Raw genomic sequence first — 72,089 nt, forward strand, 5'->3', positions numbered from 1 at the left:
TGCGAACTCCCCACTATTCAGGTCATTTTCAAAGACAGGTGTGCAAAAAGGACCTGAAGTATCATTGGAGACCTGAGTCACCCCAACCACAAATTGGTCCAGCTGCTATCATCTGGGAAATGTTACCACAGCATAAAAGCCAGGACCAACAGGCTCCGGGACAGCTTCTTCCACCAGGCCATCAGACTGATTAATTCATGCTGACACAATTGTATATTGACTGTCCTGATGTATATACGATTTATTACAAATTACCATACATTGCACATTTATATGGAGATGTAATGTAAAGTTTTTTTATGCCTCATGTATGTGAATGATGCAAGTAATAACGTCAATTCAATAACTCACATCATATCTCCACCCAAATTTTCAATGAAACTAACGTATAGCCTGCTGCATCAGTTGACAACCTTTCTCAATATCCACGATTTGAGCAACAGGCATGTAGATACAGACAACACACAGCATATACAGTAAATCACATAAAATATACAGGACCATGAAGAGAGGAAGGAAAAAAGACGGCAAACACAAGATCATGATGCAAGAGACAATCAGAGGCAAGTCCATGGTAGTGGTAGTGCAAAACGTGGTCCCTCGTGTTTATTGCTGAGGCAGGGTTGGGGTTGTGCAGGGCAATTCACGAACCTCACATTTGTCAGAAAGTAGGCTTCTGTACCTCTTGTTTACCGCAGCAGTGTTGTAAAGTGAACAACGTCACCAGAGAGACACTGAAGCTAGTGGATATAGAAGTGTTTTATTTAGCAATAAACAAGCAACAGGCATTATTCAGCATTAGGGGCACTCTTGGAAGGAGAGGCCTCCCAGACCCAATGGTATACTGTGTCCGGTGCTCCCGGTGTGGCCTTTTATATATTGGCAAGACCCGACACAGACTGGGAGACCGTTTCGTGAAACACCTACACTCGGTCCGCCAGAAAAAGCAGGATCTCCCAGTGGCCACACATTTTAATTCCACGTCCATTCCCATTCTGATATGTCTATCCATGGCCTCCCTGTTGTCAAAATGAATCTATACTCAGGTTGGAGGAACAACACCTTATATACCGGCTGGGTAGCCTCCAACCTGATGGCATAAGCATTGACTTCTCTAACTTCCGTTAATGCCCCTCCTCCCCTTCTTACCCCATCCCTGACTTATGTAGTTGTTTGCCTGTTCTCCATCTCCCTCTGGTGCTCCCCCCCTTTCTTTCTCCTGAGGCCTCCCGTCCCAAGATCCTTTCCCTTCTCCAGCTCTGTATCACTTTCGCCAATCACCATTCCAGCTCTTCGCTTCATCCCACCCCCTCCGGTTTACTCCTATCATTTCGCATTTCCCCCTCCCCACCTCTACTTTCAAATCTCTTACTATCTTTTCATTTGGTTAGTCCTGACGAAAGGTCTCAGCCCGAAACGTTGACAGTGCTTCTCCCAATAGATGCTGCCTAGCCTGCTGTGTTCCACCAGCATTTTGTCTGTGGTGTTGTTTGAATTTCCAGCATCTGCAGATTTCCTTGTGTGAGACCCAACGTTATATTGTATAACATTTTTCAAAGCTAAGATCAAATGTAACAGCAAGATAATTCTATAGACACAAGTTTTCTACATTCCTCCCTTTGAATTACATATAACTTTGAACCCCTTCCATCTAAACACCCACTCTCCAAGCACCCAAAATGAATGTTAATTCCTACCAACTCAGGACTGTATTCATGCACATGCAGCCTTCTACGACCAAACGGAGTGTTTCTTTGTCCACAACAAACACCCAAAAATGCAGCATTATTCAGAGCCGCAGTTTAAATTCAATCTATAACAGACATTGACGTCCGAAGACTGGCTGCTGTAAAAATTAGTATTTGCTTTATTCTATAAAGCAACAAGGCCCTTGGAAACCCATTGGCAGTCGTTGCTCAGTAACTGATCTATGCAGTTGGAGCACCAATATACATAACCAAGAAAGACACACACACACTCACTGAGAAACAGTAGTACAGCAGTCATTCTCAACAAATACTGCAGGGAAAAACGGATATACGATTTGCATAAAAACGATCGGAGAAAAGAACAATAACCTAATTAACATAATCAACATAATTAAAAAAGCATAAACTACCCCTCTGAACTGAATGCACTTTTGCATTGCCGTTTAACGAGTGTAATTTAATAACTTCGCTTCTGCTACCAGAAATAATATATTTTATCAAGAATATATTAAATATAAACCAGTTTACAATCAAATATTTAACTTTCGTAAGGCAGGCACTGCGGACCCCGATTTGCATACTTTATTTAATGTCGCCTGTGAGAATTACAGCCCCAAAACGGGTATCGACATGGGCGGGGGTGGGGTGTGGATTGGAAATAAAACATTGTACGAAGAAAACAAGAGACCATCAGAGGCAATAAATAAACTGACGCATATCCGGACTCCGAATCCCTCCCACTCTTACCCACCGTCCGCAGAGAAACGGTAAAGCTGATGCTGATCTCCATCTTTGGTAATTCGACATGTCGTTCTGCTCTCATTTCCTCTTGCTCTTTCTGTTGCCTTCACTGGGATCTTCAGGTAAGTTTCTAACTACCACAGGACAGTGGAAAACATATTCTCATCTCAGTACCTACTGATAAATTTGTCCAAATGATTCGTGGTGAGGGGGGCGTGATTGTGGTCGTCATCCCGGTCCAGAATGCTTACTGGCCAACGCTATTTATTGTTCTTGTTTTAAAATGAGTTCATGGGATTATGGTGGGACGTTTATTTATTGTTACATTTTAGCTTGGGTCAGGAGTCAGCGGGAGACGCTCATGGAGTGAGTACTGTTTTAGATTCGCTCCATTACCTTTACTTCTTTTAACCTTTGATCACCCTTATTCAACTTATTTTTACCTACACCAAAAGATTCTTGCTATTTTGTTTGGACTTATCGTTAAAAGTTTATTGTGAATTTTTGAAGATATGTACTCAGAAATGGCTCTTAGATCTAAAGCCCGAGATTTTGGACGGAACCCGAACGGCAATGGCAAGGAGCCAGCTCATCCGCAACGCACTGAATTAACTTATGAATTGTTACTGGAGGTTTTGGATAAAAAAAATTGATGAACATTTTAGCTTGGGTTATACAGTTAATTCGCTGTAGGTCACCCTGTTAGCGGGGTACGTATTAATCACCTACCCGTCTGTATGTGACTGACTGGGCTCTCTGCTCGGGTCACGGCGCCCGTTTTATTTTTTTGTGTTCGTCACAAGAGGGGTCCTCCCAGTCAGATCCCTCCGTACGCCCGGAACATCGTCTCCACACCCCGCTGCCCACGGGAGGACTGCAATGGGCGGAATCAGTAACCCGCCTCTGCGCACAGTGGGATCGCGAAGAAGGATGAAAGCTGGTTTCACGCTTCTTCCCCGGTAGCTGCGTAGCAAAGGACTCTCTGATCTATGGCTGTTCGCGGAGACAAACATCCGGTACTGCTGGCAGATCACCAACTCGGTGAAAGACTCTGTTTGTTCGGCCCAAAACTTGATGGACATCGAGGTGTCCGTGGCAGAATGCTGCCAACTGGCACATTCTCGGCTGCAGGGGTACGCGCTGAGGGACGCACTGAAACTTGGTGCAGCCACCGCAAGGACCCAGTGGGGAAGGACCACGGTTTAGGGCTCTTCTCCCGCGGGAGTGGGGGGGTGGGGGTTTGTATGGCGGGAAGCATACCCCTCAACAATGGTTATACAATATGAACTAGTTGAGTGCCACGTGAGTGGCTGAAATCGTGAAACTGTATAGAATATAATTGTACTATCTGTCTGTAAAGCATGCACAGTTATTGAATGGTTTATTGTTAATAATTTTATTGTGAATAAAGTATATTTTGGTAATAAAAAAGGGCTGTTGAGTTAAAGGAGCTCTTTTCGTCTGTCATCATGGGCTGAAAGCTCACCACAGGAGTCAGGAGTGGGATTAAAGTTGATGACGATATTGAAGAGCTATGACATCAGATGGAGCGCCTGAAAACTCAGGGAATAAGTCAAGGGAGCGAGCAGTATTTCTGCCCCTGCACTGGCCTCCTGAAGATGAGACCTGGAGGGAGGACCAGGAAACCAAGCATCCTAGACCGGTCTCCCTCGTGGCACACATCGGGGACCCAAAGATGCCATAAATGTGGGAGAATGTGCAACATGGTAGACACCACTGACACCGCCAGAACAGAAGGAAGACCAAAGGGCCTCAGGAATTAATGCCACAAGGTTGATCCTGAAGATCCCCAGGTACCGGAACCTTACCTGGTGCAAGTCAGTCTTGTGGCATGGCACAACAGGTGGAACCCCACCGAGACGGCGGTGCACCTCACCCTGCAGATGGATGCCCTCCCCGACCTAATACCAGCTGAGTAGTGTGACTACGGGGCTGTCGTTGCAGGACTGGAGCGGTGTTTCAGGCAGAGGCTATTAGAGGAAGCAATGAGTGAAGAACTGGGCAGTTCACAGCATCATGTGGAAGAATCCTTGGGGGCATTCACAGGAGATCTCCGCCACTGTGCTCAGTATGGCTACCCCTAGTTCGCTCCCGCGGTCCAGGAAGAGCTTCCCCTCCACGCTTCTGTAAAGGAGCTGACACTGGAGTGCCTTTGGCAGCATGTTCACCTGAAATCACCATAATTGCTGGTTGAGGCACTGGTAGAGGGGGAGAGGGCAGAAGCAATTTTAGCCTCCCAAGCTGTTCCAGCGTCGCCCTGCATGCCGCTTACCCGGGCTTGTATCACCAAGTTGGAGGAGGAAACTGACAAAGAGGATCCCATGAGACAGGTCCGACCTACTCCGTGCTCGCCCTGTCACATGCCAGGGAGTGATCTCCACTACCATTGTGGTGAGTTGGGTCATTTGGCCCGGGACTGCCTTACTGCACCACACCACAGACTAGTGCAGCCATGGGGAAATGCTGAGCACCGCCCAAGGCCTCCAGCAGAATCCTCTCTGTTATCACCTCTCCAGGTGGGCCATTTGGGTGAAGAGCAGGCTTATGGGAGGACTGCATGTTGGAGGGCATCAGATGCCTTGTGTTGGTGGATACGGGGTCAACCATCACCATCAAACATTTGAGTGGACCAGCCATTCCCATCCAGGTGGCAGTCCAGCTGGCTATGATCTCTAGTGACTATGTGGGAATGAGAGGGAAGAGTTCACTGGGCATCGCAGTGGTGGAAAGACAGTAGAGCACAAGGTGTGGCGAGCCGACTTCCGGAGTCCACCACATCCCAGGCAGCGGCGTCGTACTCCACCAGGACTTCTGGACTTTTTTGTGGAGTTTGGAGCTGCTGGGGATGGCTGACCCTTCACGTAGGGGCAGTGTGGCATTCTGGGGTTCATCAGACCGCTCCAGCGTTCCTAATGGCCAGTGGTATTTATTATTGTTGTTTTCAAATAGATTCATGTGATTATGGTGGGATGTTTGTTTATAGCTACAGTTAGCTTAGGTTATACAGTTATTTGCTTGTATGTTTGTGGGTCATTCTGACTGTAATTGGGGTCTGTAATAATCACTCCCTTCCTCATGTGACTGGGTGTGTTTTCTCCCTGGGTCATAGTTCCCTATCTGTTTTTTTAGTTGTTACAATAAAGTGGCTGTTGGGTTAAATGAGTTCTTCTCGTCTGTCATCATGGGCTGAATGCTCACCACAATATATTCCAATGCATGGCATCGGATCTGTTAGTATTTCATACTTTGAAGCCATATGATGCACATACCCTCTACAGTGATGGGTCTAGAGCTGTTTGATGCGGAGAGTGCCCTGGATGTTTAGATTGGGAATACAGAGTGAACTCCCAATGTGGATATAATGCTCTCAAAGCCATCTGAAATGCTCCCTATGTTAAATACCTCAGAATTCCCATTAGTTTAGCTGATCTTATACGTTTTCAATAAGGCTTTGAGAAATCCTCAGGTGCTATCCTCCGTATAGCTGGCAAACTCAAACCATGACAGACCTCTCTGTCATTACTTTTTGCCTACTTAACACTTTCCCTCCCCTGCTTATAATCTCCAGTATTTCCATTCCTGCAGTATGCACCATCTCCATGGTTCCTTTCAACATAACCCATCATCTATGCCAGCTCACAGAGGAATCCCATCCCTACCACATTTCCTATTGGCTGTTCTTCTGGCATTTCTGTCCACATTACTATCCAAACGGCACAGCAGACTACTTACCCTCTTCACTAACCTGCCAGGCTGGTGTTGTTGGGACATTGGAGGAAACCAGAGTACCCAGAGAAAATCCACATTGTCACAGGGCAAATGTGGAAACTTGAGATAAAGCCAGAGGTCAGGAATTAAACTAGAATACTTGAGCTGTGAGGTTGAGTGCCAATGTGCTGCATTCTGTGTATCCTATAGTAAATCCACCAACATTCTCCCACTTCCAGCACACCCCCACCCATTGTCAGAGAGTCGGCATAGAATTGTGTTGAATATGGACCTCAAGTACTCCAAATGTACTCTATTTATGAGGATCAGAAATTACCTGAACCTCACTAAAGGAGACGTATAAAGACACTGGTTCAGGAGTGTGATAAAACCCAGAGTCAAGGCAAATGAAGTTTATTGTGTTATGATACCAGCCCCCTCCTTTGTGAGAATCGCAAGAGCACCCATTGAGGGGGCGTCAGTAGACCCAGGAAGTGGGAGAGAGAGAAACGTGCCGAATAGCACGTTCCACTGGGATGCAAAATAAGGTGACAGTGACTATTGTCTCATGGAGACCATGTGTAAAGCCCTCGGGCAAAGTGGGCTGGTTGAGAGAGAGATTGTATCATCCCAACCTGATTGACACCTGCAACCCCGTGAGGAAGTATAAAGGAGGGTCTAAGGGGGACAGCTCCTTCAGACGCACCAAGAAGACACGAGAGTGATCCCGCCGTAGCGGGAAGCCATTTTGAAGGAAGCCACGTGCGTTAGATTCTGGGATTGGAATTTGTGGCTGGAATCACGGAAAACCACTTTTAACTAACATCGGGGAGGGGGAGCCCGCTCCCCTGATTCTACAGATGTTTCATAAGGACCCGGCAAGTCTTTCCTTTTTCTCACCAATCTCTCTCTCTCTGTCGCACCACATGAAACCCAGCGATTCCCAAAAGGCTGAAGCCTGCAGACTTCTGAGTGACTTTTATATTTCCAACGGACAATATATTATCCCCTAGACAACAGTAGAGCTTATTTCTTAATGATGATTATTACTATACCCACGCTTTAGATTGAGTATTGACGATGAGCATTATCTCAATGTTTGTATTAACCTTACTTTTGTGCCCCTTTATAAATAAAGATGTTTGAAAATAGTGCCATCAGACTTCAACGGACCTTTCTATCTTTGCTGGTAAGTTATCCAGTTATGGGATACGTAACAACTTGGGGGCTCGTCTGGGATTTGACACCAAATTGGGAGGCCAGTGAATCGGGCTTGTAAGTCCAAAACTTGAATCTGGTTACGTGGGTAGCCAGACGGGAAACCAGCAATGATGGATGTGGGTGAATTTATGAAAAACCCGACTGTGGGGGCGCTAGAGGCGGCCACCAAATCAGACATGTTAAATTTGGCAAAAGGGTTGAACCTCGCAGAAGTGAGGTCATCCATGAAAAAGCGGGAGGTGCGAAGGGCCATAACTCAGTATTACATTGGGAAGAATGTGTTTGAAGCTGAGGTATTGGAAGATATCCCTGAAAAGGTACCATCAAGTGGGACAGTTCAGTTAGAGGTGGAGAAATTAAGGTGGGAACATGAAATTAAGTTAAAAGAGCTGGAAGCTGCTGAGGGAGAGAGAGAAAGGGAGCAGGTGTTCCACCTAAAGGAGCTAGAGACGACACGGGACCATGAGCTCCAACTAAAGGGGTTAGAGGTGAAAAAGGAGCAGGACCCAGCTGAGACGCAAAGAAAGCATGAAATTCAGCTAAAGGAGCTAGAAGCAGTCAAGAAAGAGAAGGAACGGGCCGAGAAAGAGAAACAGAGGAAACATGACTGGGAGATGGAGCAGATGAGGAACGAGCGAAGAGATCAAGTGTTAGACCGAGCGGAGCGGTTTAATGTTAGTAGGGAGTTGAGATTGGTACCTCCGTTCGAGGAGACAGATGTTGATAGTTATTTCTTGCTTTTGAAAAGGTGGCAGTAAATCAGAAGTGGCCAAAAGAGCAGTGGGTGGCGTTGTTACAAAGTGTGTTAAAGGGGAAGGCCCAACGATCATATGCGTCGTTGTCCCTGGAGGAGGGAGAAGCAGAGAATTATGCTGAAGTAAAGGAGGCCATTCTCCGGACTTACGAATTGGTACCTGAGGCCTCCAGACACAAGTTTAGAAATTTAAGGAAAGGGTGGAATCAAATGTATACAGAGCTAGCCCATGAGAAGGGGGTGCTCTTGGACCGTTGGTGCACCGCAGAAAGGGTGGATGAGGATTATGGGCGTCTCAGGGAGTTACTTTTGATTGAGGAATTTAAAGGTTGTGTTCTGGAGGAGATCCGGATGTATTTGAATGAGAAGCCGGATAAGTCCATTTCAGAATTTGCCAGGTTGGCGGACGAATATGCCCTAACCCACAAGACAAAGACTCCCTCGAATAAAGGTCCCCAGAGAGACCGTGGGAACGATCGAGAAAGTCCGACGAGTGAGGCAGAGGTCCCACCGGGAGCTAGCGGTAAGGTTGAGGGGGAAAGGCAAGACGCCCAGAAGTTTCCGGGTTTGACCTGTTTTAATTGTGGAAAGGAGGGGCATATTGCATCTCGATGCTTTGCTCCGAGGAAAGAGATAGGAAGAGGGAAAGCCGCAGTCCCTATCGGGTGTGCCGTGGTAATCAGTAAATTGACCAGAGAGCCGAGGGTAGACAGAGTACGAGAAGGCTCTTGAGTTGTCTGTCACACGGAACCATGTCTGTGATGGAGGGAGACACACCAGTTCCCGTACGAATCTGGAGAGACACGGGGGCTGAGCTGTCGTTGATCAGCAGTAAGGAACTAGAATTTGGTCGGAAAACGGGCTTGGTAAAGGTAGAAGGAATAAATAAAAGGATAGAAATGGTGTCCTTACATAAGGTCATTCTGGATTGTGAGCTGGTGTATGGATCAGTTGAAATAGGGGTGCCGTCAGAATTCCCGAGAGCTGACGTGGACATCCTGCTTTGGAACGACTTAGCAGGGGGTAAGGTTTGGTCAGAAATCTGCCGACGTGCCGACCGGCGAGTGTGGTGGCCCCACCCCTAGCGTCCAAGGACTATCTCGCAGGCGCGGTCATTCGCAGCATGTCGAGAGAGGCAGCTGAGAATGAGAGCAGTTTAAATCTGGCCAGTTTTGATTTGGCTGACCCTGTGCCATGAGGGCTTAGAGGGTGGTAAGACGAAGAGTAGTAAAGTAAAAGGGGGTAAGGGAGACGAGATAGATCTGCCCTTAGTGAAGAGAAAGGTCCTAAAGGTAGGAAATAAAGATGAGAAACGGATAAAGCTGTTAAAAGGTCCAGAGTTGGACATGGATGATCTGTCTGGTTTGGCAGAATTGTTTGAAGAACTTGAGAGTTCTAAAGGTGTTCCCGATAATGAGAGGAGGGCAGTCCTAGATGGAAAGGATACCCTTGCCTCGAAGGAGTCTGCTGAAAAGGCCGAGGAGGTTGCTTCAGCTTGCAGGGTTGCGCCTTCCCTGGGTGGGAGCTGCCCAGAGAGTAACTGGGAGGATCGGGGGAAGTTAGAATTTGAAAAAGGTACGGGTGTTGAAAGCCTGGAAGAGGCTGATGTCCCATTTGAGTGTGTCCGAGATGGGGATGCATGTGGTGCTGAACCTGGTAATGGAGCTCAGAAGAAGTCTGAGGTATCTGATTCAGTGGAACGGGGCGGCTGTCCTTGTGGGTCAGATAGACTTGGTTCAGTGGGAAAAGGGTTAACCTTGGTAACCGGGGGAAGTGTGAGTTCCGCGGTGTTTGTACTCGAAGGTGGGTTCAAAGTTAACGCAGAATTTAAGAATGGAGGGATGAGGATTATTATTGAAGGAAACGGAAAGGATGTAGTTTCCAAATCGAAGGAAGAAATCTTAAACCTGGCAGATTGCTCACAGAGTGAGCTGGGAGATAGCGGGGCCCCCCCCCTCTATTGTTATGCCAGGATGGGGTGTGAAGAGGCCGCCTTCGAAATGCTACTTTAAAAGAGTTCAAATTAAACACCAATAGCCTGAAGGGTACTGACAAAAGGGCTAGCCACCTGGGTAAAATCAAAGAATTGGGTGCAAATGGTCTAAGTTTGGGGCATGTTGTTGCTAAAATAACCCCGATGAATGAGGCGGGTGGGAGTTCACCACAAAAAATTACTCAAGTTCCCCACGGGGGGGGGGGGGGGGGCTCACCGAAAAAGAGGCGATGGTTAATGGGGATGCCATTGTTAACCAGCAAAGCAGGTTGAACGGGGTTGCACCAAAGCCTGTGAATAACAAAGACAGCCTCTTTGGAGACCTGCCAGTTAAGTAAAATGACTGAAATGACTAAAATGACTGTATTCGCATAAACTTTTGTAAATGCACCTAAGCTAAGGTCACACCACCTTAGTTTTGTTGCGAGGGAAAAAAATAAATGTGTGGTTATTGAATTGAAGTCTGATGCTACAAGACTTTAGTACGGTATGTGATGTTAAGATATTAAAGAAAGGGACACTGTAATCGTTAACTATTTAGATACTGACTTGAATGTATAACGGTAGTACTCTGAAAAGAAAAACTTGTGTATTGAGTTAGATTCAAAAATCCTGTAGGACTGTGTACCACTCCGTTTTAACTGCTGGTAAAAACGTTTTTAAGAGGGGAGGTGATCCCAGCCCCCTCCTTTGTGAGAATCACAAGAGCACCCATTGAGGGGGGGGGGGGGTCAGTACCCAGGAAGTGGGAGAGAGAGAGAGACGTGCTGAATAGACCCAGGAAGTGGGAGAGAGAGAAACGTGCCGAATAGCACGTTCCACCGGGATGCAAAATAAGGCGACAGTGACTATTATCTCATGGAGACCATGTGTAAAGCCCTCGGGCAAAGTGGGCTGGTTGAGAGAGAGATTGCATCATCCCAACCTGATTGACACCTGCGACCCCGTGAGGAAGTATAAAGGAGGGTCTCAGGGGGACAGCCCCTCAGACGCACCAAGAAGACACGAGAGTGATCCCGCTGTAGCGGGAAGCCATTTTGAAGGAAGCCACGTGCGTTAGATTCCGGGATTGGAATTTGTGGCTGGAATCACGGAAAACAGCTTTTAACTAACATCGGGGAGGGGGAGCCCGCTCCCCTGATTCTACGGATGCTTCATAAGGACCCGGCAAGTCTTTCCTTTTTCTCACCAATCTCTCTCTCCCTCTCTGTCGCACCACGTGAAACCCAGCGATTCCCAAAAGGCTGAAGCCTGCAGACTTCCGAGTGACTTTTATATTTCCAAACAGACAATATATTATTTCCTAGACAACAGTAGAGCTTATTTCTTAATGATGATTATTACTATACCCGCACTTTAGATTGAGTATTGATGACGTGCATTATCTGAATGTTTGTATTAACCTTCCTTTTGTGCCCCTTTATAAATAAAAACGTTTGAAAATAGTGCCATCAGACTTCAACTGACCTCTCTATCTTTGCTGGTAAGTTATCCAGTTATGGGATACGTAACAATTGTCATTTCCACAAGTGTGGTGAGGTATGAGGTGCTTGCATCAACATTAGGGACATGTAGGTTCAGAGATCACACCGTTTAAAGTACACTAGACAGTGAAGAAATAAAGATGTTGGTGGAAAACAAAACTACAAATCCATGGTTGTGCAAAATATTCCTTTGCTGAGGTTGTGCAGATCGGTGCAAGAACCTGATGGACGTAGTAAAGTAGCTGCTCCTGTGGAGCTGCAGACTTCTGAACCTCTCGTCTGACGATAGGAATGGGACCCTTGTGGTGGGATGCTTGATGGTAGCCTTGAATTACCCAATTACACAATTAATTTCCATTTTGAGATCCATGAACTCCCACCACAGCCTAGAACATAGAACATTATTAAAAAAAGGACACTGACTGCAGATAAAAGGCAGTTTTTTTCCCAACAGCTCTCATGTTGGACCAGCTAGCTGTCTTATTAAATTGAGAAGGAACTCTACCATAATATTTTACTACTCAATTTGCAGATGTAAGCTTGACTTAATTGGGTGTGCACATACTGAGCACCTGATGCCAGTCACACACCTGGATCACATTCCTGATAACACTTACTCACATTCCCATAGCACTCCTAATAACTGGTTCTGGATAAACATATACCCACATTCCCGGCACAATCTTACAAACACATCCTTCCTGTGCTCTGGATTGTAGCTCCAATTTCGTACTTGATCTCAGCTCCATCTTCCCATCCTTGTATATTAAGGCTCCTCCACTATTGGAAATATCTTCACCACATCTATTCTGTCTAGACTTTTCAATATTCAATAAATTTCATTTCACCTTTTGTCCACACCCCCCCCCCCATTCTTCAAAACACCATAAACCCAGAGCTGTCAAACACTCCTCAAACGCTAACTCTTTTCATTGCAGAGATCATTCTTGTCTACCTTCTTCAGTGCCTATCCTTTCTTGGATAAGGGGCCCAAAATTGTTCACTATATTCCAAGTGTTGTCTAACCAGTCTGTTATTAGTTCTCAGAATGATTTCCTTGTGTTTATATTCTAGTCCTCTCAATATGTACGCTAATGTTTCATTTACGTTGCTCACTATGACTGAACCTGCAAGTTAATTTTGAGGGTATCCTCCACTAGGACTCCTGAGTCCCTTTGCAGCTTTGATTTCTGAATTTGATCCCTGTTTAGAAAATCTTCTACATCCTTTTTCTTTCTACCCAAGTGTGAAACTATGCACTTCCCTACTCTGTATCCCACCTGCCACTTCTTTGTTCAGAGCCCTAATCTGTCAGTACTTTTGCAGAGTCCCTACTTACTCAGCTGCAGTTTTGTCCACGTGTGAATGTTTTTACATATTTAGTTGCTGGCCCATGTTTGGCTGATTCGATATTTGCATTACCAAGCATCACCTTATACCTGATAAGGTGGCTAAGTCAGAGGTATAGAGTTCCAAAAAGGGAAAGAATGAACCTTGTGAAGATAGGATCCAGGTGGAAAAAGGTAGCACAAGTAATGAAATACTGAATTCTATTTTGATTCTAGGACACAGAATCAGTACAATAATTTGTCAGAGTCAAGTTTATTAAAACATAAAATTTGTTGTTTCACAACAAAGACGTTACGAAATGCAACATTTTAGAAATGAACCAGCAACAATAGGTTACACATGGAGTCCGGTTCTGATGTTAAAACCACTATCTTTATTAGTAACTATTTATGGTATAGTAACTTAAAGAAAATAAATAGAAGTTAACAGTATTGTGTGTAAGTATAACTCACAAACTATTGAGCCTGGGGGAATAAGACTTAGAGTCTTGAGATGGAAAGTTCAGTCCTCCATGGAATAAATGATAGGAAAGAGATATTTGTAATCCACTTTGTACTGGAGAGAGAAGGCAAGTACAAAGTATCCACAGGTTCCACGCTGGTAAATCAAGATAACAGTCGCCGTAAATTTTGTCCGTCGTGACATTCTAAATCCACATACAAATTATTACTGAAAGTGACCTGTCATAGGAATATCGTCTTCCAGTGGTTACCACACAACATACCCAGGCAAGGGCTACACAAGTGGTTCCACAAGATATCCCAAAATCCACTCCTATGGGCTATACAAAGTGACAATCCTACATTTGTTGTGCACCGTGTGCCAATGTTTAACCCAATCTTTTGGGCTTAAAAGAGTTCCAAACCATAGCAGTAACAAGCTGAAGTTTCAGCTTGCCTGTCCATTCTTTTTTTCTTTTTCTTTCTCTCCCTCTCTCCCTCCCTGAAGGTCATTCTCTCTGTGTAAAAACCTGAAGCAAACCCCTTCAGCCTCTGACTGATGTCATAGTCCTGCCTCACTCAGGCGCTTAAAGTGACAGTCCACAGTAAACAAAACCTGTGGGTTCATAACAGACAACACATTTCTATAAATTGCAGTATAAATAAAAAGAGCAAAAATAAGGCAGTGTTCATGAACTGTTTCTAAGTATGTTGGTGGAGGGGAGAAGGTATAACTAAATCACTGAGTGTGGCTTTTTAGCATGAAGAGGGCATGCCCTGAATGTCGTGCGTGTTTGGTGATCAATACCCAAAAGGGTCCAATATCCTCGCAGGCAGGGTACAACAGAGCTGTTAGGGAGGGTTTACTCTAATTTGGCATGCGAATGGGAGTGTTAGGGCTGAGGAAGGGATAAACAGAAATAAAACAAAGATAGCGTGCAACAGAGGTGTCAGAAAGGACAGGCAGGAGATGAGGCATAATCACAGCCAGTGGGATGAGTTACATAGAGGCGTGGTGCCATTAAAACAGAAAGCAACAAATACTGGACTGAGCGTGTTATATTTGAATGCATGCAGCAAAAGAAATAAAATAGATGATCTTGAATTTCAGCTACAAATTGGCAAGTATGACATTGTGGCCATCTCTGAAGGATGGCTGTCATTGGGAGCTGAATATCTAAGGATATACAGTGTATTGGAAAGATAGGTTCGTCCACAGAGGGGGTGATGTGGCCTGGTGTATAAGAAATAATATTAAATCATTAGAAAAGGATGACATAGGATCGGAAGGTGTAGAGTCTCTATGGACTTAGTTAAGAAATGGCAAGGCTAAAATGACAGTTGTACACAGGCCTCCAAACAGCAGCTGTGATGTGGATTGCAAATGTGGATTGATGTGGGTGTGGATTGCAGGAGACAGAAAAGGCGTGTCAGAAGGGATTTTAACATGAAAGTCGATTGGGGAAAACCAGGCCAGTATTGGACCTCAGAATTTGTAGAATGTCTAAGGGATGGCTTTTTAGAACAGCTTGTTTTTGAGCCCACTGGAGGATCAGCTGTGCTGGATTCGGTGTTGTGCAATGATCTGGAGGTGATAAGAGAGCTTAAGGTTAAGGAACCTTTAGGGAACTGTGCACTCAATATGATAGTGTTTACTTTGAAATTTGAGGTGGTGAAACTAAATTCCAGTGTTATGATACACGAAAAATGAATATAGAATTGAGACAGGTTTTTGATTAACAAATAAAACATTTGTTAAACACTGCTCAATAAAAATTAAAAGTAAGCAAATGACTAATAACTGGAAGTTAACTGCTATACAGCAACTCGAACAGATCCTAAAATGATAAATGCGAACACAGTTCTTAAAGCGATAAATGCGAAAGTCCAAATGATTTGTACAATCAATTAGGAGAGACTTCCCTGAAGTAACGAATTCCTTGATGACATGATGTTACTGCTGATCCCAGCCAAAAAATGCCTTGCCCAAAGGATTTACGATGAAGGAAATTAAAAACTGCTTAAAAGCACTGATCTTCTCCTTAGCGAATAACCCTGCTCCAATTCTTTCTTCTCTTATAGCAGGGACTATCTTGGATGCAGGTTACTATCTTCTTTGAACAAGAATTCATTAAGGTTGCTTCTGTAGCAAACTGCTGACAACACCAAACTTTCCCGATCCTTTGGGTTTTCCATACTTAGGTAAATTCTTCACTCTGTGACTGAATTGCAAAGGTAGAAGCCAAATCACAACTGGCAGTGGGTTTAGAAACTGCTGGCACACTTACAATAGAAAGTAAAACTCCGCTTTAAAACAAGACTACGTCATGAGACAAATACGCAGCATAATGGAGTAACTGACGAATTAAACAATGAACTGACCTGCGTCACAGCAAGGCTTCCTCGTTTTCCATAGGGGTTGAAGTTTGGACCGTTACTTTTTATGATGTATGTCAATGATTTGGAATTAAATGGATTAATGGATTTGTGGCTAAGTATGTCAATGATATAAAGATAGGTGGAGGAGTGGGTAATGTTGAGGAAATGAGGCCTGCAGAGGGACTTAGATAGTTTAAGGGAATTGGCAAAAAAGTGGCAAATGAAATACAATGTTGGAAAGTGTATGGTCATGCACTCTGGTGGAAAAAATAAATGGGCAGACTATTATTTAGATGGGGAGAGAATTCAAAATGCAGAGATGCAAAGGGACTTCGGAGTCCTTGTGCAAGATACCCTAAAGGTTAACCTCCAGGTTGAGTTGGCATGAATGTTGGCATTCATTTCTAGAGGTACAGAATATCAGAGCAGGAATGTGACGTTGAGGCTCTATAAGGTATTCTTGAGACCACACTTGGAGTATTGTGTGCAGTTTTGGGCTCCTTATTTTAGAGAGGATATCCTGACATTGGAGGCGGTTCAGAGAAGATCCACGAGAATGATTCCTGGCATGAAAGGGTTACCGTATTGAGGAAGGTCTGGCAGCTCTTTGGCTGTATTCCCTGGAGTTCAGGAGAATGAGGGAGCATCTCATAGAAACATTCTGAATGTTAAAAGGCCTGAACAGATTAGATATGGCAAAGTTATTACCCATGGTAGGAGAGTCTGGTACAGGAGTGCACAACTTCAGGATTGAAGGACATCCATTTAGAACAGAGAGGAGGAGAAATCACTTTATTGAGAGGGTGGTAAATCTGTGGAATTTATTGCCATGAGCAGCTGTGGAGGCTAAGCCATTGGATGCATTTAAGGCAGAGATGCAGTTAGGTTCTTGATTAGCCAGGGTATCAAAGGGTATGGGGAGAAGGCAGGGGAGTGGCAATGACTGAAAGAGTTAAATCAGCCAATGATTGAATAGTGGAGCAGACTCGATTGGCTGAATGGCCTACTTCTCCTACATCTTATGGGCTTATGATGGATGTTACCTTTTTAAGTTATTGTCTGTTGAAGTGATCCTTGATGGCGAGGGTTGTGTATGCAATGGGTTTGGCTAAGTTTGCAACCTTCTGCAGTCTTTACTGACATAATAATTCTTCTCAAACTCTGAAAGAAGTAGAGCTGCTGGTGTGCCGCTTTCACGACTGCATCAGTGTACTGGGCTAGTTCCTCTGAAGTGTTGATTACCAGGATCTTGAAGCAGCTCACTCTTTCCACCGATCCTGAGGACTGCTATGTGTTGTTCTGACTTGTCTTTCTTGTCCACAATCAATTTCTTTATCTTCCCGTCAGCAATTACAGTTTTTTGTTGCAACAACATGCTACTGGTTAATGTCTCACTCCTCTGTCCTCTGCTTTGCCATTTGAGATTTTACCAACAATAGTGGTGTCATTTGTGAATTTATAGATGCCACATGAATAGTGCTTAGCTGCACACTCAAGTGCAGAGAGAGTACAGCATTGGACTAAGCACACATCTGTGATCTTACTGCAATGCAAATATAGATAGTGGTTAATGAGTAAAAGAACATACGTAGGAAGACAGGTGCATTTGTAGCTGTTGAACTTCCCTTTAGTTGTGTATACATTACTATATTTATTGGCAGAGCTGCAAAGGCAGTTTACCATATTTTGATAACATTAAGGATTGTTTGTCACAATAATAAAACTATAACCGTCCAGGTTACTACCCTGATCGTTTAATTGCAGTTTAACTAATAATCAGGAGCAGACAACTCACTTACAAGTGGATGCCTGTAGTTTATATAGTTCCAGCATATCTCCCTCATCATGATTTCTGTCTGACAAAGGCTCATTGATCTAAACTACTTACACTTCTCCATAAATGCTGCCTAACCTGTTGTGTGTTTAAAATATCACGAGTCACCCAAGCAGAAAAACTGCCTGTAAACACATGGAAGTTGTGGGCAGGAAATTGGTTTACAATGGTTTTATATTATTAGCTCAGCCATGATCAAATTAAGTAGAAAGCTCTGGGCCCTTTGGCAGAGGGTATAAAGAGTTTGCATTCTACTGGACTTCTAGCTGCAGAAAAGCTATCTGTGCTATATTAAAGGTAACAAAATTTCATAAATGCAATGAAGTTGTCATGACTTGCAGGAAGAGTGAAGCTACCACGGAAGACCCGAATTCCACAATATGTTGGCCCCTGGCACCAGGGAACGCCTAGATTGGTTCCGTATTGGATCTAATTGTAATTTCAAAGATCTGTTACAATTCAGAGTTCAAAGTACATGTATGCCACCATATACAACCCTGAGATTCATTTTCTTGTGGGCATACATAAGAAATCCTTAATAGAATCATAATTTTAATAGAATCAATGAAAGACCACATCAGCTGGATGTTTAACAAGTGTGCAAAAGACAACGAACTGTGCAAATGCAAAAAGTAAGTATAATAATAAATAGATAAGTAAGCAATAGATATTGAGAACATGAGATGAAGAGTCATTGAAAGTGTCTATAGATTTGGGAACATTTTAGTGATTAGGCAAGTGAAGTTATCCACTTTGGTTCAAGAGCCTGATGGTTGAGGGGTAATAATTGTTCCTGGATGTGGTGGTGTGAGTCCTGAGGCTCCTGTACCTTTTTCCAGATGGCAGTAGAGACAAGAGAGCATGACCTAGGTGGTGAGGGCCCTTAATGATGGATGCTGCTTTCCTATGAGAACACTCCATGTAGATGTGCTCAATGGTGGGGAAGCTTTACCTGTGATGATCTGAGCTGTAACCACTACTTTGTGTAGGATTTTCCATTCAAGCACTTTGGTGTTTCCATGCTAGGCTGAGATGTAGTTTGTGAGTACACCTTCCACTACACATCTCTGGAATTCTATCAACTTTTGGATGCCATCCCAAATCTTCGCAAACTCCTAAGGAAGCAGAACTGCTGCTGTGCTTTTTTCAAAATTGCACTTGTGTGCTCGGCCCAGGATAGGTCCTTTGAAATGAAAACACTGAAGAATTTATCATTGCTGATCCTTTCCACCTCGGGCCCTTTGAGGACAGGCTCATGAATCTCCGGTTTTCTCCTCCAGAAGTCAATAACCAGTTCCTTGGTCTCACTGAAATTAAATAAGAGGTGGTTATTGTGGAACCACTCAGTTAGATTTTCATTCTCTCTCCTATATGTGATTCATAACCAGCTTTGTTTTGGCCTATGACAGTGGTGTCATCAGCAATCTTAAATATGGCATTGTAGCTGTGCTTAGCCACACAGTCTCGAGCACGGGGTAAACACGCTGCCTGGTGGTGTACCTGTGCTGATGGAGATTGTGGAGCAGATGTTGTTGCCAATCTGAACTGACTGGGTTCTGCAAGTGAGGAAATTGAGGATCCAGTTGCACAGTGAGGTATTTTGGCCAAGATCTTGAGGCTTATTGATTAGTTTTGTGGGGATGATAGTATCGAATGCCAAGCTGTGGTGAGTGAAGAGTCAATGAGATGACATTCTATGTGAACCTGTAGTGCCAGCAGGGACATTGGAGTGGCTATAAGTCACCTGTCAGGTGGAGTTGTTGTGTTTCATCACCAAGCACTTCATCTCTGTGGATGGAAGTGCTATTGGATGCTAGTCATCCAGGCAGGTCACCGTTGCTCTTAGACACCAGTATCAGTGAAACCTGCTTGAAGAAGATGGACTGCCAAAATGAGAGGTTGAATATCTGAGTGCACACTCCAGCCAGTTGATCAGCACAGGTACCCTGTCTGCGTTGAATACATTTCGTGGGTTCACCCTCCTGAAGGATACACACACGTCAGCCGCAAGGACTGAAATCACAGGTTCATTGGGGCTGCGTAGGTTACCAATGGTTCTTCCATGCCTGTTATCTGCTGAAGTATTCTGTGGATTACCAGTCCGGCCCAGCATCTCCCCAGATGATACGGTACACAGATTCTGGTTTCGTCGATTCTCAAAGAAATGGATGCTGTGCTCTGTAATGAGAGTGAATGGGAGTGAAACGTTTCTCTGATTCCTGCTTTAGGAATGTAGGAATTGTTTTACTACTGAGGTTAAAGTGTAGAAAAAAGCCTTTCAATATTAAACATTTTTTTTCTGAAAATTCTAGATGGTTGTATTTAAGAGTCATATTGGCATTCAGTATTGTAACACCCGAGTAACTTAATTGGCTGCGATTTGGGGCTTTACAAAGTGTAAAGGAAGGCTGTTTTTGAATATGGTGATCTTCCCTCTGACCTGTTCAGGGAACTTGGAGAGGCCAGGTGATTGTTGCAGTGTTTTAGAGGAATTTAAAAAGGTACATGAAAATGAAGGGAATCGAACGTTACAGATCACGTGCAGGCAGGTGGGATTTGTTTCATTTGTCATTATGGGCTGAAGGGCCTATTCCTGGCTGTACTGTTCTGTGATGTGGATGAACCCATTAACATGGTTGGCACTACTGATGGAAATTCTGGTTCCACAAGGCCAAGTTCCAAAACTCTGGGATGGCATTCTATAAATGTCTGTTGATATAATATATTGTGATCTGTGATTTTATCTGTTCTGTTACTGAACAATCAGAGTTTTACCACGACAGTTCAAAGAATGTTTTTCTTTTTTTTTAAATCCAAATTAGAGAAACAGAAAGTAGTAATTGGGACCATTGGTTCATCGGTTTTCCTGGATCCTGAACACCAAGGTGATCTCAGCAGGAGTGAAATTTTATGGACCTTCACCAGTAGCAACAAAAGCCCTGCTATTATTCTGGATTACATTCCAGGTAAACCTGTGGAGGAACCAAATAAACAATTCGGATCCCGTTTACAGTTTAATGCTTCTACTGGCTGTCTGCTGGTAGACAGGATAAAACCTGAGGATCAAGGTGTTTATCATTTTGAGGGAGATGAGAGAACAACTACAATAGAATTGCTTCTCTACTGTAAGTATTCACTTGTTTGAAAATGCTGAAGCTGTTGAATTATTTATTCATTTGCTTAAGAACCAAACAAACAGGGGTTGTGATTATTGATACTATTGTAAATTAAATTAGTTTCTTCACCCAGAAAATTAACATTAGTAAAGCGTAGCTGTTCAATTGGCCTCTATTGTATTTGCATATATATTTAATCTCCCTCCTGAGGAGTTGCTATGGAATTGTGGTCTTGCATATAATTCTGTCCAGGTGAGATAAACCCAGACAAAAGAAAATGTGCAGTTGTTGCAAATCCAGGCAACACGCACAGCAGGCCAGATAGCATCTATGGAAAAAAAAAACAATACACGTTTCAGGCTGAAACCCTTGGTAGTATTGGAGAAAAAAAAGTTGAGGAGTAGATTTGAAAAGTGGAGGAATGGGTGAGAGAACCACCAGTTGATAGGTGAAACCTGGAGGGGAGGGATGAAGTAAAAGAGACAGAAGGCCATGGAAGAAAGCAAAGTGGGAAGGAGCTCCAGAGGGAGGCAGTGGGCTGTCAAGGAGATGAGGTGAGACAAGGAAAAAGGGATGGGCAATAGAGAAGTGGGGGTAGGAAGGGGTTGGGATCATTACCAGAATTTTGAGAAATGAATGTTCATGCCATCAGGTTGGAGTCTACCCAAATGGAATACAAGGTGTTGTTCCTCCAATCTAAGTGTGGCCTCATCACAATAGTGGAGGAGGCCATGGCTGGATATTTCAGAATGGGAATGGGACGTGGAGCTAAAATGGGTGGCCACTGGAAGATTGCACTTTTTCTGGGAGATCGTGCATAGTTGCTCCACGAAGCTGTCTCCCAATTTGCGTTGTGTCTCACCGGTGTACAGGAGGCCATTCCGGGAGCATCAAACACAGTAAATCATGCCAACAGACTCACAGGTGAAGTGTTGCCTCACCTGGAAGGACTGTTTAGGGCCCCGAATGGTAGTGAGGGCAGGTGTAGAACTTGTTCTGCTTGCAATGATAAGTGCCAGGGGGGAGATCAGTGGGGGGGGGGGGGGAAACGAATGATCAAATGAGTTGCATAGGGAGTGAACCCTGTGGAAAGCAGAAATTGGGGAGGGGTCAGCAAGGACGAGAGGAACCCTGTCCCTGAATTCATGATCCCAATTGCCTATACCTGATATACACCTTTTTTGTCCTGACAGCTTCTATATCATCATTAGCCAGAATTCTAATTAAAAAAATCAAATCATGCAAATGATAGAAAGAAATTACATTCAGAAATAAAGTTCAAGGAAGTATGTTCACAGTGACAAAGGCAGTCTCCACTGCAGCAAGTCCAGGAGTCCGTTAGTTGCAGCCCCGGCTTCAGTTTAGCACAGAGATGAGTAAACCCCAATGAGTAACAGTCGGGAAGGCACAGCAGCGTCTACACTTTGAGGAGCCTGAGACGTGCAAGGCTCTCTGCCCCCATCCAAGAACTTTGTATAGGAGTACCATTGAGTGTCCAGTCCGGCTGCATCATTTTATGGCACGGCAGCTGCAAGACCATACTGAGGATAGAAAAAAACCGAGAGGATCATCGGAGACTCTCTCTCCCCTATTTATGACTTCTACCGGGAGCGTTGTAGACAGGGCACCTGAAGTATTGTTGAGAACCCTACCACCCGTCACACAATCTCTTTGACCCACTATCATCAGCAAGGAGTTAGAGGTGTATCAGGACTAGGATGACCAGATAGGGTAACAGGTTCTTCACTCAGGCTGTGAGATTAACCCTAACTCTAAATCTAATGAATACCCGGCTGCCACCAAGGTCTCATCACAAGGACAGTGAACTGTTTCATTGTACAGTTTATCTGTATGAATTTTTGAATGATAGTTTATTATTTATTGTAATATTGTTTTATGTGTGTGATATACATTATGTATTATGGGCGCACTGTGGTCTGCAGCAATGTTGTTTGGTTGTACATACCTACAGTCAGAAGACATGAAACTTGAATTTGAACTTGAAACATAAAATTCTGAGAGCAAGAAACACTGGGCACAGGGATGTTTCCCCTTATTGGGAGTGTGATGGAATCTTAAGTTTTATTCATTAATGACTGTGCCTTTAAGAACCACCAGCTGTGTGAGAGAGAGTGAGACGAATGGCAGCGGAAGACCAGATGCAGCGCAAGGGGGGGGGGGGGGGGGGGGGGGGGGGAGGGGAGAGAGAGAGAGAGAGAGAGAGAGAGAGAGAGAGAGAGAGAGAGAGAGAGAGAGAGAGAGAGAGAGAGAGAGAGAGAGAGAGAGAGAGAGAGAGAGAGAGAAGAGAGAGAGAGAGAGAGGAGAGAGAGAGAGAGAGAGAGAGAGAGAGAGAGAGAGAAGCTAATGATGGACAGCTGGTTTTCAGTTCAATGGTATTTAATCGAGCGTTACTCCTTGTTTCACAGGACATGCAGACGCACGAAGGCTGGTGGTCAAAATTGCCACTGAACTTTTAAGTACCCACAAAGGGTGGGGCTGTGGATTGATTAAGAAGAATTGATCTGTGAATATTAGTGTGTTTAAGGGCGATCCTGTGGAATCTACCGGTGTGTCTAACCCTTGCCTGGGTTGGTAGATTATAACTTGAAGATGGCACTCTTAAATTGGTCACATTTGTCTGACTTGGAAGATTTGGAGGACATCAGGGATGATCGATGACAGCTGTTTATTCAGATTACAAGTATCTCTCTCACTTCAATCCCATGCAATGAACTGAACCTTTCTTACATCCCATCGTAAGACTGTAACTCTTGTCACCTGAGCTTGAATAAGTTTGGGAACTTTATTTTTGTTTTACACCTATATATGCATAACACCTTTAACTCTTGATTTACCTGGCTTAAGTTACTATATTACGCAGTTACTTACAAAACAGTGTTTGTTAACAGCAAAACCAGACTCCAGATGTGTTCTGTTGCTGCTGATATTTTTACAGCATTGAGTGTACGTGACAGGAGTCTGATCCCTCCTATTAAAAGTTTCTGTACCATTTCTCTATAACCTTTTGTGACTGTCTTGGTATTTAAGGCAGAAAATCCTTTTGGAAATGAGGAATTAATTTCTTCACCGTAGATTTGTCACTAGTGGGTAGAAATCCCCTGTCCTTCATTGGAACCTGGTAGTATCTCACCTGCTTGCAGGCTTTGCAGGTTTTCGGGAGGTCTTATTAAAATGTTGGGTTCAATCACGCAGCCATTGAGAGCCAAACCCAGGATTGTCATGACAACAGACTCTCCTTTCCCCAGTCATTACTTCCATGGAGTTAGGAGCTGATGCACTGAGGACTTCAAACAGAAAAATAGCCTTGACTGCCATTCTATAAAAGGCGTTTATCGATACATTTACTGGTGTCTCGTCTCTCTGCCTGCTGGATGGCCCCCTGCTGGTAACACTGTGTAGTTGGCAGTGTTACATACCCCATAACTGGGTGTCTGACCAGCAGAGAAAGAAGAATCCGTTGGAGTCTGGTGGTACCAAACTGAAGGTGTTTATTAGTAAACTACACAATACAATATCAAAAACGCAAATATACATATAAAACAAGGTAGCAGTAATAAACCTAAAAGTGTAGGAATAATAATAATAATAAACAAGCTCTATCAAAGTCTAGGGGTAAATGAATTGTCATAGGAAAGTATAGAGTTCAGTTCATAAATGCTGAGGTGGTTATGGTTGTTGTATTGAAATCGTTGGAGAGAGAGAGAGAGAGAGAGAGAGAGAGCGAGAGGTAACAGCAACAGCTGCGGAAGGCAAACCTTTAGTGGCTTTCTTAATCCGTTGTGTCATTGTAGCCATTCAGTTATGACCCCTCTGGTCTTCAGCTAGACCGTTCTTCTGTGGTGGACTCGACCCTCTGGCATGAGTGGACTCACACACAAGTCCCCACCGGCCCTGCTGTAACACTGTGAGTTTTACTGACCTATTTCCTGGTTTGGTCTCCGAAGCCCCCACCTTTCTGTGGGTTCCCAACAGTCAGTCAGTGTCCACTGGTGTGTCTGAAGGGTGTCTCTCCAGACCTGTCTTTTATCCCCACTCATGGGGTCTCAGCTAGCCATCAACTCTGAATGACTGTCTATCAAATCAGGCCACTCCTGCTATCTCCTGAGAAATGTTAACAAGCAAAGTAAAGTCCTTGTAGTGGAAGGTAAATAATCCAGGAAGAGTCAAAATACAGTAAATCAACAGTCTCTCTGCCCCTCTTATCTGTAGCAAATGTTCTTGCCTCGGCTTTATCTCTCTCTCAATAGCAGCATAGCAACAGCAATAGTTCGTAGTTCTCAGGAGGGGGGTTGTTAATGGTTAACTCTGCACCCCATTGACCATTAGGTCTGTCCATCACTCATAACAGCAGCAGCAAATGTTCTGCAGTAAATTCACAAACTTAGAAACAATGTTTGATCTGGTATCATTTGCCTTTTGTGGAAGAAAATTTAAAATATTCTTTGTGTGGAAAAGTGCTCAAATTCGATCCCTAAAGCACTGATTCTAATTTCAAACTAAATCTTATCATCCGATGTTGTTTGGTTTATTCTGATGGTCCACAATCATTCTGTAAAATGCGTCAATTTGTTCACAACCCAACCAATGAGGGCTAATTTGAAAGGGATGAAATATTACAGACAAAAGAAAATCCGCAGATGTTGGAAATCTAAGCAACACACACAAGATGCTGGTGGAACTCGGCAGGCCAGGCAGCATCTATGAAAAAAAGCAAAGTCGATGTTTTGGGCTGAAAACCTTTGGCAGCACTGGAGAAAAAAAACAAGCTTAGGAGTAGATTTGAAAAGTGTGAGGAGGGGAGAGAGAAACACCAAGTGATAGGAAGGATATAAAGTGTGTTTCTCCAACCCAAGTATGATCTCATCCCGACAGTGGAGGAGGCCATTGATGGACATATCTGAATGGGAAGTGGAATTAAAATGGGTTGCCACTAGGAGATCCGCTTGTTCTGGTGGATGGAGTGCAGGTGCTTTGTGAAACAGTCCCCCAATATATGTCAGGTCTCACTGATATACAAGAGGCCACATCGGCAGCACCGGACACAGTATATCACCCCAGCAGACTCGCAGGTGAAGTGTTGCCTCACCTGGAAGGTCTGTTTAGGGTCCTGAATGGTAGTGGTAATGAAAGGTGTAGCACTTGTTCTGCTTGCAAGGTTAAGTGCCAGGAGGTGATCAGTGGGGAGGGACGAATGGACAAGGAAATTGCATGGGCAGCAACCCTGTGGAAAGCAGGTTGTTGGGGGTGGGATCCTGTTGGAGATGGTGGAAGTTTCAAAGAATTATGTGCTTGTCGCGGAGGCTGTTGGGGTGGTAGGTGAGGACAAGAGGAACCTTATCCTGGTAGGGTGGTAGGAGGATGGGGTAAGAGCAGTCATGTGTGAAATGGAAGAGATACAGCGTTGATGGTGGAGGAACAGAAACCGATTTCTTTGAAAAAGGAGGACATCACCGTTCTAGAATGAAAAGCCTCATCCTGAGGGCAGATGCGGTGGAGATGGAGTACTTGAGAGAAGGAGATGGTGTTTTATATGAAATATAATAGTGTATTAATCAGTATTTTCCCTTTTAGATAAGCTGTCGAAGACTTTGATAAGGAGCTACAGTGCCCCTGGTTACACCATCCAACTCACCTGTGACGCTAAAGGACATCCTCAGAAATATAAATGGGAGAGAAACGGAGGGGAAATCTCTCAGCGTCACTGGCTAATTAATGAAAACAGAAGCCTCATCATCTTGACTGACTTGACAGGTGAATGTGGAACGTACACTTGTGTTGCCTCCAACCCTGTCAGCTCTGCCCAGGCAGATTTTACCTTAAATCCCCCAGGTAAGCTTCATTTATAGGCAATGTCGTAAAAGTATATGTCATGATCTTTGGAATGCAGACTGTATTAATCAAACAGTAGCAAAGTTTGACAGTAGCACAGAGATTGGGTGAGACGATGTCCAATTCAATTGTTTAGGGCAATTCAATTAGTTTCACACCATAAACAACACACACTCAAAATACTGGAGCAACTCAGGAGGTCAGTCTATATGGGGGAAATGAACAGCTGACGTTTCAGGAAGAGATCCTTCATCAAGACTGGAAAGGAAGGGGGAAGAATCCAGAATATAAAGGCAGAGGGAGGGGGAGGACGATGAACTGGCAGGAAATATGAGAAAAGGGAATGATGTGAGAAGCAAGGCGGAGAGAGGAGGTAGCAGTAAAGGGCTGAAGAACGAGGAATCTTGACAGGATAGTAGACCATGAAGCAAGGGGAAGGAGGTGGCGAACTAGGTAGAGGTGATGGACAGGTCATGAGGTTGGTGTTGGTGAAGAGGTGAGGTGAGAGGCCACCGGAATAAGGGAAAACAAAGGGCAACGGTGGAGATGGAGGTTGATGGGAAACAGTTTGTGGCTATGGGAAATTAGTGAAATAGATGATCATTCCATCATGTTTTTTGTATGTTGCTCTAGATTTCCAGCATCTGTAGAATCTGTTGCATATTGGTTTTACAGTATTAGAGTTTCTGAATTTCAATCCAAACTTTTCTCTTGCCACCCCACGGTCACGAACCATCATATTGATTTGCTTGGTTTTCTTTCTCTCCTAAGAATGCTGAAGCAGAGTTTCCTTGGTCTTCAGTTATCTGGCTCAAGCTGCATATAAACCGGGCAGGTTTGACAGTAGGTGTAGAATATTGAGCTTCTTGGATATGACAGCACTGTTCCCATCAGGAATGCATAATCAGTGTTAGTGTGGAATTTACAGTGATTGCAAATGGGGAGATTTACTGATTTTTCTTTTTATCCTGATCATTGGGCATCGTCTCACCCAATCCCTGTCACAGAACAGTTCAGGTTCTGCCAGTTTCTCCTTATTACCCTTCATCTTTCTCTAAGTGATATCTAATTGGCAATCCTTTTACCCAGACAGAAGGAGTCACCCTTCCTCACTCTGTCAAACCATCTGTCAGTCTTTTGTGTTGAACTTTACAGTGATTGGAAATTGGGAGACTGACTGATTTTTACTTTCTTCTCATGTGGTATGTGGAACATTGATCACATCCTGATTGGCTCTGCGTGTCAGAACAAATAATTCACTACCAGTATTGTATGGGATAAGAGACTACTTGGGTAAACAGGGCTTTAGACCCTCTGTAAGAATGTGCAGAGGAAATAAAGCTCAGGCCTACAGTGGGGAACGGAGACATCTGTTATTTTTCATCAACACACCTGTACAAAAATAACATGTAGTATAAAACACACTGTTGTTCAGTCAGCACCCACTCTGTGTACCACGTATGACTAATTTCATTGATTGGTTCCCAGTCCTGACTATTTCTTCCTCCCTACCAAAATATTTAGACAGCTGCTGAGCTGGAACAATTACCTGATATCTTCTGCTTTTGATACCTACAGTACATCTTCCTGTGCTTGTGCACACGCAATGGATCACCAAGTGCAGGGGAAGGTGATTTTAATCAAATATGTTCTTAGATTCAGTCATTGAAGAAGAATTCTCCTTTCCTCGATTAATGATGACAGCAGTTGTTTTGGATGTCATCGTAAAAATCACAAGAGGCCTCTTTTTCTCTTTTGGAGAAAAATGTTACCTCTTTCATTTAACTCTTTATGGTATCAGCATCCCTTGCAAGCAGATTAAGAACTGTTCTAACTTCCTAAGGATGCACTGAAGTATTACCCAATGAAAACATGTCCTCAGCAACTTTCCATCAGCTGACAATTTGCTCACTGTCCCTAATACAGGCTCTCAGCAGGTGAGGCACTGAGAGTTCTATTTGATAGTTCCCTGAGAATCAATGTAATGTCTTTCTGTTATTGCCCACTGTGACCCTTTCCCTTGGTGTCAGCTCTGCCTCATGTGGCAGCATTCTCAACTCTAAATTCCAGATTGTGGGTTCAGATCTCATTCTAATATCTTAACCAGAATCAGATCCAGGTACAATATCACTGGCATATGTCATGAAATTTGTTGTTGTGCCGCAGCAGTACATTGGAATACATAATAAAAAATACTACCAGTAACTATCTAATTAAATAAGTGCAAAAGAGAGCAAATAGACAAAAATAATGATTTAGTGTACCTGGTTTCAATGTCCATTGAAAAGTTCTATGGTTGTTGTCAGAAAGCTATTAGTAAAACATTGTGCATGTGTCTTCAGGCTCCTGTACGACCTCCTTGGTGGTCGCAATTGGAAGAAAACATGTCCTGGGTGATGGGGGTTCTTATTGCTGGATACCACATTTTGAGGCTTTGCCATCTGAAGTTATCCACCATGCTGGGGATGCAAGTGCCAATGTGGAGCTGGCTCGTGTGTAACTTTCTGCAGCTGTCTATGATCCTGTGCCAAGCCCCCTCCATACCAAACGGTGATGCAATTGGTTGGAGAGCTCCCTACAGTACATCTGTAGAAATCTGTGAGTGTCTTTGGTGACTTACTAAGTGTCTTCAAACTTATAATGAAATATAGCCACTGTTGTGCCCTCTTTGTAATTGCATCAAAGTGTTGGGCCCAGTTTAGATCTTCAGAAATGTTGCATGCTGGAACTTGAAACTGCTCACCCTTTCCACTGTTGATCCCTTGATGAGGACTGATGTGTGTGCCCTTGACTTCCCATCCCTGAAGTCCACAATCCTTTATTTGGAATTACTGACACTGAACACTGGGTTGTGGTGACACCACTCAACGAGCTGATCTATCTTGCTTCTGTATGCCTCCTTGTCACCATTTGAAATTCTGCCAACAATAGTTATGTCATCAGCAAATTTGTAGATGGTGTTTGACCTATGCCTCGCCACACAGTTATGTGTGTAGAGAGACTAGACCATTGCTTCCGATCTATTCTGACTGTTGAGGAAGTCATGGATCCAGTTGCAAAGGGAGGTACAGAGGCCCAAGTTTGGAGCTTGTTGATTGGTACTGAGGACATGATGATGTTAAACTGAGTTGTAATCAATAAACAGCAGCCTAACAAAGGTACTACTGTTGTCCAGGTGATCCATGGCTGAGTGGAGTGCCAGTGAGATTGCATCCACTGTAGATGTATGTTGGTAATAGGCAAACTGCAGTGGTACAGCTCCTTGCTTAGGCAGGAGTTGATTCTCATCATGACCAACCTCTCCAAGCACTTCATCACAGTAGATATGAATACCTCTGAGCAATGGTGGTTGAGACAACTCACCCAGCTCATTTTGGGAACCAGTGTAATGGTCACCCTTTTGAAGCAGCTGGGAATCTCCAACTGCAGCAGTCGAGTTTGACGATGTTCTTCAATATTCCCACCAGCTGGTTGGCACAGGTTTTCAGTGGCCTACCGGGTACATCAGAGCCCAACATTCTGCAAAGGCTTGCCCTCATGAAAGATGTTCTGATGTTGGCCTCAGACAAATTATAGGGTCACCAGATGCTGCAGGGACCCACACAGGTCTAGTTTTATTCTCTCTTTCAAAGTGTTCATGAAAGGTGTTTAGCTCATCTGGAGTGAAGCATCAGAGACATTTGTAAGACCATAAGACATAGGAGCAGAATTAGGCCATTTGGCCCATTGAGTCTGCTCCCCAATTCATTCATGGCTGATTTTATTTTCCCCTCATCAGTCCCATTCCCCAGTCTTCTCCCTGTAACATTTGATGACCTGTCTAATCAAGAACCTATCAAACTCTGCCTTAAGTACACCAACGACCAGGCCTCCACAGCTACATGCAGTATTAAATTCCACAGATGCACCACCTTCTGGCTAAAGAAATTTCTCCGCATCTGTTTTAAATGGATGCCCCTCTATCCTGAGGTTGTGCCCCCTTGTCCTTGACTTCCTCACCGTGGGAAACATCCTTTCCACATCTACTCTGTTTAGGCCTTTCAACACTTGAAAGGTTTCAATGGGATCCTGCCTCATCCTTCTAAATTCCAGTGAGTACAGACCCAGAGGCACTAAACGTTCCTTGTATGATAATCTTTTCATTCACAGAATCCTCTGTATGAGCCTTCTCTGATCCCCTCCCCCCAATGCCAGTACATCTCTTCCCACATCTTTTCTTATCTGAGGAACCCAAAACTGTTCACAATATCCAAGGCAAGGCCTCTTCAGTGCTCCACAAAGCCTCAGCATCACACCCTGTTTCCGCACTCTAGACCACTTGAAATGGATGCTAACAATGCATTTCCCTCACCCTCGACTCTACCTGCAAGTTAACTTTTAGGGTTTCTGCACAAGGACTCCCAAGTCCCTTTGCATCTCAGATTATTGGGTTTTCATGCCATTTATTAAATAGTCTACACATTTACTTCTTCGACCAAAATGGACGACCATGCATTTTCCAACATTGTATTTCATTTGCCACTTTCTTGCCCATTCTTCTAATCTGTCTAAGTCCTTCTGCATCCTATCTGTTTCTTCAACACTACCTGCCCCTCCACCAATCTTCGTATCATCTGCAAACATGGCAACAAATCCATCTATTCTATCATCTAAACCATTGATGCACAGCATAAAAAAGAAGTGGTCCCAACACGGAAACCTCGGGAAAACCACTAGTCACTGGCTGCCAACCACAAAAGGCATGATGTTGGGTTTCGCCCTGTAGGAAGTAATGGCCTACAAATACTGCAAGGTAAGCATGTAATCCCAGAAGTGCTTTCTGGGCCATGGCCCTGTTTTGGGTGTAGTACTTCTTTCAGCAGAGAAAGAGAGGATCAAATTAAGCTGCAGAGAGTTGTAAAGTTAGCCATTTCCATCATGTGCATTAACTTCTGTGATATCCAGGACCTCTTCATGGAGCGATGCCTCAGAAAGACAGTGTCCATCATTAAGTAACCTTATCACCCAGGTCATTCCTTGTTTTCATTGCTTCTGTCAGGAAGGAGGTATAGAAGCCTGATGGCACATAAATATACATACTGCAATTCAGTTTTTTAATCCTATTATATATATTGCATTGTACTGCCATCACAAAGTCAACAAATTTCACAATGTATGCTGGTGATATTAAACCTGATTCTGATTGAGTTCACTCTTGTGCTCTGGAATATTTATCTCTCAACCAGTATTAACAAATTAGGTTTTCTGTTTCAGCAGATTAAATCTTCCTCTTACAAATTGCAACAGTGAAATCGTATAAGGCATCCCATTCTCTAAGAATACACTGGATAGAACAAGGTTTTGTTTTATAACTACACATAAATTCACCAATGTCGGCAATGAGTTGAACGACCAACTAAATTAATGCAGGCATCACTGAATAGACCACCTTCACCATGCATTCTTGGAGGCATGATAACTCAGTTGCAGTAATGCAGTGGACAAGAGCCTTCAGTCATTAGGGATTTGAAGCAACATCAACCCTAACTTGATCTCAATTTCCTGACAGATGGGTATACCAAATGGCCTGTATTGAAATATGGGAGTACTAACAGTCATTTTCTCTAATGCCTTTTTAAATTGTGTGATTAGATGGGCTTGGACTCACTGGTAAAAAGGAGGCTATAAGGTGGGTGGTCTTAATAGAATTTTAAGGTAATCAGGAGGAACATAGGAAAGATGATTGTCGCAGTCTTTTTCCGCAGGTAGGGGAGACTAAAGCTAGAGGTCATAGGTTTAAGGTGAGAAGGGAAAGACTTAGGGGGAGCTGTGGGAAAGGTGTTTCACACTTGAGGGGGGTGGTATATGGATCAAGCTGTCAGATAAAGCAGTAGAGGCAATTACAAAATTTAAAATATTTTCAGAGAGGTATATGTATAGAAAAGGTTATGAACAGGGGTTCAGGATCTTTTAACACCATGGACTAATAGAATTTGGCAAGGGTCCTGTTGGCCCCAGGTTGGGAATCCTTAGTTCAGATGGATGTGGGCTAAATACAGGTAACTGGGACCATCTCTGAAAGATACTTTGGTTGACCTAGAGAAGTTGGGTCAAAGCCATTTTTTTCTTTATAACTCTCTGACTCTGTTCTATCATGTGAATATTTCAATAACAGGTGCTTCTGGTGAAGAGTCTATCATTATTATTGCATCAATCACAGGACTGGTATCATCTTTGGTATCTCACAGTGGATTCTTGGTTCTGTCACGGTTGGAGAAGAATTCAAACCGAGGTAATGTATGTGTCAAATGTTGAATAGGTTGGGAGGCTTCAATATACATCACCGAGTTTTGCTGGATATCACCTCAATAAATCAACCAGCTAGCCAGAAATATATCACTGTCAGTATGGGTCTGAGGCATGGGAGGGATAAACTGACTTGTCTTTGTCCTTCCTAATCTACCTGTAGTGGATGCTTCTGCCGACAATAGCGTTTGTGGAAGTCAGTGCCCCACAGGCCTTGCGAAGGCAAGTCTTTGCACCTTCCATCATGTTGTGTTTCTGTGCAAGCATGCTGAATAGGATTGACTTGTAGTAGAACAGATTTGGCAGCTTTAAAACTAGGCATCCGTGAAACATTGAAAACCGACAGCACAATACAGGCCCTTCGGCCCACAAAGTTGTGCCAAACATGTCCCTACCTTAAAAATTACTAGGGTTACCCATAGCCCTCTATTTTTCTAAGCTCCATGTACCTATCCAAAAGTCTCTTGAAAGACCCTAAAAGACTTAAAAGATCTGCCTCCACCACCATTGTCAGCAGCCCATTCCATGCAAAAAAAAACCAACTTAACCCCTGCATTTCCTCTGTACCTGCTCCCAAGCACCTTAAACCTGTGCTCTGTTGTGGCACATAGTGGATCATTTTCAATGGCAGATATGCATATGGGTACAGCATGGTGTTAGTAGACTTTCTGGAGTACAGGTAATCAATACTATAGATGAGATGTTATGTGTTTCATAGCCTTTTCTGTACCCAGTACAATTATCTCCTTCTCGATCTCATGTGAAGTGGATCAAACTGATTGGAGAATAGCCTCTGTAATGTCAGGGATCTTACATTCAGACTGAGATGTATCATTATCTTCTGGCTTTCACTTTTTTCACTTTTAAGAACATATCATTCTGTTCCCGGCATGCCATACAGTTGCAACACTGACATCTACTCAACCTTGTAGAAAGTTGGACAGAAGACAAAAAAGCAGGACAACTTCAATCCAACGAATTAATGCCGCATCAGCCCAATTGGAATCAACAGCAAAGTGACTGAATCTGTCACTAAAAGTGCTATTAAATACCTTTTCACCAATAACTTATTCACTGATGCTCATACAAGGGCGATTAGGGACGAGCAGTAAATTGTCAGCTGTACTGAAATACAATAAGATAAATACATTCAAAATATTTTACCTCAGAAACAGGAGAAAATCTGCAGATGCTGGAAATCCAAGCAACACATACAAAATGCTGGAGGAACTCTGCAGGCCAGGCAGCATCTATGGGAAAGAGTACAGTCACTGAGTCTCTTCTTCAGGACTGGAGGAGAAAAGACGGGAAGTCAGAGTAAGAAGGTGGGGGGGGGGGTGTGGAGGAAAGAACACGAGTGGTAAGTGAAACCAGGAGTGGGAGGAGTGGTGAAGCAAAGAGTTAGGATTGGTGAAAGAGAGAAAGGACTGGAGAATGGGGAATCTGATAGGACAGGACAGAAGGCCATGGAAGAAAGGGAAGGAAGAGGAGCACCAGGGGGAGGTGATGGGCAGGTAAGGAGATGCATGAGAGAGGGAATGGGAATGATAAGGTAGGGGGGCATTACCGGGTGTTTGAGAAATTGATGTTCATGCCAGGAGGTTGGAGGCTACTCGGATGGAACATAAGGTGTTGCTCCTCCAACCTGAGTGCGGCCTCATCACGGCGGTAGAGAAGACCGTGGAATGACATGTCAGAATGGGAAGTAGAACTAAAATGATTAGCCACTGGGAGATCCCACTTTTTCTGGCGGATGGAGCATGGGTGCTCAGTGAAATGGGCTCCCAATCTACGTTGGGTGTCACTGATTTAGAGGAGGCCACACTGGGAGAACTGGATACAGTAGATGACCCCAGCAGTCTCACAGATGAAGTGTCACCTGAAAGGAATGTTGGGGTCTCTGAATGGTAGTGTCAGGGAAGGTATAGCACTTGTTCAGTTTGCAAGGTAAATGCCAGCAGGGAGATCAGTGGGGAGGGGCAAATTCTCACAGGAATCCGGAATATACTTCTTACCACCCTGTTAATTGTACAAATGCCATCCCCTTTCACTCAATTCCTCAATCCTCACTGTATCTGCTCTCAGGATGAGGCTTCCAATTCAATTCAAGTTTAATTGTTGTTTAACTGTATATGAATACTAGTGGATACAGCCAAATGAGGCAGTGTTACTCGGGGGCCAAGGTGCAAAGACACATTAACAACAGTCACACACAGTAAGCACAGACAAAATATCAATCACATAATCTCCTTCGGTTGTCCTCCTAAATCTGAGGATGATGTCCACTCTTTCAACAGTGAGATCTTTGATTATACAGTCCTACCCTGGACCCACAAGTTCTATTGCAGGTGGGACACATATATGTGGTAGTGGTGGTAGTGATGACTGCATTTCTTTTGGCTCTCTTCTGTTTTCTTCTGGTTGTTCTTTCTATCTCCAGAATACGAACCCCCATCCCTACACAGCTGTCCCCAAGTGTTACGGTCAGCAGCAACATCCTCCAGGTCCTCAGGTCTGATCTTGCACTTCCTTAAAGCATTCTTCATCTGATCCTTATAGCGCTTCTTCAGCCCTCCAGCTGAGCGTCGACCATGATGTAGCTGGCCGTAGGACACTCTGCAGTGTAGCCGACATGGGGACATCCTTATCACTTGCCCCAGCCACTCCAGCTGATGCTGGGTGATCATGGCCTCAATACTTCTGCAGTTGGTCTTTACAAGTATTTCAGTGTGAGGCACCTGCTCACACCAGGTAATTCCCAGGATGCACTGGAGGCAGCTTATGTGGAAGCGCTCCAGGGACTTGATGTGACGGCTGTAGGGTTAGCCAAGCTTCACAGCTGTAAAGGAGGATGGTGACACACACCACTTAATATACAGCGACCTTTGTGGAGTGACGAAGGACACTGTTCTGAAAGACTCTACGCTGAAGTCTCCCAAAGGCAGCTGATGCCTTTTTAATGTGGCCCTGGATGTCGTTGTCAATGCCGTTATCCTCAGAGAGAATGCTCCCCAGATATTTGATAGATTGCACTACTGACAGCTTTAATCACATAATAGGTGTCCTAACACCCATCACCTCTCCTCCCACCCTGCCCCATGACACCATTCCCAGTTCTTGCACATACATCAACAAGCCATATGGAGTATCAGTAAAAATACAACAATGCAGAATATGCATGTGTATATATACAGTTCATTCCAGGATTATGGAGATGTCCTCCTCCTTCAAAGAAAGGGGCTTCCTTTCTTCCACCATCAATGCTGCTCTTACCCGCATCTCTTCCATTTCGCGCATGGCTGCCCTCACTCCATCTCCTGCCACCCCTCCAAGGATAGGGTTTTCATCTCCTTACCTACCACCCCACCAGTTTCTGTGTCCAGCACATAACTCTCCATAACTTCTGCCACTTCCAGTGGGATTCCACTACCAAGCACATCTTTCCCTTCCACGTACTTTCTGCTTTCAGAATCAGAATCAGACTTTAATCGCCAAGTACCTGTGCACATACAAGGAATTTACTTCCGGCAGATGTTGTCTCTCTGCTCATAACAATAATAATGATAAACATAAATGAAAATATAGATTATACATACAAGTAGTGCAATCCAAGTAATAGTTAGCCGACAGTAAACCGGCAGTTAACTGTTCAGCAAAGTGACCGCAGTAGGGAAAAAACTTCTCCAGTGCCTATTAGTCTTAGTCTGGAGGGATCTGAAGCGCCTACCAGACGGGAGCAGTTCAAACAGTCTGTGCGCAGGATGGAAGGAGTCCTTTATGATGTTCCCCGCCCTCTTCTTCAACCTGGAAGAGTACAGGTCCACAATAGAGGGCAAGGAGGCTCCAATGATGCGCTCGGCAGTCCTCACGGTGCGCTGTAGTCTGGTTCTATCCTGCTTGGTGGCGGCTCCAAACCACACAGTGATGGAGGTGCACAGGACAGACTCAATGACTGCAGTATAGAACTGCAGCAGCAATTCCTGAGGCAGACCATATTTCCTCAAGAGCCGCAGGAAGTACATCCGCTGCTGGGCCTTCTTCAGGATGGAGCTGATGTTCTGCTCCCACTTCAGATCCTGAGAGATGGTGGTTCCCAGGAACCTGAAGTTCTCCACGGTGGACACAGGGCTGCCGAGGACTGTGAGGGGGGACATAACGGGGGGATGTCTCCTGAAATCCAATATCATCTCCTTTGTCTTGAGCGTGTTCAGCTCCAGATTGTTCTGACTGCACCAGAGCTCCAGTTGGTCCACCTGCTGTCGATATGCAGACTCATCACTGTTCTGGATGAGTCCGATGACGGTGGTGTCGTCTGCAAACTTCAAAAGCTTCACATATGGGTTGGAGGAGGTGCAGTCATTGGTGTAGAGGGAGAACAGTAGTGGAGAGAGGACACACCCCTGGTGGGCGCCGGTGTTGGTGATTCGAGTATCCGAGGTGACCTGACCCATCCTTACCTGCTGACTTCTGCTGGTCAGGAAGCTGTAAATCCAATCGCAGAGGTCAGGTGGCACAGTGAGGTGAGACAATTTGGAGCAGAGGGTATGAGGGACGATGGTGTTAAACGCCGAACTGAAATCCACAAACAGCATCCGAGCATAGGTCCCAGGATGATCCAGATGTTGCAGGATATAGTGCAGTCCCAGGTTGACCGCATCGTCTACTGACCTATTTGCCCGGTAGGCAAACTGCAGGGGGTCCAGCAGGCTGCTGGTGAGGGTCTTCAGGTGGTTCAACACCAAGCGTTCAAAGGATTTCATGACCACAGATGTCAGTGCGACAGGTCTGTAGTCGTTCAGTCCTGTGATGGTGGGTTTCTTGGGGACCGGGATGAAGCAAGTCGGAACCGCACTCAGCTCCAGAGATCTATTAAAGAGCTGAGTGAAGATGGGAGCCAGCTGATCAGCACAGGCTCATAGACAGGAGGGGGAGACCCCATCTGGGCCTGGAGATTTTCAGGACTTAAGTCGCTGGAACAGTCGACATACTTCTCCTTCGCTGATTTTAAGCTGTGATCTGGGGGGCTGGACAGAGATGGTGGAGAGGTGATTGCAGTGATTGGGGAATGAGTGCCAGTGAGTGATGGTCAAGGGTCGAGGGCACGCAGGAAGAGAGACCGAAGAGCGTGGAGGGACAGGTGTAAGATGGACCCTCTCAAATCTACAGTAAAAGGTATTAAGGTTGTCAGCCAAAGCTTTGTTAACCTCAGCAGGGGGGGCAGTGCGTCTCCTGCAGGCCTCTCCACATCGAAAATGAGTCGTTAGCTGAGAAATTATACCTCAACTTTACGGAGTAGAGCCGCTTGGCCACTCTGATTTCTCTGGTCAGTGCATTTCTGGCCAGCCTGTACAGGGCCCTATTCCCACTCCTGTGGGCGTCCTCCTTAGCTTGGCGAAGATGTCTGAGTTTGGGGGTAAACCATGGCTTATTGTTGGCGAAGGTCCGGAAAGTTTTTGTGGGTACACATGCATCCTCACACAAACTGATGTAGGATATCACAGTGTCTGTCAGTTCATGTATATTGGTGGCTGCAGCTTCAAAGAAACCCCAGTCAGTGGTGTTAAAACAGTCCTGAAGTTGCTGTTTTGCCTCACTGGTCCACTTCTTCGTTGTCCTCACCGCAGGCTTAGCAGATTTAAGTCTCTGCCTATAGGCTGGGATGAGGTAGATCAGACAGTGGTCAGAGAGTCCTAAGGCTGCGCGGGGAATAGAACGGTAAGCACTATTTAGGATAGGATAACAGTGGTCCAGAATGTTACTATCCCTGGTGGGGCAATTAACATGTCGTCTGTATTTCACAAGTTCGTGATTCAGTTCAGCTCTGTTGAAATCTCCTAGGACGATCAACAGCGAATCTGTGTGTTCCCGTTCTAAACGCATAATATGATCAGCCAGCCGCCGAACGGCCTCGCTGACGTTGGCCTGAGGTGGAACATAAACACCGACAAGGATAAATGAGGGAAAACTCTCGCTGTGAATAGAAAGGCTTACAGTTCAGAACGAGAAACTCCAGGTTCGGGTCGCAGTGTCTGTGAAGAACCTTAACGTCAGTGCACCAGCCTTCATGGATGTAAAAACGGATTTCACCACCCCTTGATTTCCCCGATAACTCCGTGACGTGGTCCGCTCGCAGCAGCTGGAAGCCGGGGACGTGCAGACCTCCGTCCGGAACGGAATCACCCAGCCACGTTTCAGCGAAACAAAGAGCCGCAGAATTCGCAAAGTCTCTACTGGTTCTGGTCAGAAGAAGCAGCTCGTCCAACTTATTAGGAAGAGAGCGAACGTTGGCGAGGTGTATCGCTGGGAGCGCGGTGCGGAATCCCCGCAGTCTCAGTTTAACAAGCGCACGGGCTCTCTTCCCTCGTTTACGACTCTTCCATAATCCATACAGAGCCGCTGCTCCGCCGACCCAGATCTCAGAAAAACTATTCGGGTCAGACTGGAAAGTTGGAAGGTAGTTGTTAATGAGCTGCCTGGAGTTCAGGAGCTCATCCCTGCTGAATATGACTGAATCCACTTGAACAAAAACAATAAAAAGGCACAAAAACACACAAAAAGCCAGAGAGCTCGGCACCGAGGCCGCCATCTGCGGCACCATTTTAATGCCACATTTCCACAGGGATTTCCTTGTCCATTTGTTTTTCCCCACTGATCTCCCTCCCAGCACTCATCTTTGCAATTGGAACAAGTGCTACACCTGCCCCTACACCTCCTCCCTCACCACCATTCAGAGCACCAAGCAGTTCTTCCAGGTGAGGTAACACCTCACCTGTGATCTGTTGTGGGTCATTTACTGTGTCCAGTGTTCCCAGCATAGCTTCCTGTATATGGTGAGACATGACATAGATTGGGAGTTCGCTCCATCCACTAGAGAAAGCGGGGTCTCCCAGAGTCCACCCATTTTAACTGTACAGCCCTTGTCCGTCCATGGCCTCCTCTACTGTCATGATGAGGTTACGCTCAGGTTGGAGGAGCAGCAACCTGATGGCATGAACATCAATTTCTCAAACTCCTGGTAATGCCCCCCCCACCACCCTTCAGCATTTCCCATTCCCATTTCCCCTATTTCCCTCTTACATTATCTCCTTACCTGCCCATCACCTCCCCTTGGCGTTCCTCTCCCTTCCCTTCCCTTCCATGTTCTTCTGTCCTCTCCTATCAGATTTCCCCTTCTCCAGCCCTTTATCTCTTTCACCAGTCAACTTCCCAGAGCTTTACTTCACCTCCCTCCCTCTCCTGGTTTCATCTAACACCTATAACAGAAATTCTGTAAATGCTGGAAGTTCAAGCAACACAGAAAATGGTGGAGGAACTCAGCAGGCCAGGCAGCATCTATGGAAAAGAGTGAACATTCAACCAGTCCTGGTGAAGGGTCTTGGCTCAAAACGTTAACTGTTTACTTGTCTTTGGAGATGCAGTGGAGCTTGGGGATGGACTGCTAATATTTATGAATGAGTTTTTATACAGAACGGTGATGTCTGATTCGTAAATAGCAGGAGTTGTATTTGAGAAGGGCGCGCTGTTAGGATTATGAACCAATAGAGCTCTGATATGGTGTTGTGATTGGGAGTTGGATATTATCAGCATGTGTTTAGAGAAATTTTATATAAGACAGTAGGAGATGTTTGGTGAGGTTGGTTCAACAACAAAAAGGAAAGCAAGGAATGTGCAGACAAACTAATGGTTTTAATCAATGAATAATCCAGGTACACTTAGTATTTTATTGAAAGTGAAGCATAAGAGACAAAAATGTTGAATTTGGGAGAGTAAAACTGAGTGTTAGCTTTGTACTTCATAACAATCTATGAGCCATCAGTGTCACTGTCAATCTTACCCACCCAGGTCCCTTCAATATTACCTGAGATGATGGTTCTGTGCATTTTATTCATATTTATAAATAGCTGTCAGGTAGGTTGAAGCGGAATTAAGCCATTCTAACATTATTGTTATTTTCTCTGCAGTGTTTCAGAGCCTCATTATTTGCAACATTTTGTCTGTTGTTGCTACCTTCATTGCCCTCATCTCCTGGATTGCGATTAAAGGTGAGCACAAAGATGTGTTTGGTCCACATCCCTCTCAAGCTCAGTGACCCTCTCCAAATATCCTTTGTGAATTGTTATTGTACCCACCTCTACCACTTTCTCTGGCAGCTTAATGCATATGTCCAGCAGCTAAGTAGAAAAACTGGTACCTCATGCTCTTTGAATCTCAGGAACCTTAAATTTCGATTTCCTTATCTTGGAAAAGGAATGTGTTCTCATGACTTGATAACCTGTATAAGATCACTCCTCAGGGGAATCAATTCCAGTTAGTGCAAGTATAACACAATCTTCAGTACATTAAATTGGACCATAAGACCATAAGATACAGTAACAGAAGTAGGACATTCGCCCCATCGAGTCTGCTCCGCTATTCAATCATGGCTGACCCAAATCTTCCAGTCATCCCATCTCCCCTGCCTTTTCCCCATACCCTTTGATGCCCGGGCTAATCAAGAACCTATTCATGAATGATGCAATGGAAACTGTGTATTTAAATGAAATATCCAAAATTTGAAAGCTTATTCTGCATTGTTCATTCAAGTAGAAAGAACTATTTAGTAAGGAATAGAATGATTAGTAGGAAAGTGAAAAACGCAATGCAACAATAATTACTGGGTTCATCTCCAAATCCTTGTGGAGAATGTATGTAGTTCACCTGCTCATGTAAGAAGGCTTAGTTTCAGACAAAAATAAGGGTATCTAGATTAGGCTGAAACTATCTTTGTCAAGAAAATCAAAGCAATGTACAGGTCCATTCTTAATTCTTAATTATTCTTAATGCTTCAACCTACCATTGAAAATTCTTTTGGTTGTCCCACCCTGTATTCACATTGATATTTTAGAAGGATACTTCTTTCCAAATCCACACCTCAAATTGCCAAGGAAAGGACAGCAGGTGTATGAAGTCACAATCACCAGTTAGTTCCTTTTCAAGTCATAATGATTCTGATTTGCAAATGTGTCTCTAATTTTCATTGCTGTTGAGTCTTGTGTCAGTATGGGAGTATTTCCTGGTGCCTTGCTGTCTGCAAGAAGGTAATGGGAGGCCTCTTGCCCAGGAAGGTTAGAAATGGGCACGAGTCCAAGGTCAACACCATTTCTCACCAATCTCACCGATGAAAGCAATGAAGAGGATTGAAACAGCGAGGCGAGTGTGGAATGTGAGCGAGTGTTCGGATACCAGCCTCTTGCTCGCTGCTGCCGGAGGAAGTTCTTTGCATGTGATGCTCTCTCCCACTTGCTCACTGATCCGAAGGGAAAATTCCCTGCTCTTGAATGACCTCACTCTCCCTCGATGCTGTCAGAGGATGATACCGAAGTTCTGGGTCTGCGGTTTATAGATTGGACTGTATTCCCTGGTTGCTGCTTTATCTGTTACTATTTTGTGCAACGTTGCAGCCTGTAGATAATGAATACTAAGCTGAACTGAATATGGACCATTTTGATTTTGTGTTTTATATTTCTGTGATTTTGGTCATTCCTCCTTGTTCCCCTTTGCGCGTGAGGGAGTTGCACTTGGGGGGGGGGGGTTGATGTTTTTCTTTGAAAGGGTACCATGGTTTTCTTTGTTTTGTGGCTGTCGGTGGAAAAGATGAATCTCAAAGTTGTATACTGCATACATTCTTTGAAATTTGAATCTTTAGAATCCTTTGAATCTTCTCCAGCTGTGCTCCCAAGGTCTACACAGAACCCCAAAATATGAATTTGAAACAAATTTAAATGTGTTATGAATTACTAACCAGTATTGTTGAATCTTTCCTCCAGGTGCTGCCTTTATATCTATTGTTGCATTATGCACTGTCTCTGCCCTGTTTTTGGCCATAATTACACCAAATGTTATTCTGAAATTTGGCTGTTCCTTTAATGGGAAATTCCAAAGAACAAAAGGTAAAGAACAGTTCATTATTGTACAAAATTTCTTGGTTTAACAGTAAAACTATACTTGCAACTAATTATATCATTTACATTTAACAGATTCTCAACCTTTCATTGCCTCGAGTGGTTTCATCATAATGCCCATTTCAATCACTGTCCTAAAGGAAGAGATTCAGCAAAACAGTGAGTCTAATGTTGCAAACATTGGCATTTCTGTGTACTCAGCACGTTTTTGAATTTACAAGTACTGTGTGAAGTGGCCACTCCCATCACCACTGTTAAACCCAGATTAATATGCAATCTATACATTTTATTTTCTATGGATGTACAAGCCTTACTTCAGTGTTGGCTAAACAATTGAGCTGGTTGTTGATATCAGGGAGTGCACAAACTCCTGTTTGCATCAAAAGCGCTGATGTCGAGCGGATTGAGAACTTCAGGTTCTTAGGAGTGAAACTCACTAATTGCCTGTCTTGATCTAACCATGTTGATACATAGAACATAGAATATTACAGCACATTACAGGCCCTTTGACCCACAATGTTGTGCTGACCCTCAAACCCTGTCTCCCATATAAACCCCACCTTAAATTCCTCCATATACCTGTCTAGTAGTCTCTTAAACTTCACTAGTGTATCTGCCTCCACCACTGACTCAGGCAGTGTATTCCTTGCACCAACCACTCTCTGAGTGGAAAACCTTCCTCTAATATCCCTCTTGAACTTCCCTCCCCTTACCTTAAAGCCATGTCCTCTTGTACTGAGCTGTGGTGCCCTGGGGAAGGGGCTCTGTCCATTACTCTTTAATATCTTGTACACCTCTATCATGTCTCCTGTCATCCTCCTTCTCTCCAAAGAGTAAAGCCCTAGCTCCTTTTGTCTCTGATCATAATGCATACTCTCTAAACCAGGCAGCATCCTGGTAAATCTCCTCTGTACCCGTGATGCCATGGCCAAGAAGGTGCACCATGCCTCTGCTTCCTTAGGAGGCTAAAGAAATGTGGTATATCCCCAATTTTTTATAGATGCACCACAGAAAGTTTCCTTTTAAGATGCATCATAGCCTGGTATGGAATCTGTTTTACCCATGACCGTAATAAAATGCTGGGAGACAGCTCAGTATATCATGAAAATCAGCCTCCTCTTCATAGACTGTCTACATTTCTTGTTCCCTTGATAAAGCAGCCTCCCTGAACCCTCTCAGTCTTCTTGATAAAGGCCTCCCTGATCTCAGACATTCTCTCTCCTCCCTCCCCCACCACCCCATTTCCATCAGGCAGAAGATATAAAAGCCTGAAAAGCAGAACCAGGAGACCTGAGGGCAGTTGGTATCCCTCTGTTATAATACTACTGAACGGCCCTCTAGTGTGATAAGATGGACTTTTGACCTCAGAATCAACCTTGTCATGGTCTTGCACCTTGTCTTCCCACACTGTACCTAATCTGTCACTATATTCTGCATTCTTTTCTTACTTTCACTTCTTTTCACTGCATTGATACAATCTTTTTTTCAGCGTGTCGCACCAGTCAGCCTGCCATTCTTGTCTGACACGCAGTGTCAGGATTAACCGGGTGACGTGAACATTCCTGCCTTGATCCTTTGTACTTATTATGAGGCCGAGTGGCTAGCTCGACACTCAACCGGGCACGGATGGAAAGCGTGCTCAGGGATGGTCTGACTTGGATTTGAACTCAGGAGCCTCCGTTTTGGAGTCCAGTGCTGATGTCATTGCGCCACCAGCTGGCCACTGATACAACGACCAGTATGGATGGCAGGCAAAATTATTTTTTCACTGTACCTCAGTAAATTTAAAAATAACAAACCAATTTACCAACTTAATGTGTGGAGTGATTTTTCATCACGCTGGTTCTTTCCATTTGCCACAGCTGTCTGCTTAAGAACTCCTTCAGTGAGGTCAATCCTGATGCTATACTATTGGACATTGAAGAACCCTGCCAGAGTAGATTTTGTCTCCTTGCTCTACTCCCTGCCACTTCAAGTGGCGTTCAGTGTGGAGAGTTCTAATTAATTCACTGAGTGAGGGTAGTTAGTGGTAAACAGGAGGCTCCTTTGCGTGTACTTGACTTTGGCTCAGGAATTTATGGAGTTAAGAATCAATAAAGGGGACTCACCTAGTCGCTGGCTTTTGCTTCTATACTACTGTGTGATTTCCTGCTGAGTCTTCGCATGCAAAGATCCAGCCAGGCATGGTGAAAGATTCTTGGGGCATTGGATACGGACCATGATGCCCAGTATATCCATTACTTGACTATTTTTTGATTCAGACTTCTCAATTTGGCACAAACTCCAGGTGGTAGAGTGTACATAATTGTGCTGAATGTGATTGTCCAGCTCTTGGGTCTCCCTGTGTACAGGTATGCGTCGCTTAACGTCCTCGATACGTTCTGTGAAGTTGGGCGTTATGCAATTTGGATGTTGTGTGAACGCCATATTATATACTTTGCAAACCTATATGGAGTACTGTACTGTAGTGTGGTTGGTGGCGTAGTGGCATCAGTGCTGGAGTTTGGGGCAAGAGGTCCCGAGTTCGAATCCGAGTTTTGCTCCCTTGCACGCTCTCCATCTGTGCCTGGGTTGAGTGTCGAGCTAGCAACTCGACCTTGTAAAAAAACCCGGAGAGGGATGGTCTCCGCCAGGTTTCAGATGCCCAAGACACGCTGTAAGATGAGCAATCACCGAAAAAGATGGGTGCAAAAAGCTTGTCATGACGGCACCCTGATGACTTCACCAGGAGTTATGGGAGCACACACGCACACACGAGCACACACGCACACACGAGCACACACGCACACACGCACACATGCACACATGCACACACGCACACACGCACACATGCACACACACACACACACACACACACACATGACTAATGACTAAATAGCCAACAACTTACACGTATACTGTACGCTATAATTTTGTTTCTGCTGCCTTTGCATCAGCACTCGCAGACGCCTCACTGACTTTCACATCATGCATCAGAAAACGTTGTTTGAAGCGCTTTTTCTTTAAGCATTTTGAACAAGCTCCGAGCCTTAGCAGTGATCGTCAACGTGCTGAGAGGGATTCTCTTTTGTGTTTGGGAGAGGGAAATATTGCTAATGACATGGATTTCTCTTTTCAATCAATTGCATATTACGTCCATAGTCCTGATTGGACATTGTCCGAATGGACATTAGGCGGTGCATACCTGTACTGTATATCATAGCATTTCCTTCTGTGGTATGGTGTCAAGTTTGTTTGCTAATGCTTATTAAAAATTCTTTGGGTTGTTTACCATGGTGAAGGTGCTAAATAAGTGTTGTATTGTGAGATATTCAATTTACTCAGTGTTTCATTGTCACACATTTTCAGATCAAAGTTGTCACACCAGCATCTTAGCATGGAGCATACCGATTGCATTATTGGTCAGCTGTGTTATCATAACATCTGTGTTCCTTGCAATATATCGCTGTAAATACGGTAAGTATCAAATCATTTGCTCACTTTCACTTCCTGAAGTATTCAGAATGGATGACCTAAAATGTGTTCAGATATTCAACCAAGTCCTAAAACTAGATAAAGAGTACCAAACTAAATAAATAACATGAAAATGTTATACTTGTTCATTCATTTATTGAGAAAAGTGATCCGATATTTCATGTATTTGTTGGAACAAGTATGTGAACCTTTGCTTTCAATAACTCTTATACATCAATAGCCTCAACCACATGTTTCCGGCAACCATTGGTCAGTCCTGCACATCGGCTTGCAGGAACTTTAGGTCATTCCTTCTTACAAAACTGCTTCAACTCTGGGATGTTGGTGGGCGTCCTTGCATGAACTGCTTGCTTCAGGTGCTTTCACAGCACTTCTATAGGATTAAGGTCAGGACCTTGACTCAGAAATTCCAAAGTACAAACTTTCTCCTTTTGAAACCATTCTGTTGTTGATTTAATCTTGTCTTCTGGATCATTGTCTTCTATTAAGCTTCAGGTGATGGACTGCGATTCTGACATTCTCCTGTAAAATGTGTTGATACAGTTTTGAATTCATTGTTCCTTCAATGCTTGCAAGATGTCCAGGCACTGAGGCAGCCCCAATCCTGATGCTCCTTCCACCATGCTTCACAGTTGGGATGAGGTTGAGGTTTTGGTGCTGGTTTGCAGTGCCCTTTTCCTTCAAACATAGCAATGTGCATTTCTGCCAAAGAAGTTCAACTTCATCTCTGCTCACAACATTGTCCCAGAAGCATTGTAGAACATCCAGGTGGTCTTCTGTAAACTTTAGAAATGCAGAAATGTTTATTTTTTGGAGAAAAGTGGTTTCCTCCGTGGTGTCATTCCTCCATTCTTGTTCAGTGTTTTTCTTGTACTGGACACATGGACAGAGACGTTAGTAAGTTATAGCATTTTCTGCAGGTCTTTTGCTGTTTCCCTTCGGTTCTTTTTCACCTCCTTCAGCATTGCACATTCTGCTCTTGTTGTGATCTTTGCTGGATTCCCACTCCTAGGGAGAGTAGCAACAGTACGGAATTTCCTCCATTTGTAGACAATTTCTCTTAGTGTGGGCTGATGAACGCTCAGGTCTTTAGAAATGCTTTTGTATCCTTTTCTAGCTTGATACATCTGTACAATTCTACTGATAAGGTCCTCTGAAAGTTGTTTTGATCGAGGCATGGTGCACACAAAACAGATATTTCTTGAGAAGATCAGGCTTTTTCAGTAACCTGACCTTGTATGTCTATTCTATAGGGCATGGCATCTGTGCAACCCACACCTCCGATCTCATCTCATTGATTGGAACTCTGGACTCCAAATAGCTTTTGTAGAAAGCATTATCCCAGAGGTTCATAATACATGTAATATTGGATATTTTTTCTCAATAAATAAGCGAACAAATATGATGTTTTTGTGTTATTTATTTAATTTGATTCTCTTTGTCTAGTTTTAGTGAAGATCTGATCACATTTAAGTCATACTTATGCAGAAATTGAGAGATTTCTACAGGGTTCTGAAACTTTCTAGCACCACTGTATATCTGTTGAGTCCAGGAGTTTATATCTAAATAAAATTATTTATTTAACAAGATTAAATCCTGCAATGTTACAGGAAAGGTACTGATATGAATAAGGAATGGCTGACAGGCAGGAGGCAGTGAGTGGGAATAAAGGGGGCATTTTCTGGTCAGCTGTCAGTGACTAGTGGCGTTTCTCAGGCGTCAGTACTGGGACTTAAATTTTTTCAACATTGTCATTGATTTAGATAATGTAATTGATGGCTTTGTGGCAAAGCTTGCAAATGATACAATAATAGTTGGAGGGGTAGGTAGTGCTGTGGAAGCAATGTGATTGCAGCAGGACCTAGACAAATTGAAAGAATCAGCAAAAAAGTGGCTCACTGGAATTCAGAAAAAAAATGCAGGGGGATCTCACTGAAACCTACTGAATGTTGAAAGGACTAGATAAGTTGGATGTGGAGAGGATGTTTCTTCTGGTGGGCTTATCCAGAACTAGAAGGCATAGCCGCAAAGTTGAGGGGTGACCTTTTAGAACAAAGGGAAGAAGCAAATTTATTTTAGCCAGAGAGCAGACAATCTGCAGAATGCTCTGCCAAGAGCACAGTGGAGGCCAAGTCTGTGGCTATATTTAAAGCAGAAGTTGATAGTTTCCTTATTGGCCAGGGCATCAAAAGGATATGGTGAAAAGACAGGTGTATTTGCTTGAGTGGGATCTGGGATCTACCATGATGGAATGGCAGAGTAGTCTTGATGGGCTGAATGGCCTAATTCTGCTCCTTGTGTTCGTACAGTCTTGAAGTCACAGACCACTTGAATATAATTTCACGGTACACCCAATGAAATCAGCTCCACAAAATGAGCAAAATGATTTTACGTTGATGATTTAGACCTCTTCTAGTGTCTATTGTTATTGAGATCCCTGTGGTATGTTCAATTACAGCTAAAGGGAAACCACATTTACCAGACCAAATATGAGCAATCGAGTCAAATCTGACTTTTCCACAGAAAAATGGTGATGAGGAGTAAGATTCTTTGTTAATTATCTGGAATTTATAAAGATTTATTTCATTTGTTATAGATAGAAATCAAAATGCAAGCATTGAAGTAAGACAGCAGGTATGTTATCATCTAAATGTCTTTAATTGTCTATGTGTTATAAGGCGAGTTTAACATGTGTTTACTGAAATATGATGTAATACTCGCTTTGGGCTAGTTTAATGTGGCAAATCTGGTTTCAGCCAGAGAGTGGGTTTGAGGGTTTGATATCATTGAGCATGTACCAAATTTCTCATGATTTAAAGCAATTTCTAAAATCTGTTGTTCCATAGAATTGTTACAATGCAGAAGGAGGTAATTTGGTCCATTAGATTTATGGAAGATTTATTACAGAAATCCCATCATTTTCATTCCACTGCTTTCTGTGGCCTACCCCCCAATGACTTGCAAATAATATTTTCTCATTTGTCTGAGTAATTCATTTCTGAAAGCTTTGATTGATATAGTTTTAACCACAGTGAGTTCCAGATTATCATCATGACCATCAGGAGAGGTAAGGGGAGTAAGCACTTAGAGCAGGGTTCAGAATCAGAATCAGGTTTATTATCACTAGCTTGTGATGTGAAATCTGTTAACCTAGCAGCAGCAGTTCAATGCAATGCGTAATATAGAAGAAAAAATATAATAATAAATAAATAAATTACAGTGTGTGTGTGTGTGTATATATATATATATATATATATATATATAATTGATTAAAAATAGTGAAAAAAGAAATAACATGTATATTAATGAAGTGAGGTAATGTTTACGGGTACAATATCCATTTAGGAATCAGATGGCAGAGGGAAAGAAGCTGTTCCTGAATCACTGAGTGTGTACCTTCAGGCTTCTGTGCCTCCTACCTGATGATAACAGTGAGAAAAGGGCACGCCCTGGGTGCTGGAGGTCTTTAATAATAGGCACTGCCTTTCTGAGACACCACTCCTTGAAGATGTCCTGGGTAATTTGTAGGCTAGTACCTAAGATGGTGCCGACTAAATTTACAACCCTCTGCAGCTTCTTTCGGTCCTGTGACCCTGGTAATTTTCAGCCCCTTAATACCAGACAGTGATGCAACCTGTCAGAATGCTCTCCATGGTACATCTATAGAAATTTTTGAGTATATTTGTTGACATACCAATTCTCTTCGACCTCCAAATGAAGTATAGTTGCTGTCTTGCCTTCTTTATAACTGCATCGATATGTTAGGACCAGGTTTGATCCTGAGAGATCTTAACACCTAGGAACTTGAAACTGCTCACTCTCTCCATTTCTGATCCCCCTATGAGGATTGGTATGTGTTCCTTTGTCTGACCCTTCCTGAAGTCCACTCCCTATGACCGTTCCCGTCAGCAACAAGTATGCCCCTTTGGATACTGGCGAGTGGAGGGTGGATGACCTATCAGGGTGCTGCAGCAGCAGCCAGGCCTGTGGCAGTGTGTCCGGCTCTGATGCTCTGCCAGGAAGGATGCAGTCATGTCATCAGAGAGTCAAGAGTTACAGGGATGGCCAGGAGTTTCTGTGGCCACGAAAGGCACACCAGAATGGTGTGTTGCCTCCCTGGGGCTAGAGTGCAGGATGTTTGAAAGCAGCTGCAGAGGGTTTTCAAGAAAGAGAGAGTGAGCAGCCAGACATTTTGGTGTATAAGTAGCACCAATGACATGGGTAGAAAGGGGAAAGAGGTCCTGTGCAGTGAGTGTAGGGAGTTGGGGAAGAAGCTGAAGATCAGGACCTCCAAGATTGTAATATCTGGAATACTCCCGGCATGTGCTTGTTAGGGCAGTAATAGGATGATTGTGCTGATGAATGAGAAGCTGAGGATGTGGTGCATGGGGCAGTATTTCAGACTTCTGGATCATCAGGATCTTTTCTGTGGAAGGTAGGACCCATACGAAAGAGGCGGGTTACAGATGAACTCAAGCGGGACCAAACTCGTTTGGGGAGGTTTGCTAAGGCTGCTAGTGAGTGTTTAAACTAATTTGGCAGCGGGTGGGAACCGAAGTGATTGGGCTGAGGACAGGTAGTTGAAACATTGTGTCGTGAGTCTGTGAGGCAGAGCAGGTAGATAATAGGGCAAAATTGCATTCAATTGGATGAGATGAAATGCAATGTGATGGCAAAATTGTGATGAATGCAGGACTGAAGGGGTTATATTTGAATACATACCATATACAGAATAAGGTAGATAATTTTGTAATGCAGTTAGAGACTGGCAGGCATGACGTTGTAGGTACATTGTAGGTCGTGGCTGAAAGAACATCATAGTTGCAAGCCTAACATCCCTATTGTGTTGAAAGAAGAGGCAGGTAGCCAGAGGGTGGCTCTGTTGGTTTACAAAAGTTGAAATCAAATCCTGAAAAAGTGGTGACACAAAACTGGAAGATGTAGAATCCTTGTGAGTGGAGTTAAGAAATTGCAAGGGTAAAAAGAAACTGATGAAAGTCAGATACAGGCCTCTGAACAGTCGCCAGGAGGTAGGAGAGAAATTACAATGGAAGACGGTAAGTACATGTCAAAAGAGCAATATTACAATAATCATGGGAATTCTAATGTGCAGATAGATCAGGAGAATGAGGTTGGTGCTGGATCCCAAGAGGGAGAATTTGTGGAATGCCTATGAGATGGCTTTTTAGAGCAGCTTGTGATTAAACCCACTGGGGGAATATTGTTGTATTTTGGATGTTGTGTAATGAATCACATTTCATTAGGGAGCTTAATGTAAAGAAGCCCTTGGGAGACAGTGATCTTAATATGTTAGAATTCATCTTACAGTTAGAGAGGGAGAAGCTAAAGTCAGTTGTCTACACGGACTTTAGTAAGGCCTTTGACAAGGTCCCACATGGGAGGTTAGTTCAGAAAGTTCAGACACTAGGTATCCGTGGAGATGTTGTAAACTGGATTTGAAATTGGCTGTGTGGGAGAAGACAGGGTGGTAGTGGATGATTGTTTCTCAGACTGGAGGCCTTGACTAGTGGTGTGCCTCAGGGATTGTGCTGGGACCATTGTTGTTTGTTGTTGTATCAATAATCTGGATGATAATCTGGTAAAATGGATGAGCAAGTTTGCTGATGACGCTGAGATTGGAGGTGTTGTGGATAGCAAGGAAGGCTTCCAGAGCTTGCAGAGGGATCTGGACCAACTGGACAAATGTGCCAGAAAATGGCAGATGGAATTTAATGCAGAAAAGTGTGAGGTGTTGCATTTTGGAAGGACAAATCAAGGTAGGACATACACAGTAAATGGTAGAAAACTGAGGGGTGCAGAGGAACAAAGGGATCTGGGAGTTCAGATACATAATTCCCTGAAAGTGGCGTCACAGGTAGACAGGGTTGTAAAGAAGGCTTTTGGAACCCTGGCATTCATAAATCAAAGTATTGAGTATAGGAGTTGGGATGTTATGGTGAGGTTGTGTAAGACATTGGTGAGGCCAAATTTGGAGTATTGTGTGCAGTTCTGGTCACCTAACTATAGGAAGGATATCAGTAAGATTGAAAGAGTGCAGAGAAGATTTACTAGGATGTTGCCGGGTCTTGAGGAGTTGAGTTACAGGGAAAGATTGAACAGATTAGGACTTTATTCCTTGGAGCATAAAAGAATGAGGGGGATTTGATAGAAGTTTACAAAATTATGAGGGGTATAGACAGAGTAAATGCGAACAGGCTCTTTCCACTTAGATTAGGAGAGATAAATACGAGAGTACATGGCTTTGGGGTGAAAGGGAAAAGGTTCAGGGGGAACTTCACATAGAGAGTGGTAGGAGTGTGGAACAAGCTGCCATCTGATGTCATAAATGTGGACTCACTCAAGTTTTAAGAATAATTTGGATAGATACATGGAGGTCTGGAGGGTTATGGACTGGGTGAAGGTCAATGGGTCTAGTGCAAAAAAGTTTCAGCAGAAACTAGAAGGGTCAAATTACATGTTTTCTGTGCTGTACTGTTCTATGGTTCTATGTAACAATATTACAGTGGAGGAAACGGAATTAAAAGGAATGATAGAAGAACTAGCCAAAATTGATTGGAATCAGACACTAGCAGGGATTATGGCAGAAGAGCAGTTGCCTGAGTTTCTGAGTACTTATTGGAACGTGCAGGATAGATACATCCCCAAGATGAAGAGGTATTCTAAAGGGAAGGTGAGGCAATTGTGACTGACAGGGAAGTCAAAGACAGCGTAAAAGCAAAACTAGGCATATAGGATAGCAAAAATTAGTATGAAGTAAGAAGTTTGGGATGTTTTTAAAACTCAACAGAAGGCAATTAAAATGCCTTACAAAAAGAGCAAAACGTCGGCAGTGTATTCATTTCTATGGATGGTGTCTGACTTGCTGAGTTCATTTAGCATCTTGTGTGCATTCCTCTGTATATCCATCATCTGTAGAATTTCTTGGGTTTCTGGCTTGTTTACTTAGAGAACAGATGAAATAAGAAGGTAAGGTAGACAATTATATAAAAGAGGATATCAAAAGATCAGATATATAAAGAGTAAAAGAGATGCGAGAGTGGACGTTGGACTGCTGGAAAACGATGCTAGAGAGTTAGTGATGGGGGACAAAGAAATGGCAGATAAACTTAATAAGTATTTTGCATCAATCTTCACTGTGGAAGACACTAGCAGTATGCCAGAAATTCATGAGGAAGACATGAGTGTCATTGCTATTATGGAAGTGCGTGGGAAGATGAATGATCTTGAAGGTTGATAAGTTTCTGGACCAGATGGACTACACCTGGGGTTTTGAAGGAGGTAGCTGAAGAGATTGTGGTGGTATTACTAATGATCTTTCAAGATTCTGGAATAGTTTCTGAGGGATAGAAAATTGCAAATGTCACTCCATTCTTTAAGAGGGGAGGGAGACAGGCAAAGCTGTTGAAGTCCACTGTTAAAGATGTGGTTTTGAAGTACCTGAAATCATAGTCCACCAAATAGCCAAAATCAATATAATATCTCTGCCTTTGCAGCTAATGCTATTAGTTATGAAACTTGGATTTCATACCCATTGTGAATTGCTACCAAAACATGCTCTGACATTTTCATATACAGTACTGTGCAAAATACTGTATAGCTAGTGTGCTGAAGACCTTTAGAGAGCACTGCAGGAATTTTATGTGGTGCACTGTATTCCTGCTGCAGCAAAAAAAAAGTCATGATTTGTGTGAGTGATGATAAACCCGATTCTGATATGGGTCTCTATTACAGGCTGAAAGTGGGATGGGGGTCAAAGAGAGGGGAGCCTTAGTTGGAAAAAGGGGAACTGAGAGAGGAAGAAGTGGGAAGCACCAAGAGCCATTCTGTAATGCTCAATAAACCAATTGTTAGTAATCAAATTACCTGGCCTAGTGTCTCTGGGCTGGGAGTGTCTGCAACCACATCAAGCCCTGCTCATGTTTCCTGCCCTTAAGTCTATTTCTAACCCAGCCAGTCATGAACCTTTAATTTCATGTGCCAGAATTTTGCTAACTAATGCATTATTTGTGAAATGCATGTAGATGATGTATGTTTTCCCTTCTTTATTAGAATATTTCCCACAATGCATCTGGTATAAGGATCGTTGTAAACTTCCACTGTCTATTTTGCCCATTTCTCTGTTCAGTACTCTTTTCTACTGCTGGCAATTGGAGAAAATGTTTGATTCCTGCATATAACAAATATGCTTTGTTCTTTTTAGGATAATGAAGACTTGTAAGATTTCAGTATTATTGACATGGAGCTGGGTGTTACAGCTGATTCACTTCAGGCTCTTTAAAATGGATATACTGGGTATCAATTTTGGAACTGAGTACCAGTGGAAAAACTTTTTCCGTCAATAGGGCAAATACACGTCTTCATTCCTATGGAATGGCACTGTTATTTGAAACATATTGTTACAGCCCTTTGTATGATTTCAGTACTTTTTTTACTTTCAAAGCCCTGTTAGGATACATTACTTGGTGTGTGATATAAGAAGCACCCTCACCAAACTAAGAGTATCTGACCAGAGAATCAATCTTGAAATGGTGTGGAGGTTTTTTCACATTGTGTTAGAGTTTGATGTGAACAGAACATCAATGGAGCAGTAATTGTAGGACTTGCACTTGACTACTGCCATTTGGTGGACCTGAGGACTGAAGGCAATACAGAGTCTGTTACGAACGTGCCACAACTCTGAGGGGCCGAAGGGTACAAAGTAGCCCTCTCCTTTTTGAGAATCGCAAGATCACTATTAATTCAGGTCTGGGGACCCAGGAAATGAGAGAGAATCCTCATGGGTTTGGAATGTGTGTCCTGCCCTCAGCGAGACAAAGCCACGGATACCGGCCATTGTCACTTGGAGACGGAATTGTGTATTGAGTACTGTACTATTCATTGAAGCCCCTCAGGGGATGACCAGAGTGGGCTGGTTGAGGGATTGCATCATCCCAACCTGATTGACATCTGAGACCCCGTGAGTAAGGATAAAAGAGGGTTTGGAGAACAACCCCTTTAGACGCACCAGGAGAGACGCTGGAAGTCCCGTGACAGCGTTTGGTAGCGACAGCCGGTGGGAGGCTCGCGTGCGTCCTTTCCCGGGATTGGGGGCCTTACCACGGAAGAACAGCTTTAGCTACTAGGAGAAACCACCACCAACGGAACTCTGGAAGGATCGACATCATAAAAAGGAAAAGCTGGCAAGTTCTAAAAATCTGTATTTTGACTCCAACCAAAGACTGCAGCCTGAATGAACTTGAGTGACTTTTATATTTCCATCGGACAATACATTATCCCCTAGACAATGATAGAGCTTATTTCTTATTGATTATTATTATTATTTTCTCAATCTTTTTATTATTATTAATAATGTGGACAAAATACAAATGATATATTAAGAAAAATATTACAAACATACAAATTCCATTACAGATGAAAAAAGACATAAACAATAGTTACAGTATAAATGGGTTTACCAAGACATAAACCATACAGTATATGTATGAACATGGTAAGTCTAGATATTTCATAATATATGATATAAAAAAACAGAAAAAAGAAAAAAAATATATAATGCAAAATTAACTAATGTATTAATCTAATGACTAATAAAGAAGAAAAAAGAAGCAAAGAAAAGAAGAAAAAAAGATTATTGTTGATTATTATGCCTGCACTTTTAGAGTTAGTATTGACAACGTATATTATCTGTATGTTTGCATTGATATTATTTTTGTGTATTTTTACCAAAAAATACTGTTTAAAAATAGTACTATCAGACTTCAATGGACCTCTCTATCTTTGCTGGTAAGTGACCCAGTTACGGGGTTCGTAACAAGTCTATAGATGCCAGAATCTGGAGCAAAAGAAGTAAACAGCTTGACAAACTCAGAGCAACAAGCAGAATCTGTGGAGGCAATGCAGCAGCCGGAATTTCAGATTAAGATCCTGCATCAGGGCTGAGAGTGTTGACTGAGAAATAGTTGCTGTTTCAGAAGGCTTGTGCATGGTAGTTGATAACAAATAATGGATGGAAAAGGTAATAAGGGAAGGGGGGAAAAAACAAATGTATTAGTGGGGTGTAAATGACCTGAAATTAGAAAATTCCATACTTGTACCAAATAAATTACCCAAGGGGAGTAGGAAATGTTTTTATTGGATTACAGTACTGATTGGTGTTTTCTTGAGTCTCTTTGTTTTTTGTGTACAGTATAGTTTTAGTTTTCATTACTTATTTGTTTGTATGACCACTTGTAATATTTCAGATTATGTTGCAGCATAAAGGAAGAGCATGAGTTTAAGTTCTTAATGTTTTGCTTTTACTTGCTGGTTACATGAAGTTTCAAGATGGCACCAGTGACCAATGAGACCACCAGGGATGTCCTGCATACATTTCATTAAATTACTACTACTTCTCCGTCTTTTCAATTTGTTTCTAATACTAAACTGTGTGCCTGTAACTTACATTTTGACAATTTGTTTTTGGGACAATTGAGTGATCTAGTGCCCTTGCTGTCTCCAAGGGAATTTGGTTTGTTTGAGAATGGAGTGTGCGGCAAAATGGTGGAATGTGAACCCAAGATTGGCTCCATTACTCACAATTTCACCAGTTTATGCATCGGGTAAAATTGAAATCGACAAGGATGAAAGCAGAAGGCAAGCAAGTGTTAAGTGCTGTCTGCCTGCATTGACCAGTCTCCCTCTCACTCTCAGACATTGCCGCAGGAGTCTTGGGGCTTGGGCACGGCTCGATTGGTGCAGTTTGTGGATTGCTCTTTTTTTTTTGAACATGGTCTGTGGTTGATGTTACATGTGTTTCTCTTTTTATTGCTCTTTAGCCCAATTTTGATTGGAGCTCTTTGTCACAGATTGGCTCTGCAACTGCAGTCAGTGAATGAGATAGTGCTAAATTGAACTGAACTAAACTGTTTCAAGCACTCTGTGGTTTGATGTTGAACATTCTGTGTGTTAATTTGCTCAGTTTTTTGGTTCCCTTTGTGTGATTTGTTCTTTTTTATAATGCCGTGCTGGGTGTTTGATGTTTTCTTTGAATGGGATCCATAGTGTTTCTTTGTTTTTTGGCTTTCTTTGGGAAGGATGCATACATAATTTGATAACAATTATGTATACTTTGAATACTTTGAATTTTTTTGAATCTTTTGAATCTTCCTGATTTTACTTGCTGTCATTTAATGACACTTTCTGACCACACACACTCTGATGATCCAGTTGGATAAGACTGCTGAAGAAATCAGAACAAAATATACCACCAATCCTGACTCTAATGTAATATTCACCAGGACTCTCGAATGTAATATGTCAGGTGGATGATATTACAAGAGCATTGGGCAAGATCCAGAGAATGCATGAGGGAAAGAAGAAAACAAAATGGACATTCGTAGTCTTATCACAACTAGGAGAGAATGTGTTAGTAACAACGTCAGCATGACAAAGACTGTGAGATCTAAAGAATAGATCTATTTGTGTTAACTGAACAAATGAGAAAGGAAAAGGAGATCTGTGACAAATTATATTTTAGTCATCTTGAATGCTAACATCACATTTGCCTTCATCACCACAGAATCAATTTGCAAATTAACCTTCAGGCAATCCTGCAGAAGCACTCCAAGTCCCTTTGCATCTCAGTTGTTTTTATTTGTGTGTAGTTTCTCTCTATTTAGAAAATGGTCAACTTTCATCCCTTCTACCAAAGTGCATGACCATACACTTCCTGACACTATTCCATCTGCCAGTTCTTTGCCCGTTCTACTAATTGGTCTAGGTCCTTCTCTCACCTCTATATTTCATCAATTCTACCTGCTGCTCCACCTATCTTTGTAGAGTCTGCAACAAAGCAATCAATTCCACATAATGGAAAAAGAATCTGACCCAACACAGACGCCTGCTGTACACCACTAGTCATTGGCAGCCAACCCACAAGAAGCTCCCTTTATTCCCACTCTGCCTCCTGCCAGTTGGCCACTACTCTATCCATACTAGAATCTTTCCTGTAATAGCAGCCTCATGTGTGGCACCTTGTCATATGCTTTCTGAAAATCCAAATACAAAACATTCATTGATTCTCCTTTGTCTTTCCTGCTTGTTATTTCTTCAAAGGCTTTTAACAGATTTGTCACCTACTGACTACGGCCTATTTTATCATGTGCCTCCAAGTTCCCTGAAACCACATCCTTAGTAATTGAATCCAACATCTTCCCAACCACTGAGATCAGAGTAACTGGCCTATACTTTCTTTTAGCCTCTCTCCCTCTTGAAGAGTGGAATGACATTTACAATTTTCTACTCTTCCAAAAACTAGTGATGCTTGAACGATTACAAACAACACACACAAAATGCAGGTGGAACACAGCAGGCCAGGCAGCATCTATAGGAAGAAGCACAGTCGACGTTTTGAGACGAGAGCTGCCTGGCCTGCTGTGTTCCACCAGCATTTTGTGTGTGTTGTTTGAATTTCCAACATCTGCAGATTTCCTCATGTTTGCTCTTTAGATTTTTGAATGATTGCTACTAATGCTGCCATGATCTCTTTAGCCACCTCTTTCAGAACCTTGGTGTCCACACCATCTGGTCCAGATGACTTATCTACCTTCAGACCTTCTCAAGGATTTCCCAAGAACCTTCTCCCTTGTAATGGTAATTTCTCACAACTCGTGACTCCTGACACCTGGAACTTCTGGCAAAATGCTAATGTCTTCCATAGTGAAGACTGATACAAAATACTTATTATTTTCATCTGCAATTTCCTTGTTCCCCATCACTACCTCTCCAGCATCGTTTTCCAGTGGTATAATATACACTCTCACCTGCCTCTACACTTCATGTATTTGTAGAAACTTTTGATTGTCCTTTCTAATATTATTGGCCACCTTACTTTTGTATTCCATCATTACCTTGATGACTTTTTTAGTTGTCTTCGCTTGGTATTTGAAAGCTTCCCAATCCTCTAACTTTTGCTCTATTATATACCCTTTCTTTAGCTTTAATATTGGCTTTTATTTCTCTTATTAGCCATGGTTGTGCTACCTTGCCTATCGAATGCTTCTTCCTCTTTGGAATGAATATATCCTGTGCCTTCCGAATTGGTTTCAGATATTCCAGCCATTGCTGCTCGACTGTCATCCCTGCTAGTGTACTTTCCAATCGTTTCTGGCCAATTTTTTTCTCATGCCTCTGTAATGCCCTTTACTCCACTGTAATACTGATACATCTGACTTTAGCTTCTCCTTCTCAAATTTCTGGAGGAAATTCAATTATAAAATTATCACTCTCTCTTAAAGTTTCTTGCCCCTTAAGCTCTCTTCTCAATTTCATTTCATTGCACAATGCCTAATCCAGAGTAGCTGATCCCTAGTGGGCTCAACCATGAGCTTTCTATGAAGCAATCTCATGGGCCTTTCAGAAATACCCCCTGCAGGAATGTAGCACCATCCTGATTTTTGCAGTCTACCTGCATATTGAAATCCCCCATAACTATTGTAAAATGCCCCTTTTGGCATGCATTTTCTATCTCCCATTAATTTGTAGGCCGCATCCCTATTACTGTTTGGGGGGGTCTATATATAACTTCAGGGTCTTTTATCCTTGCGGTTCTTTAACTCTATCCACAATGATTCAACACCTTCTGATCCTATGCCACCTCTTTCTAATGATTTGGATTTCATTTTTACCAACAGAGCAACATTACCGCCTCTGCCTTCCTGCCTCTCCTTTCAATACAATGTGTATCCTTGGATATTAAGCTCCCTGCTATAATCTTCTTTCAGCTATAATTCAGTGATGCCTGCAACATCACACATGCCAATCTGTAACTGTTCACCTACATTACGTTGTATACTGTCCGCTGCAGTATAACAAATTCAGTTTTGTATTCACCCTATTCGATTCTGTCCATCGTTTACGTTGCAACTCATCCCGTTTGCTGCAATTTTGCCCTATCATTAACTTCTCCTTGCTCAGAGTCTCACTACACACTGCCTCTGTCTCCGACCTCATCTTCAGCACAATCACTCTTCTAAATTACCTTAACCCCACCGGGACAACTCTAGCCAACCTGCCCGTAGGGATACTGGTCCCCTTTGGGTTCAGGTGTAACCAGTCTCTTTTGTACAGGTCATAACTTCTCCAGGAAAGATCACAATAGTCCACAAATCTAAACCTTTGCCCAGTTCCAGTTCCTCAGCTACACGTCCACCTACCAAACTATTCTATTCTTACCCTCGCTGGGGCCGGCTGGTGGCGTTATGGCATTAGCGTTGAACTTCGGGAGAGAGGTCCGAGAGATTCGAATCCAACCGTTAAGAGCTGGTGATCTCTTAAAAAAAACTCACCCGGCAGAAGGCAATGGCAAACCACTGCTGTACATCTGCTGTACTGCCTCAAACATGATTTCCCAACACGTCAGAGCGTTGCGACCCCCCCCCCCCAAATAAAAAAAAAACCGCAGTGGTATGTGGCACAGGTAGCGAACCAGGGATTACTACCTTGGAGGTCCTGTTTCTCAGCTTTCTACCTAGCTCCCTAAGATCTCTCTTCAGGGCCTCCTCACTTTGTTTACCTATATCATTGGTGCCAATCTCTCACCCATGAGAATGCCATGGACTTGATCTAAGGCATCTCAAACGCTGGAACCAGGGAGGCAACGTGCCATCCGATATGTCTATCGTGACTACGGAACCCAATCTCGTTTCATCTGATCAAGGAATCTATCAACAGTGCAGTTCACCTCTCCGCTCTTCTGAGCCACAGCACCAGACTTAGTGCCAGGGATCTTTTGTCTGTGTCTCCCCTCCCCCGGCAGTTTGTCCCCTTTAATAGTATCTAATGTTGTTGAGGGGAATGGTCACAGGTATACTCTGCACTGGCCGTGCATTTCCCCTCCTTCTCCTGACAGTCATCCAGTTACTGGTCTCCTGCAACCTCGGCATTACTACCTCCCTGTAGCTCCTGTCTCTCACCTCCTCATTCTCCCGTGTGAGTCAAAGATCATCAAGCTGCAGCTCCAGTTCCATAATATGCCCTCTCTGGAGCTGCAACTGGAGGAGATGTGTTTATCCAGGAGGCTGGATGTTTCCCAGACTTCCCGCATCCCATACAGAGTACAAAACACTGCCTCTGGAGCCATTACCACTAATCTACCTGTTGTTTTGTATGGCGGGTGTTTTTCTCTTCACATTTCTAGGTTTTTGTCAAGATGATGAAGAGAGGCCCAGGACGGGCAAACGTGATTCTGTCTGTTCGGGAGCCGCGGTTTGATCAATCTTCGTATTGCATCTTGTCCACAGCCATTGCAACATGGGCGGCCCGAGATGGCTTCACCTGATGGAGACCGTGAAGCACGCAAGCCTCCACACGACGTCAACATGTTGATCCAAGTTGTGGAGGACGAATCTACTATGCCCGAACAGATGAGTAATGAACAAATAAGGACACACAGACAGAATAACTTATAAGACAATATACCTCATCCAAACCTGATGGGCAAAAGCCACACTATACACTGGTATAGTCAATAGAATGGCCGCTTCGCTTGTACATGAATTATTCCTATGGGCCCTTTGAATTCTTGTTGATTGGTCGCTCCAGAATTGTGCCTTTAAAATCTTTGAAAGGTCCATTTAATGTCAGAGAAATGTATACAATATACATCCTGAAATACTTTTTCTTCTGCTTAAAAGATGCCTGTTTTTACGCAGCCCTTTTGTAGATTATCAAACCCAGAGAAAGCTGGTGCGAAGCTATGCTTTTAAATCTAGAACACGGACCTGACTACAAGGTAGCTCTTTTTACACACTGCCTCTGGTTGATTGAACACAGCAGGCTAGGCAGCATCTATAAAGAGAAGCTGCCTAGCCTGCTGTGTTCCACCTGCATTTTGTGTGTGTTGTTGTTTGAATTTCCAGCACCTGCAGATTTCCTCGTGTTTGCTCTGGTTGATTTGTCGCTCGACAACTCAGAGAAAGTGCAGCGAAGCTGTGCCTTTGAAATCTCGAACGTCTTTATTAAAAGGTGGCTCTTATGTAGCCTGGCGTGAATAGTCCAATTAAGGGAAACCTGGCGCGAAGCTTTGCTTTGAAATCTTGAATGTGGACCTGAGGTTAGTATACTTGCAACCTCTCACACAGTGCCTAGCCCATTCAGCTACCGTGATTAAATCACTAACCAGCCAGAAGATGTTGAACACATTCCTGAAGATGGCAAAGCTCAGTCTGTTGACGATTGTTATTTTTGCTTTGTTACTAATCTTATCCACTCACGACATACAGGATGAAATGACTCATAACTTGTACAGGCATCAAATCAACTTTCAGATGCAGTTAATGCCTCTGGATGTTGGAGATCCCAATACATACCAGACGCAATACAAAAGTAGCAGTGCAATCACTTGAGTCGAGTATGATCTTCTACTAAGAAGTTGTCTCTTGGAGGATCGTCATGGGGTGGTAGTGGCCAATCAATCCAAGATCCACATCCAGTATTCTGATCTCACAATCCTGTCCCCATCGCTACTTGCTTATCACCACACCACAAGACTTAATCCAGGATGTTAAGGGGGATTCCCTTAATTGAGAACACCTGTGTGTGAGCTTGCTTAATGTGGGGAGGCTGATGCATGGGCAGCCAACACGCAGTCCTTGGCAGATCAGGATCAGTGTTCAGTAACTGGGAACGCAAGATGACGGGATGCTTCACCACTACAGCCTTCCTCCACTTCACTGTCATTTGTGATGCATCATCATCTGCCAGCCGCACAATTGAGGTCATGGTTTGATCGACGTTTGGAACCTCCGCTTGACCTGACTGGCTTGGGTGGCACTACCAGGGGCTAAGAGCCAGATGGTTAACCTCCACATGGCATTGCTCTTGGGATCTCAGGAGCTCCCAAACCTCTCCACCACGACAAAGTGTCGATCTTCGGAGAAGAAACATTACAGAACTCGCCAATGTTAGGTCTTATTGTCGTCGTCGTCATGGCTACCCTTCTAGTTCGAGGATGATGATTTTCGTTCCGTTGAACCCACAGAGTGAAGAGGCCTGTGCGTGTATTTGTTTAACTTGTGCTTGACATTGCACTCCAAGAAGCACACGATACTTCACAAATCAACCAAATGTTTCCAATGGCATGGAAACCACAACGATTAGAGCTGATGGATTTGTTGCAGCCTTCATCCGCCTTCACAGTCTGTCTACAGGTACTTATTAATTACATGATCCTTTCCTTGTCCAGCATTGTGACCTAACAACTTTGTGTCCTTCTTTAATTCTTCTCAGGGATATTATGGAAACACAGTGACGATATTGGTCACACACCATCTTAATCTAGATCATTTGTGCCAAAACTAATTGCCTCATCCATTGACTTGTCCTATTTATGCATTCATTTGGTGTATGTGTAAATTCAAACCTGAGATCTGTGATAAGGTTAATTCCCTTCAGTTGCTCACTGTAAAGTCTGCCTTTTGCATGAGTTCTAAATATGACCTCTAGGGTATAGATCAGGTATCGCTGATCTAAATGTAATAATGACTACAATTTTCATTGGACAACGTTCATTGTGTGATTAGCGTGTCGTCTTGAAAGAAGTCTCAGTTTATGTTGATAGTGGTGGTTGTTCTTCTTTGGTTGTTAATAGATAGCATGATTATTGCTATCTTGCGATGCGTCCTCAGATTTAGGAGGATTTTAAGTATTGTGTGGAGTTTTTATAAATTAAGAACTCCTATTAACCATGAGTGTCATTTTTAGAATCAAATGTTTTTTGGTAGTCAATACAACACCATGAAAGATTTCTGTATTTCCTCCGGGATTGATTTGGAATTAGAATCTATTATCAATTGTTCGTTCCATTCTTCCATACCCTTAAGGCATAATTTCTGCTCTCCTGTAAGTATATTGTAGTTATCTAAATGTCCTGGATCCACTGCAATTTGCCTATGGCCACAACAGGTCAACGACAGATGCAATCTCAATGGCTTAGACCACCTGGATAATACAAACACCTATATCAGGACGTTCCTCATCGATTATAGCTCAGATTTCAACACCATTCCCACAATCCTGATTGAGAAGTTACAGAACCTGGGCCTCTGTACCTCCCATTGCAATTGAATCCTCGACTTCCTAACCGGAAGACCACAATCTGTGTGGATTGGTGATAATATCTCCTCATTGCTGATCAACACTGGTTCACCTCAGGGGTGTGTGCTTAAGCCCACTCCTCTACTCTCTCTGTACACACTACCGTGTGAGTAGCGTAGCTCAAATATCATCTATACATTGGCTGATGATACTGTAGCAGTGTGCTACACACAGCGCTGAAATAACGACACGCAGTCGGTGAGTTGCAGTTGCAAAAGAGATTTATTCAAACTTCGCGGCCTCGCTCTAAACCCTTCCTGTTCCCGCCCTCCCCGGGCGGGAATGCTATAGTGGGTGCGTATTCACAGTCCCGTCCCGCGCGCGGGCTTTTCCCCTTGCTGGTGAAGCAGGCTTGGCGCCCCCTTTGGGACCGGCCTTAATGCCGTCGCAAGCTACTTTGTGAGCCGGTTCGAGTGCGCTGGGAAGTGGGTCGCCACATAATCCCCCCCCCCCAGAACCAGCGATACAACACCCAATGTCCACAGTCTGGCTCGGTCCCTGTTTGGGAGGTCTGCCTCTGCGCCGCGTTGCCTCAATCTCGACCGTCTGCGCCAAGTCCACATGGGCCGGTTTGAGTCGGACAACTGTGAAAACCTCCTCTCTCCCCCCGATGTCCAGCACGAATGTGGACCCGTTGTTTCTGATCACCGTAAACGGCCCCTCGTCGGGCCGCTGTAGCGGTGCCCGATGTGCGCCCCTTCGTACAAAAACAAACTTATAGTTCTGCATGTCTTTGGGTACGCAGGTCGGGTTCTGCCCATGCTGTGAAGTGGGTATGGGGGCCAGGTTACCGAGCCTTTCACGTAGTCTGCCCAGGACTGCTGCGGGTTCTTCCTCTTGCCCCCTTGGGGCTGGTATGAATTCTCCTGGGACGACCAGGGGTGCGCCGTACACCAACTCGGCCGACGAGGTGTGCAGATCCGCTTTGGGCGCCGTGAGGATGCCGAGTAGGACCCAGGGAAGTTCGTCCACCCAGTTACGCCCTTTGAGGCAGGCCATGAGAGCCGACTTCAGGTGACGGTGGAAACGCTCCACTAGTCCGTTCGACTGTGGGTGATGGGCGGTTGTGTGGTGCAGCTGAGTCCCCAAAAGGCTGGCCATAGCTGACCACAGGCTGGAGGTTAACTGGGCGCCTCTGTCGGAGGTAATGTGGGCCGGTACACCAAAGCGAAATATCCAGGTTGCAATCAGTGCTCGGGCGCAGGATTCGGAGGTGGTGTCGGTGAGCGGGACTACCTCTGGCCATCTTCTGAACCGGTCTACGATAGTCAGGAGGTACCCCGCTCCTCGCGACAGTGGCAGGGGGCCCACGATATCCACATGAATGTGGTCGAAACACCGGCGCGGGTGGAACTGCTGCGGCAGAGCTTTGGTGTGCCGCTGCACCTTGGCTGTTTGGCAGTGCATATACGTTTTGGCCCATTCACTGACCTGCTTGCGGAGTCCGTGCCAAACGAACTTGTTGGAAACCATCCGGACGGTTGACCTGATGGAGGGGTGCGCTAAGTTATGAATGGAATCGAAAACACACCGCCGCCAGGCTGCCGGGACGACGGGGAGGGGTTGGCCGGTGGTGACATCACAGAGTCGGGTCCTCTCACCTGAGCCTACGGGGAGGTCCTGGAGCTGCAAACCTGAGATTGCGGTTCTGTAACTAAGGTTCTCCTCGTCTACCTGCTGCGCCTCCGCCAGCGCTTCATAGTCTACCCCCTGGGACAGGGCTTGGATGTTAGGTCTGGAGTGAGCGTCCGCCACGACATTGTCCTTTCCGGAGACATGCCGGTAATCCGTCGTGTATTCGGAGATGTAGGACAGATGTCACTGCTGGAGAGACGACCAGGGGTCGGACGCTTTCGTGAACGCAAAGATAAGTGGCTTGTGGTCCGTGAACGCGGTGAAGAGCCTACCTTCTAAGTACCACCTGAAATGCCTTATTGCCAGGTATAGCGCCAACAGTTCCCGGTCGAAAGCACTGTATTTGAGCTCGGGTGGTCGTAGGTGTTTGCTGAAGAACGCCAGGGGTTGCCAGTGCCCCTTGTTGAGTTGTTCCAGCACTCCACCGACTGCCGTGTTGGATACGTCCACTGTGAAGGCGGTAGGGAGGTCCGTTCTGGGGTGCACTAGCATCTGGTTTTAACGAAAGCGGCTGCGGACTCGTCGTCCCAGGTAATGTCCTTGCCCTTACCCGACATCAGGGCGAACAGGGGGCGCATGATTCAGACTGCTGAGGGGAGGAAGCGGTGGTAGAAATTCACCATACCCACGAACTTCTGCAGACTTTTGTGTTGGATCGGGGGAAGTGGAGAACCGCGTCTACCTTGGCGCGCAGAGGGGTTGTCCCGTCTTTAGTAATCCTGTGGCCCAGGAAGTCGATGGTGTCGAGCCCGAACTGGAACTTGGCCGGGTTGATTGTTAGGCCGTATTCACTCAGTCGGGCGTAGAGTTGACGGAGGTGGGACAGATGCTCCTGACGACTACTGCTGGCTATGAGGATGTCGTCCAAATTGATGAAAGCGAAGTCCAGGTCGCGTCCCACCACGTCCATTAACCGCTGGAACGTCTGTGCGGCATTCTTTAGGCCGAACGGCATGCGGAGGAACTTGAAAAGGCCGACAGGGGTGATGAGTGCCGTTTTGGGGACGTTGTCAGGATGCATCGGGATTTGATGGTATCCCCGGTCGAGGTCTACCTTGGAGAAGATCCGTGCGCCGTGCAGGTTTGCTGCAAAGTCCTGAATGTGCGGCACAGGGTAGCGGTCCGGTGTTGTAGCCTCGTTCAGCCTGCGGTAGTCGCCGCACGGTCTCCAGCCCCCTGTTTCTTTGGGCACCATGTGCAGAGGGGAGGCCCATGGGCTGTATGATCCCCAATTTCTCCTTCCTCTTGAACTCCTCCTTTGCCAGTCGGAGCTTATCCGGGGGAAGCCGCCGAGCGCGGGCGTGGAGGGATGGTCCCTGGGTCGGGATGTGGTGCTGTACGCCGTGTCGGGGTATGGCTGCCGTGAACTGCGGTGCCAGAACCGATGGGAAATCCGCCAGGACTCTGGTGAAGTCATTGTCAGACAGCGTGATGGAGTCTAAGTGTGGGGCCTGCAACTGGGCTTCACCCAGGGAGAACGTTTGAAAGGTCTCGGCGTGGACCAGTCTCTTCCCTTGCTGGTCGACCAATAGGCTGTGAGCTCGCAAAAAAATCCGCTCCCAGGAGCAGTTGGGCTACGGCGGCCAGTGAGAAGTCCCATGTGAACTGGCTGGAGCCGAACTGTAGCCGAACTGTAGCCGCACCGTACGGGTGCAGTAGATCCTTACTGTGCTGCCGTTCGCGGCCCTCAGAGTGGGACCCGGTTCTCTGCTGCGGGTGTCGTAACTCGTCAGAGGTAAGACGTTGATCTCGGCTCCGGTGTCGACCAAAAAGCGGCGTCCCGACTGCTTGTCCCACACATACAGGAGGCTATCCCGATGGCCAGCCGCATAGCCATCAGCGGCGGCAGGCCCTGGCGTTGCAGGGCGGGCGACAGCGGCGGGCTTCTGTTGTTCGCTGCACCATTGTTCGTTGGTCTCCTCACCTCCGCCTCTGGGGTTAGCGGGCTCTGCGGCCGGGCCTGGTCTGGTTTGCTGCTGGAAGCGTGGCCTGGTGATCTGTGCGACGGACGCCCCACTCTCCTCCTTGGCTTTCCACAGCACGTCCGCCCGGGCCGACACCTTCCGTGGGCCGCTGAAATCCGCGTCGGACAGCAGCAGGTGTATGTCCCCGGGCAGCTGCTCCAGGAATGCCCGCTCAAACACGAGGCAGGGCTTGTGACCTCCAGCCAGGGCCAGCATCTCAATCAAAGCCGATGGCGGTCTGTCTCCCAAACCGTCCAGGTGCAGAAAGCGGGCAGCTCGCTCGCGCCGTGAGAGTCCGAAAGTCCTTATGAGCAGGGCTTTGAATTCTGTGTATTTGCCGTCCTCCACGGTCTCCTGGTCGCGGGAGCTCACCACGTAGTAGTAACGTGTGGAATCCGCGGTTATCTGCCGAATGTGGAATTGGGCTTCTGCTTGTTGGAACCATAGGTGAGGTCGCAGCGCCCAGAAGCTTGGCAGTTTTAACGAAACTGCATGAACAGATGCGGCGTCGTTCATATCCGGTCCAAATGTCGTTTGGGCTCTCGGGGTCCCCAGTGCTACACACAGCGCTGAAATAACGACACGGAGTCGGTGAGTTGCAGTTGCAAAAGAGATTTATTCAAACTTCGCGGCCTCGCTTTAAAGCCTTCCTGTTCCAGCCCTCCCCAGGCAGGGATGCTGTAGGAGGCGCGTATTCACAGTCCCGTCCCGCGCTTGGGCTTTTCCCCTTGCCGGTGAAGCAGGCTTGGCGCCGTTTTTGGGACCGGCCTCAATGCCGGCGCTCGCCAGTTTGTGAGCCGGTTCGAGAGCGCTGGGAAGTGGGTCGCCACAATACAACCATTGTTGGTAGATGGAGACGAGGGTGTAGAGGAGTGAGATATACCAACTAGTGAAGTGGTGCTGCAGCAACAATTTTGCACGCAATATCTATAGGACGAGAGAGCTGATTGTGGACTTCAGGAAGGATAAGACGAAGGAACATTTATCAATCCTCATAGACAGATCAGAAGTGGAGATAGTGAGCAGTTTCAAGTTCCTGGGTGTCAAGATCTCTGGGGAGTTAACCTGGTCCCAAGAAATTGATACAGCTATAATAAGTAAATAAATAAATAAATAAGTCACAGTATATGTATAATGAATAGATTAAAATCATGCAAAATCAGAAATACACAAGAATGATTCCAGGAATGAAAGAGTTACCGTATGAGAAACGTCTGGCAGCTCTTGGGCTGTATTCCCTGGAGTTCAGGAGAGTGAGGGAGGATCTAATAGAAACATTCTGAATGTTAAAAGGCCTGAACAGATTAGATATGACAGTTATTTCCAATAGTAGGGGAGTCTAGGACAAGAGAGCACAAATTCAGGATTGAAGGTCGTCCATTTAGAACAAATAGGCGGAGAAATTACTTTATAGACAATAGGCAATAGGTACAGGAGTAGGCCGTTCGGCCCTTTGAGCCAGCACTGTCATTTACTGTGATCATGGCTGATCATCCATAATTAGTACCCCCGTTCCTGCTTTCTCCCCATATCCCTTGGCTCCACTATCTTTAAGAGATGTATTTAACTCTTTCTTGAAAGCATCCAGAGAATTGACCTCCGCTGCCTTCTGAGGCAGAGCATTCCACAGAACTGCAACTCCATGGGTGAAAAAGGTTTTCCTCAACTCCGTTCTAAATGGCCTACACCATATTCTTAATCTGTGGCCTTTGGTTCTGGACTCCCCCAACATCGGGAACATGTGTCCTGACTCTAGTGTGTCCAATTCCTTAATAATCTTATATATTTCATTCAGATCCCCTCTCATCCTTCAAAATTCCAGTGTATACAAGCCCAGTCATTCTAATCTTTCAACATATGACAGCCCTGCCATCTCGGGAATTAAACTTGTAAACCTACACTGCACTCCCTCAATAACAAGAATGTCCTTCCTCAAATTTGGAGACCAAAACTGCACACAATACTCCAGGTGTGGTCTCACCAGGGCCCTGTACATCTGCAAAAGGACCTCTTTGCTCCTATACTCAATTCCCCTTGAAATGAAGGCCAACATGCCAATAGCTTTTTTCACTGCCTGCTATACATGCATGCTTACTTTCGGTGACTGATGAACAAGGACACCTAGATCTCGTTGTACGTCCCCTTTTCCTGACTTGACACCATTCAGATAGTAATCTGTCTTCCTGTTCTTGCCACCAAAGTGGATAACCTCACATTTATCCACATTAACTGCATCTGCCATGCATCCGCCCACTCACCCAACCTGCCCAAGTCACCCTGCATTCTCATAACATGCTCCTCATATTTCACACTTCTACCCAGCTTTGTGTCATCTGCATATTTGCTAATGTTACTTTTAATCCCTTCATCTAAATCATTAATGTATATTGTAAATAGCGGTGGTCCCAGCACCGAGCTTTGCGGTACCCCACTAGTCACTGCCTGCCACTCTAAAAGGGACCCGTTAATCCCTACTCTTTGTTTTCTGTCTGCCAACCAATTTTCTATCCATGTCAGTACCCTACCCCCAATACAATGTGCTCTAATTTTGTCCACTAATCTCCTATGTTGGACCTTATCAAAGGCTTTCTGAAAATCCAGGTACACTACATCCACTGGCTCTCCCTTGTCCATTTTCATAGTTACATCCTCAAAAAATTCCAGAAGATTAGTCAAGCATGATTTTCCCTTCATAAATCCCTGCTGTTTCAGACTGATCCTGTTACTTCTATCCAGATGTGCTGCTATTTCATCTTTTATAATTGACTCCAGGATCTTCCCCACCACGTACGTCAGGCTAACTGGTCTATAATTCCCTGTTTTCTCTCTCCCTCTTTTCTTAAAAAGTGGGATAACATTAGCTACCCTCCAATCCTCAGGAACTGATCCTGAATCCATAGAACATTGGAAAATGATTACCAATGCGTCCACAATTTCTAGAGCCACCTCCTTAAGTATCCTGGGATGCAGACCATCAGGCCCCAGGGAGTTATTTGCCTTCAGTCCCATCAGTCTACCCAACACCATTTTCTGCCTATTGTGAATTTCCTTCAGTTCCTCCATTACCCGAGGTCCTCTGGCCACTATTACATCTGGGAGATTGTTTGTGTCTTCTCTAGTGAAGACAGATCCAAAGTACCTGTTCAACACGTCTGCTATTTCCTTGTTCCCCATAATAAATTCACCCATTTCTGTCTTCAGTGGCCCAACTTTGTCTTAACTAACTTTTTCCTCTTCACATTCCTTTACTATCCTCCTTTATATTCGTGGCTAGCTTATCATCTTTTCTCCCCGAATTGCCTTTTCAGTTATCGTCTGCTGCTCTTTAAAAGATTCCCAATCCTCCGGCTTCCAGCTCATTTTCGCTATGTTATACTTCTTCTCTTTTATTTTTATACTGTCTTTGACTTCCCTTTAGTCAGAGGGTGGTAAATCTGTGGAATTTGTTGCCATGAGCGGCTGTGGAGGCAAAGCCATTGGATGCATTTAAGGCAGAGATACAGTCAGGTTCTTGATTAGCCAGGGTATCAAAGAGTACGGGGAGAAGGCAGGGGAATTAGGATAACTGGAAGAATTGCATCATCCCATGATTAAATGGCAGAGCAGAATCGATGGGCCAAACACTTCTCCTATATCTTATAGTCTTAAATAATATACATATGTAAAAAAATGATGTAGTGTTCCAGGGTTCCGTGTCCATTTATGAATCAATACAGCTATAAATAAGTCAAGAAAGCGACTATACTTCATTTGGAGTTTGATGGGATTTGGTATGTTAAAAACTTCTACAGATCTATTGTGGAGAGCATTCTGACAGTCTGTATCACTGTCTGGTATGGGGGGACTACTGCACAGAAAGAGTAAAATTAGTCAGCTCCATCATGGGTACTAGCCTACAAAGTACACAGGACTTCTCAGAAAGGCAGCGTCTATTAACAAGGACCTCCAGCACCCTGAGTATGCTGTCAGGTAGGAGGTATAGAAGCCTGAAGGCACACTCTCATTGATTCAGGAGCAGCTTTCTCCCCACTGCCCTC

The 72,089-nt window shown here is 44.3% G+C and overlaps 1 protein-coding gene across 3 annotated transcripts; it reads left to right on the plus strand.

The window, feature by feature from the left end:
* Positions 1-2,417: 2,417 nt before the first annotated feature.
* On the plus strand, positions 2,418-56,598 carry LOC132394486 (HEPACAM family member 2-like). Of its 3 annotated transcripts, none has more exons than XM_059970698.1 (10): positions 2,418-2,572; positions 20,457-20,759; positions 26,343-26,600; positions 32,755-32,871; positions 40,847-40,927; positions 42,692-42,814; positions 42,902-42,985; positions 46,175-46,282; positions 48,897-48,934; positions 54,522-56,598. In XM_059970698.1, exons 1-10 carry the CDS (start codon positions 2,515-2,517, stop codon positions 54,537-54,539), a joined length of 1,188 nt encoding a protein of 395 aa, XP_059826681.1. In that variant the 5' UTR covers positions 2,418-2,514; the 3' UTR covers positions 54,540-56,598. The 3 variants fall into 3 exon arrangements, with proteins under 3 accessions (XP_059826681.1, XP_059826682.1, XP_059826683.1); XM_059970699.1 differs by having other exon boundaries at positions 20,457-20,600; XM_059970700.1 differs by lacking the exon at positions 20,457-20,759 and having other exon boundaries at positions 2,445-2,572.
* The last annotated feature ends 15,491 nt before the right edge of the window (positions 56,599-72,089 follow it).

The sequence above is a fragment of the Hypanus sabinus genome, chromosome 5 (assembly GCF_030144855.1).
Source record: "Hypanus sabinus isolate sHypSab1 chromosome 5, sHypSab1.hap1, whole genome shotgun sequence".
Taxonomy (NCBI): Eukaryota; Metazoa; Chordata; class Chondrichthyes; order Myliobatiformes; family Dasyatidae; genus Hypanus; species Hypanus sabinus.

Coding starts and splice junctions, on each gene's coding strand:
- LOC132394486 (XM_059970698.1), top strand. CDS start 2,515: ATGTCGTTCTGCTCTCATTTCCTCTTGCTCTTTCTGTTGCCTTCACTG. Junction 2,573..20,456: donor GCCTTCACTGGGATCTTCAG/GTAAGTTTCTAA, acceptor AATCCAAATTAG/AGAAACAGAAAGTAGTAATT. Junction 46,283..48,896: donor AATATATCGCTGTAAATACG/GTAAGTATCAAA, acceptor CATTTGTTATAG/ATAGAAATCAAAATGCAAGC.